At 36.0% G+C, this 60,948-nt stretch overlaps 2 protein-coding genes across 6 annotated transcripts; one reads left to right on the top strand and one right to left on the bottom strand.

Moving 5' to 3' along the window:
• Positions 1–925: 925 nt before the first annotated feature.
• On the bottom strand, positions 926–7,818 carry LOC147532791 (endo-1,4-beta-xylanase 1-like). 4 transcript variants are annotated; one of them, XM_086648579.1, is made up of 10 exons: positions 7,480–7,818; positions 7,157–7,207; positions 6,454–6,797; positions 6,165–6,324; positions 4,976–5,313; positions 4,743–4,902; positions 4,048–4,406; positions 3,714–3,888; positions 2,994–3,530; positions 926–2,227 (listed from the first exon to the last, which is right to left on the bottom strand). In XM_086648579.1, exons 1-10 carry the CDS (start codon positions 7,561–7,563, stop codon positions 1,112–1,114), a joined length of 3,324 nt encoding a protein of 1,107 aa, XP_086504705.1. In that variant the 5' UTR covers positions 7,564–7,818; the 3' UTR covers positions 926–1,111. The 4 variants fall into 4 exon arrangements, with proteins under 4 accessions (XP_086504705.1, XP_086504706.1, XP_086504707.1 ...); XM_086648580.1 differs by having other exon boundaries at positions 4,048–4,403; XM_086648581.1 differs by lacking the exon at positions 7,157–7,207 and having other exon boundaries at positions 7,480–7,790.
• A 372-nt stretch (positions 7,819–8,190) lies between these two features.
• On the top strand, positions 8,191–16,670 carry LOC147532790 (bifunctional aspartokinase/homoserine dehydrogenase 1, chloroplastic-like). Of its 2 annotated transcripts, none has more exons than XM_086648583.1 (18): positions 8,191–8,583; positions 9,005–9,072; positions 9,165–9,530; positions 10,248–10,336; positions 10,422–10,725; positions 10,957–11,009; positions 11,098–11,312; positions 11,382–11,469; positions 11,557–11,670; positions 12,638–12,736; positions 12,983–13,177; positions 13,536–13,618; positions 14,023–14,248; positions 14,626–14,771; positions 14,932–15,067; positions 15,486–15,569; positions 15,660–15,752; positions 16,208–16,670. In XM_086648583.1, the coding sequence occupies exons 1-18, from the start codon at positions 8,441–8,443 to the stop codon at positions 16,451–16,453; spliced, it is 2,748 nt and encodes a 915-aa protein (XP_086504709.1). In that variant the 5' UTR covers positions 8,191–8,440; the 3' UTR covers positions 16,454–16,670. The 2 variants fall into 2 exon arrangements, with proteins under 2 accessions (XP_086504709.1, XP_086504710.1); XM_086648584.1 differs by having other exon boundaries at positions 8,199–8,583; positions 9,619–10,336.
• The last annotated feature ends 44,278 nt before the right edge of the window (positions 16,671–60,948 follow it).

Below are 60,948 nucleotides of genomic sequence, written 5' to 3'. Positions count from 1 at the left end.
CAAGTGCCCTTGGCGGCCAAAATGCAATTATTGTGAGAAAAATATTAACACATTAATATCCCTATCACCACCCATTCTCTCTTCGACTTCATCTCTCCACCTCATTCTTTTTCTTCGGTAGGCGGCAACCTTGGCCGACAACTGTGAAGGGTTGAAACCGCGGGTCAAGAAGTCAGCGAGACCGGGTCGTTGATCGGAAGTCAGACCTTCACTCGTTGATATTTTTATGGGCACCGATGGCGTTCTTGAGTTTTAACCTGTCTGACAAGAAATGAAACACACGTGACAGTAAGATCTTTGACGCATCAGAATGGTGTCGACTAAAGGGACTCTAATGACCAAGGCAGTAAACTTGCAAGAAAAGTAGCAAACACGTTAATGATATCACTGAAATGTTACCGTCGAGGAGTGGTCGGAGTATGGCGTGGCTCGTACAGTGGTCGGATCTCGATCTTTACGGGTTAGACTGACTTGCTTGGAGGGAGACTATAACAGCTTATGAGGTATGTCGTTGAGTAAGTCAGCCCTTGTGAGGTCTGCTCGAGGATAAAGTGGAACATCTCGTCGTTCTGAAGTAGGCAGTCTCTAGAGAGATAAACTGATAAAGTAGACAGTTTCCTTAATGATTAAAATAAAGTAGACAACCTCCTTAGTAAGAGAGATAAAGTACGCAGCCTCCTCAGCTAAAGTAGGCAGCCTCCTTCGTAAAGCAAGGTCGACTGACTTCCTTTTGGGTTTATGAGCGAGGAAGTAAGTGCTTGCTTCCTCTAAAGTGTTGTTTTCTCTGGGAGATTGGATGTAAGACGGTAATTATACTTGTTCAGGTGAATATTCGATGTCAGAGAGAAAGTAAGATTGGAGGAGGGTGGGTCTACATTGCTAATTAGATGTCATTAAATTTCAATAACAAAGTTGGTCTCAGTAATTTCATATTAAGTCCACTCTGATAACGAGATACTATTAAAATTCGGGCTCAAGGGATACATTGTCATGAAAATGAGATAACTTCCATTCTGATGTATTCATTGTTTCCTCACAAAAGCCTGAAAAAGTTAACAGCCTAAGATGCTACAAGTGTGGTGCTGCCTTCCATAGCAATCAGAATGTAACTTTACAAGTTTATAGTTACTACCTGTTCTGAACTATCTTTATCGACGACAAACTTCTTAGAGATTTTCTTCGACTCTGTTATGATCTCAACACTGTAATCCCCATGAAAACCTCTAAATCTGAACTCTCCTTCATCATTGATATGTCCATGAGCATTCGATAACCATTCCTCCTTAAGTTCAAGGTATTTCTTACCAGCTTCATTGATACTTCCTTCCGCATCAACCAAGTGGGAATCATCTCGGCACATAAATAACTCCCAAAATCCCCAAAGAACTATTCCCTCAACAGCCGGATGAGCAAAAGCTTCTCTGAGCATAACTTCCAAATCTTCAGCTCTAACATGTTCGTTTGAAGAAGCCACGTCCAATTCTGTAAACCAAATAGGAAGACCAAGAATCGCCAACTTGTCAAGAGCAGAACAGATTATGGGTCCTATAGGAAAATCTATATGCCCCTGTATCCCGATTCCGCCAACTGGTGCACCTTGCTCTTGTAAATCAAGAATATGTTGAACATACATTTCAGGAGAAGATTTACCATCACATCCATCTTCGACATGATAATCATTGACAAAAAGGGTAGCCGAAGGATCAATCTGTTTTGCAGCTTTGAACATGTAAGATCTGATATCTTTGCCTAGCATGTCTTGGTACCAAGACCCATGAAGCATCTCGTTGTTCACATCATAGTGTTTGAATTCACCTTGATACCTTGTTAGAAGACTTGTTAGACGATTTTGAATGGCTCTCATCAAATCAATTTTGTCCAAAGATTGAACCCAAGATTGAATATTGGAGTCCACTTCCCAGAATATGCAATGACCTCTGACATTTATATTGTGATTCTTGCAGAATTCAAGAAGTTCATCAGCATCCTTGCAGTTTAATTTACCTTGCTCTGGTTCTGTCCAATACCACTTCAATTCATTCCCAAATACAGCCCAGTTAAAATTCTTTACAAAGAAATCAACGAAATCTTCATTGTCTATATTTGATCTGCTAATACACGACCCAAAGGGAAAACTGTTCTTTGTTTGTTTGACTTTCACGGCTGCACCCGACAAACTACCGCTATTTGATCCAGGAAATTTCAGAATGACGTCACGTTTACGAATCTGTGACAGCAAAAACGAGGAAAATTGAAATCAAAATTGGAATTCAAATGAAGAAAGTGCTGCCCTAGTCTTAAAGTTATCTGACACCTTACCGCCAACTCTAGATGATTTTTAAGAAATATTTAGTACTACAAAGCAAAATGCCTTTTTTTTTGTATCAGGTGATGGAGTACTAGAGTATAACTATGTTGCCGAAGGAGATTTTAGGATTATTGTTCCTCTTCTTCGCACCTTTCTGACCCTTTGTAGTCAAAGTTGATGTTTGGTCAATTGAATCGCTACGTCATACTAATATATTGTTTATCTGTTAATTTAGTTGGTTTATTACGTATAACGCATATCACATAGCCAATATTCTATATTTTCTCATTAGGAGATCCAAATATCCATATGATGTTGTCCCCACACCCCATCCCTCCATAACTCTAATTCTAAACTTCTCCCCCTTGTCTGGTTTTTGCCCCTGGACACCGTGAAGGACAAGCCAAGTTATTTATTAAAAGCCTCAAAAGGTTTGGCTAACTATAGCTTTTAAATTGGTCAAGCATTATGATGCTTAATAATAGAATTACTAACATAATCATTATAATTATAATCGAGATTCATACGTCATTCTGGTGAAACATATACGTTCATTGAGAGAAAGGGTATAGTCCACTTCATGTTAGAAACACCGATACTTCTATTTGTAAGAGTTTCATATGTAGAAACATCAGAAACAATCACTTTGAAATATAAAAGATTTTGAGCCTAGATGAAAGAATACCTTATCAGTCTGCATTTGTAAGTGCTTAAATCTGGCCTTTCTGTCAACAGGGAAAATATGAAGTCCAGCTACCATTAAGTCGACTCCTGGAGAAGGACCTTGAATATAAACCATAACTTCAGACGGTTGCTTCTCAATCCTGAAAGAACCACCAATTTCGTGCCACTTATCATCTCTCACTTCAATTTGACCTCCATTTACCCACTTGCTATCAACACCAACAGCAACATTTATATTCTGGGGACTAGTAACCCCAGACCCAATTCGAACCCAAGCTGATACTTGGTATGTTGAATGAAGTTTCACTTTATGTGTAATAATTTGAGATGGGCCCATCCAAGTTTCTGAGCGATTGGTGACAAGAATATAACGACCACTTAGACGTTCATGGGGCCCAAGTGAATCTCTCGCCATCGGAGGAAGTATAAGTGGAGAACCAGTACAGACATTCAAAGTACATGACCCAAGAGGAGACCAAGCATTGAGGCCATTCCTCAGACTGCTATTCTCAATTATATTTGAACCAAATAAAACATTCTGCGAATATGAAATAGTATATCAGATTCTAAGACTTTAGGTGCTTCACTTCAATTCAAAATTTTATAAAGAACATGGTAAGTTTGTATTTCGATAAAGAACATATAATAATATAAGTTCTACTTCTTTTTTACCAAATTAAAAATAACATAGACTTAGAATGTTGAGGTATGTATTACCAACCTCACTAGGTGGAGGAGAAGCAAGGAGTTTCTTTGCACGTTTCACCATAAAACTATCCACGAGAATGTCTACGCCCATAGGTGGCCCTTCCAAATAAATGACTGCTTTTGACGGCAAAGCATTTAAGAGGAACTTTCCTCGCAACTCCACCCAGTCTTTATCTGATGCCTGCGAACTTCAATGGTAACCACGTTCTTTAGCAAATTGAATGAAAATAAAACGAAATCCTTGACATCTCAATAAAGATAGGTCGTAGATTGAAAAATCTTCTGAAGTAAAGTGATGCAAATTTAAAATATACTCGAAAGAAAACAGAGAAGAGAAGTAAACTAACTTGGCGACGCCTATGTATTGTTCACGATGGTTTTGCATTTGGACCCACAATGTTGCACGTACATCAGCAGTAGTGACATTGTTCCCGCAAACCCGAACTATTGCTCTAACCTCGTAAGAAAGCTTGTTATGTACCCTTTCAGTGATATCCTGCTGAATCCCGTTCCACGTACTCGTTCTTTCCGTTGCTCGAGCAAAGCAATTACCCGACACTGGTACTATTTCATCATCTCCCGTGGAATGATCTACAAGAATCTTACAGCCTCTTTGAGCCCAATTATTAATGCCATCGTCAAACCGAGGATTCAGAATAATAGTCTCATCGCCATCAGCAGACAATTTATTAATGTTTGCAGTCTTCTGAGATAGAACCACAACAACATTTTGGTTATCAATCAGCAATATTATACATAACCTACTTAGGCCTACATAATTCTGAACTATAATCTGAAAAAGTTAATTAAGTTGGAAGTCCCTCATCTTTTCAGAGTTGCAATCAAGGACATTTCATGATCCGAGTGTTGAACATTTGGTATCCTAGAGTTAATACTTAATATCTTATTACTACTTCAAGTATTTTTCTCGCTTCTTAAAATCTTTCCCATTCTATTCTTATTAATATACTACCTTTTTTTCGATCAAAGAAAAGGAGAGGTCTTACTTGAAAATCAATCAAGAAGGAAAAGAAAGATGTACCTTGGACTCTTTGATACTAGACGAAGAGACAACCACAGAGTCTATAAGAAGATCTACATTTGGAGCAGGTCCTTCCAAATAAAAAACAACATGCTTGGGCATAGTTTCCAGACAAAAGGTTCCTAGCAACTTTTCCCAACGCTCCTCTGACGTTGACACTCTGAACACGTATTTCCATTGATTCAATTCTTACAATTCAGCTATAGAAAAGTAAAAGAGGAAATTTCTAGTACCTCCCAATAGATAGGAACTTAGTTGATGAATCTGGGTACTCTAGTTTTAATGTAGCTTGAACTTGAGCAGATTCTTGAAGAAACCCCGAGACTCTAACATAGGCAATTACTATGTATTTGGCTCCAGGTGAAACTCGACCTGTTATATCTTGTTCCAAGCCCTGCCAGCATTCCTTACGGTTTTTAAGGACAACATAGTTTGTTCCTGAATACGCCGATACTCCTTCATGTTTGCCTGACTCGCCAGTAACCACAAACCCATTGCAGCTATTGGGGTGCCAAGAATGCAATCCTTTGGCAAAGTCGTGGTTATGGATGATATTGTCGGTCAAACTACTCTGATTTCAACAAACAGAAAAGTATTATCTAAATATTATATTTAGTAAAATGTGAAATCTGCATTTAAGTGCTAGGATAACGGAACAGAAAAGTTGAATGTCAGTTAATTAGAAAAAAAAATAATAGATTGACAAAGATCATAGTTGAGCGATGATATTTGTTGAAGCCTTTTTATAGATAAGGGTCGGAAAGTGATGAAGAATAGCAATGCCATCACAGGTACCGAATAAATAGAGGATTAAAGGTGACTGCTCCATATATTGTGCTATTATTAAGACCACGCTAGGTAATCCACTGAAATAGAAAACAAAGATTCCTACTTTCTAAACAAAAATCAGTAAGACAAAGCTCTAAGTCTCTAACTCACAAAAGTCATCACAAGATTTCATGCAATTTCTACAATAGGCAAGCTTAAATAGTCTACAATGGAAAATGATTCAGACAGGTTATTATTAAGTCTTTTTCGATCCTTCCTCATGCTAAAAATCATGTTAGTATTTGCAGCACCTTTAAGAGTATTGAGGTAACTCAAAGCAACCTTATCCGTGTCCTTCGATCAAAAAACGTCATCCAAAATTAGCATTGGCTTCGACTAAAATGTTTACATTTCCGTAGTTCTTTTACGATTTTGGTTGTATCCAACTATTCATATTGAACTAAGCAGTGATTTCCAGTGTAATAAGCACAAAGGACCATTGTATGTTGAATGTCCTGTTGATGGTCATGGTCATTTCGATGTCAATATATGTACATCTGTGTGTGTGTGTGTGTGTATATATGGGTTTTTTTAAATTAAAGGATACAAAAACACACTCGAAATCCTAAGATTTACCACTTATAAATAGATTACCTCATGCTCTACTATGATCGGAGGAGATACTACTACAGAATCTATGAGTAAATCTATCCCTGGGGAAGGCCCTTCCAAATAGAAGACAACTCTCTTTGGTATTGTTTCCAAGGAAAATGTGCCCTTCAAATTTTCCCACCGCTCCGCTGATGCATTAACTCTGTCATAAATCATAACCGAATTCAATTCTAGCGACAACTTCATCAAAAAATTATTTGTTTTTGTAAACTTCAAATTTATTAAGTAAAAGAAGCAAATGATGATATTGAAACGCCGAAATTTCTGTTACCTCCCAATATGCAAATAATTGATTGACCCGTCATCAAACTCTTGTCTCAGCGTAGCAATGACTTCAACAGGTTCTTTAAGCACCTTCGAGACTCTTACACAAGCCGAGACTTTGTAAGTGTTACAAGGTGAAACTCTATCTGTGATATCCTGTTCCAAGCTTTGCCACCACTCCGTCCGATTCTTAACAACAGCAAAATTCGATCCAGAGTTAGCTGTTACACCTTCAACGTAATCCGACTTTTCTCTAACCACAAACCATTCACAAGCGTTGGCGTGCCAAAAGTGAATTCCCTCCGAAAAGTCATGGTTCAAAATGATGTTGCTTGCCAAAGCATTGCTATTCTGTTAGAGGGAAATCAAGAAGAAAAAAGACACATGTTAAAAATGAAAATATCAACAAATTAAATAAACCTCATAAATTCAAGATCATCCAAAAAACAAAATATAAGATTCAAGTCTGGGTGAGATTTCCTTTATTCAATTTTCTATGGAAATAGAACTGATTATAATATACATCTGTAAAGAAAATTGAAAACTCAAATACCCACTTATCAAATTTCAGAAAGGAGAAAAACACATGAACCAATTTCCAATTACACCCATTATATAATAGAACAATACTTGTCAGTACAACAAAAAAGTTACTTTTTGAAGAACACAGAGAAGAAAAAGAGTAAACCCAAGAGATATTAAAAACCCACCTTAGGGCTTGCATTTCTTGATTGTTGGTGTCCCATAGTTTCTTCAGATTCCTTATACAATCAAAGATTCAAAAAAAAAACTTAAAATGTAAAAAAATGCTTTAATATTTGCTTAGCTAAAAACAAATTGCTTCAAATTTCTGATTTTCTTTGTTGTATAAACATATCCAATTTATACTAGAGGTTGAAACTCACAAAACACTAATTAACACATAATACCAAGAAATAAATTCTCGATACATCTTCCTAATTACTAAATTGAAACAGAATACGAAGAGATTAGTAGTAGGAAATTAGGGCATACTGCAAGTCTACAAAGTTACCTGAAAATGCTCCATCTGGGGTGGAATTTGGTGTGAATTTTCGGAAGCAGGAGATGTGTAACAACAGGTTGGGAATCCTCCCATTATAAGTGTAAAGATCTCCGGCCAATCTGATCAAAATCAATTCGTTTTTGGTATTTTACTCTTCTGATTTTTTTCAATATACTTGTAACTTGTAAGCTGTAACGTTTACTTCTTTCTGTGAAGGAGTTGATGACTTTGTCTTGTAGGTTATGAATAGGCCCCTTCTTCCTCCACATGCAAGTTTGGTATAATTTACCTTTCTTTGTTGGTGACGTGGGTCCTCTGCCAAAATATAAGACAAATGTTAAACAAATAAGCCAATAAAAGCGTGACAAGTTGGTTGTACATCCACTCCAGAAATATGATACCCGTTCAGATATTATGTATTGAAATACGTCGATACATGTTGGAATAACGAGATAAATGAGAAGTAAATTTTATTTTATGTTTCTAACTTTAAATGAAGACTTTTGTTTAGCAATGACAAAGTCTCTGTAGCAATCAATTTCCGCCAGAAACTAGATGTATTAGTGGTAATCTCCTTCTCTTACCTTGACAAATTCGGCAAGGAGATGAGGATGGATGGTTTACCACATTGCCTAGTTGGTCCTTGTTGTGGTCAACCATCAGCCCCAACTGATGTTTGACCACGTTGACTAGGGGAGAAAACGTGGCATCATGAATTTTGGTTTCGACCTGAAATTCTGTCTCCTACGCAGAGGCCGTCCACACGCGGGACAGATGCGGTTGTGAAATGTCGGGACCCACCAAACAAAACGGACACTCCCAAGTCCCAGCCAGGTTCAGACTCGCCTTCCCAAGTAGCGGGGTAGCTTAAAATTGACCTAATTGACAATCTTATAGTATTCATCATCGATCATCAAAAGTTACAGAAGAAGAAGAAGAAGAAGTGGAATCTAAAGTCGGAGCTCCGTCAATGGCGTTCTCCTCTACCTTCTCTCACTCCTCTAATTTCTCAAACACTTCACCTCTTAAGCAAAATTTCACGAACAAACACAACTTATTCGTTTCTCAACTCCGTTCTAACCTCACTATTCCTCTTCCTTCTTCCATTTCCAGGTCTAATTTTTGTCATGCTTCTTATGTTTCTACTATTTTTAGTTAATTTCCTTGAGGAAATATATTTTCATTTCATTTCTGATGTTTTCCTGATTTATCAAGCTTTTGTTTGAGAAAATATCGTGTATTGCTGAATTCTTGTTTTGTTTTTTCTGATGAGTATTTTGATCTTAATGAAGTTATATTTGTTCTTCTATCATCAAATGAGGGTTCCAATTTCAAACTCTACTTAGCATCTTCTTTATCAAAATTTAGTTGTTTGGTTTATTACTATGTCCATAAGGCACCATAGAGGATATTTTTAGTTTTCACCTACTTCTGGGATTCCAGACCCAATAAAACTGGCGCCAGTAGAGCTTTTCATATCAGGCATTTAGTAATTTATGTATACACTATATATTCTTTTTTCTAATTGTTTCAGAGTGGTCTACGTATCTGATCAACGGAGCAGAAGCTCACTGCATACTCGTGTACTCGCTTCCCTGACAGGTCCTTTCGTCTATCTACATGAATTTGTTAGAACTCTTTTGACTGTCTTGTCACAAAATTGACTGTCTTGTGTAACCTCTCATTTTGTATAGATGGTTCGCTGAATGAATCGACCCATATTCCAAAAGGTGACATGTGGGCAGTTCATAAATTTGGTGGGACATGTATGGGCACCTCGAGCAGAATTCAGAGCGTTGCAAATATAATTGTGAATGATGATACAGAAAGGAAGTTGGTAGTTGTTTCTGCAATGTCAATGGTAACAGACATGATGTATAATCTGATTTATAAGGCACAATCCAGGGACGATTCCTATGTAGCAGCTTTGGATGATGTTTTTGCAAAACATAGACTAACAGCACATGATCTACTTGAAGGGGATGATCTTGCTAGTTTCTTATCTCGTTTGTACGATGACATCAGTAACCTTAAAGCTTTACTTCGTGCGATATACATAGGTTTGGTAGCTGTCTCCGTTTATTTTTGTTTATATAGTATTTCCCTTTCTACCTTCATTCAACTTCGACTGTATTATTAAACCTGCAGGGTGCATCTGTTTTCGTTGAAGTTCAAACAATATTATTTAAGTTTCTATTGCGTGTCAGCCACTGTGGGTCGTGGTCGCAATTTATATGACTTATTATAAGAGAATTCCGAAATGATTATTTTGTTTATCTACCCTTTTAGTTTCTCTTATGTTTTCCTGTATTTTCTATCCTGTGAGTAGGCTAACCATTTTTGCTCTATCTAATGTATGATTCAGAATTTCGAATTGCTTGCGTCCCTTTTATTCATCAATATCAAAAACTTCACTTTCGACTAGATTATTACTTAATTATAACCTCTAGGAAATACTGAAGACACATCTTAGTACCATAACTCAGGAGGATAAGCTTATGTAAGAAAGAACTTCATTTCACTAAAAGGAAAGAATCAAATAACAGCACATCCGCTTCTGTTGAAGCAAACACTTTCCAAAACCCACCACTTACAGTGGAGCAAGCATAGTTTCCAAGCGAACAGTTCCGACTTCCGAGAACCCACTTCTTTTGGATTCTTCCAAGACATTTATTTACTTTATCTTTCTTCCTTCACTGTTATTGTTAATTTTCTTTCGTGTGTGGAGAAATTTAACTTGTACACAGTTTATTGATTAAATGCATTATGCCTTGTAGCTGGTCATGCAACCGAATCTTTTTCAGATTTTGTAGTTGGTCATGGAGAGTTATGGTCTGCTCAGATGCTATCATCCGTAGTCAGGAAGGTACTACTCACTCGTACCCTTCTGACTGATATTAGGTAGCTGTTTGTAAGCTTTGTGAATATGTGTAGCTGACTCTTTTGTGCAGCTTGGAGTCAACTGCAGTTGGATGGATACAAGAGAAGTCATTATTGTAAATCCAACAAGTTCAAATCAAGTTGATCCTGATTATTTGGAGTCCGAAAGAAAACTTGAGGAGTGGTTCTCACAAAGTCAATCCAAGACAATCATTGCTACTGGCTTTATAGCTAGTACACCTCAAAAAATTCCCACAACTCTGAAAAGAGATGGAAGTGATTTCTCTGCTGCTATAATGGCTTCCCTGCTCAGAGCACATCAACTGACAATTTGGACAGATGTGGATGGTGTGTACAGTGCAGACCCCAGAAAAGGTTTACACTAACCCTCATTTTTTGTACGTGGCAGTTTCATGAATACTTACTGATTAGCTACCTCACAGACAATTACTTAGGTCGTGAGCTTCTTGCTTTCATTGGCTAGCATCCTGGGGATCTTTTTCCTCCAATATTGCCTGCAAATGTAGAAGTGAACATGAATTTAGAACGCTTAGGAGTAACCTTATTGTTCCTTTGTTAACATGCTAAAGCACCTCTTTCCTGCAGTTAGTGAAGCCGTGATACTCGATACATTGTCTTATCAAGAAGCCTGGGAAATGGTGAATTCATGGCCTTTCTCATGCATTGAAATTGTTAAATCATATTGAAAGACGATTACTTAATCATTAGCCTGACCTGTATGTGCAGTCATATTTTGGGGCAAATGTACTACATCCTCGCACCATAATGCCTGTTATGGGGTACGACATCCCAATTGTAATTAGGAACGTCTTCAATCTCTCTGCTCCTGGAACAAAGATATGTCGGCTTGCTGTTAATGAAAATGGCGAGGGCCAGAGGGAGGAGTCTCTTGTCAAAGGGTTTGCAACGATTGACAACGTGGCTCTTGTAAATGTGGAGGGGTGAGTATTCTTTCTCATGATTAGAATGAGTATAAATTTCTTGTTAAAAATTTTAGTTCCATTGCGTAGAACGGGAATGGCTGGTGTTCCTGGTACAGCGAGTGCAATTTTCGGTGCCGTGAAAGATGTCGGGGCCAATGTTATTATGATATCTCAGGTACACAGTTTTTTCTAATTATCCATTTAATAGTTGTAAAAGTAATATGTCTAAGATGCTTATTGCTTGGGATTGGGAACACTACAGGCTAGTAGTGAGCATTCTGTGTGCTTTGCGGTGCCTGATAAGGAAGTAAAAGCTGTTGCAGAGGCCTTGGCCTCCAGATTTCGTCAAGCATTGGATGCTGGAAGGATTTCTAAGGTAACAACACTTACTTACTTCTTTTAGCTAAACAACTTCAGAATGAATTATTACTTGAATGAACAAAAACATTCTGTATTTTTATCTGTTTGGCTGTCTTTTTTATTTCGTTCCATGCATTTTGTGGTTTCAAATAGGATAAATTCACAACAATTATAGGAAGACTCTCCATATAAATAATGATTTAATATAGATTTGTTTTTACGATTTGTTTGTAAAAATCATAAAGAAAGGAATTTAATTTCGAAATATTTCCATTTCATGCATGCCAACCGAAATTTCCACCCAAACCAAAATTTAATTGAGTTTCTCTTGACAAGGAAATACATTTGAAAATATTTCGGTCGAAATGATCAAAATAGTTTCATTTCCATTCCTACCGAAACTTCATTCCTTGTCATTAAGTATGGTTATAAACTTATAATGGTATATCTAATGCCCCATGATAATAAAAAAGAATTAAACGGCTTTGCTTAGTGAAGGAAAAGTATTTATCTGAAGAAATAAGTCTGAGTGGCTTGGTAGTGGGGTTTATCCTTGCCAAAGACCAAAGCTTTATTCTAGTTGTCCACCAGAATTTTTGCCGTATATAACATAAACCAGTATGTTTAACTTCTAGATACTTTTTGGGCTTTGTTCACATAAAAAAAGTTACTCCAACTGTAATTTCATAAATTTGAGCCAGTTTTTCCTTCTCGATCTGGTTGTAATTATGGTATGCGGTCTCTGAGCTGGTAGAGATATTGAGTCAGATCAGATGTCCGCGCTATTTATTAGATCTAGCAGGACAACTCATGAGGTGGTCCTTTTCTCAAGAATGTAGTCAATACATTTATTACTTTTAGCTCCTTTTTTCCTTCAACTTTCACATTAGAATCAGATACATGTCAGATTCCGATGTTTAGTTTCTTTGCACTATCTGCTGTCTCCTTTCGTTATTCTTATTAATAAGTTCAAATCTTGACAGGTTGAGGTAATTCCAGACTGTAGCATTTTGGCTGCAGTTGGTCAGAAAATGGCAAGTACTCCCGGAGTTAGTGCGTCTCTCTTCAATGCACTGGCGAAGGTATTTGCCTTTATATTTAGTCGTGAAGTGGATCATCTAGAAATGTTAGAGATATCTTAAGTAGAAAAATATACTGCTATATTGTCGTGTTGTTGCAGTAATCTTGAAAACGATTCTGTGAAAAGAACCTAGACTCGAGTCTTGATTTTATGCATATATCTTTGACACATTGCTTCTAGCAATCTGTAGGAAGACGAGCTCACACAAATTTTAGGCGTAATGATCTTTACACATTATTTCTTGCAGGCCAATATAAACGTCAGGGCAATAGCTCAAGGTTGCTCCGAGTACAATATTACTGTTGTGCTGAAACGAGAAGATTGCATAAGAGCTTTAAGAGCTGTACACTCTAGGTTTTATCTCTCAAAAACCACTATCGCTATGGGCATTATTGGACCTGGATTAATTGGTGGTACATTACTTGAACAAGTGAGGGAGCAGGTGTGTTGGTTTCCTTTCCATCGCTAGAATATTTTAATAAATATGTTTCTTAAATGTATTTTTATTTAAGGACAAAATTGAAGAAACCCACTGAAATTATTTGCAAAATGGCAAGAGTTGGTTGGGAGGGTAATAGGAGTTCTGTTGCATTTCTCTACGTAGATATCAAGTCAAAATATCTTACTTATGAGTACCCTTTTCAATCCCTTAGATCTCCATAACTCATTTATTTATTTGCAGTTCATTAGATCTTCATTAGTCATATCTTTGTCTGGCTATTAACTTCTGAAAGCTACTACAATGCAATTTTTTTTTATCAAGGTTCAATGTTTATATCATATTTGAATTATTCTTTCAGGCTGCAGTCTTGAAGGAAGATTTTAACATTGATCTGAGAGTTATGGGAATCACTGGATCAAAGACGATGGTCTTGAGTGATTTGTAAGTCAAATTTGTCTATATAGTCTGTGGAGAGTACAAGTTTTTTTCATTTCCAATTTCAACTACTACTGTTAGATGTGGCTTAATGTAATGAGATCAATGACTTTTAATCTTTAGGTAGTTGATACGCTGAAAATGCATCATGCTTAAAGCCTTAAAGTATTTGGAGTTGCCACTTGCCAAAACGTAGTGCGTGTACAATGTTATTTATCCTCGTGAAAAAAAAGCTCATGATAAGGCCACGATAGTTTATCCATGTCAGGTGGATGCTGAAATAAATGACGCAATTTTGTTAGGGTGTGACCGGATAGTTCACAATTTAGATGGAAATTGTACTAAGTGTAACCATTCTAAATTTTTTCTTGGATTTAGCAAACATAATATCCATTTTATTTCTGTTGTAGGGGAATTGAAGTATCTAGATGGAGAGAGGTTCTAAAGGAGAAAGGGGAAGCGGCTGACTTAAAGAAATTTGTTCAACATCTCCGTCGGAACCATTTCATCCCAAATACAGTTTTGATTGATTGCACTGCTGATGAGAAAATTGCAAGTCATTACCATGACTGGTTGTGTGAAGGAATTCATGTCATAACGCCAAACAAGAAAGCAAATTCTGGACCACTTGATCAGGTTAATTAATGTACTCGAGAGCACGCCATCACCCCAAACAAAGAAAAAACTGACAGTCAACTCTGAACGTCATAGTTTAATCCTGCCTACTGCCTACATGTGGGTGTGGTCCATGGGCCTTACTTGCCCCAAAATGGTCTTGGGCCAGAAGTTAGGCTTTCCCACACTTATAGAGTGACTACCACCCTCTCCCACAACCAATGTGAGACTAACATCAACACTACATATTGTACTAGATTCACGTCGTAAACCCTATCTCAAGAAACAACAGTAAACACTAGAAAAGAGAATCTGTACTTTTTCTTAATCGATTTTGTTGGTTTTATTCGAATCATTTTCATGCGACTTTTGCTGACATAGTCGTCCTCTGATTCCAGTATTTGAAATTGAGAGCACTTCAACGACAATCTTATACTCACTATTTTTATGAAGCGACTGTGGGGGCTGGTCTGCCTATTGTCAGCACCTTACGTGGACTACTAGAAACTGGAGACAAGATTGTGCGGATCGAAGGCATTTTCAGGTTAGTTGCTTTTGAGCAGAGTTTATACATTTCTAATTTGTAAAGAAGGTCTTCGCTATTTCAAAGTCGAACTAGTAAATGGGATTGTATGTAGTCTAAAGAGTATTTGCATTATTACATGTTAAAGTTCATTGTGATTTACTCATATGCCTTCTCTCAGTGGAACTTTGAGTTATATATTCAACAACTTCGTGGGAGAACGAGCTTTCAGTGAGGTGGTCACTGAAGCCAAAAATGCTGGTTATACAGAGCCAGATCCAAGAGATGATTTGTCTGGAACTGATGTTGCTAGAAAGGTGACTAGATTCTCCATCTCCTCTCTATCTCACACACACACACACATACAGTCACACGTACAAACCCACATAGAAACACACGCATAAACACACACTTTGACACGGTCGTCACTTAGAATCACCCATATTTTCCCATGATGAAGGAGCCACACTCCGATGTTACATGAAATGCCATGTGCTTCAGTACATGGTATGGATACTAGTAGGTTCACTATGCTAACACATTCCTCGTATAGTATTCCTGCGTATACCTCCCTGATACGCTACTTTGGTTGATAGACGTAATGAACTCTCTTATATACTTGATTTCATATTGTGCATATACAAGTACAATATATACACTAGATCTTTAGAGTTTTACTAAAGATTTTGTAAATGCAGTAGATGACAATGTTCTTACACTGGTACTCTATTGTAGGTCATAATTCTTGCTAGAGAATCTGGTCTGAGGTTTGAGCTTTGTGATATCCGAGTGGACAGCCTCGTACCAGAACCCTTAAAGGTAAGAAACAGTTAAAGATCAATTACTATGTAAAAACTGCACTACGAAAACTAAAACTCTTTGAGATATGATTCTAATTAATTGTTGCAGGCCAGTGCATCGGCTGAAGAGTTTTTGCAGCACCTTCCACAATTTGATCAAGAGATAGCAAAGAAACGGCAAGATGCAGAGGCTGCAGGTGAAGTAAGTATCTGAGACACTAATAGTTGAGCTTGGCTGCTAAAATAGCCTCCTGCAATGGTTTTAGTGTGGTAATGCAGAATCCGCATTCAATAATTGCTTGTTTTCTGAATCGTCGGTACTTTTTTGCTTTTTCTCTAAGTCAGATCTGAATTCCAACTCAAGGTCCAAATTGTCTCGATTTAGATTTCACAATGTTTGTTTTTGTCTAACTTGTTTGGACAGCTGATTCGTGTTGATTTTAGGCCCATTTGAGTCGGGCGATTCAGATTCATACGAGTTAGAGACAATGAGAAAAGCAAATAAACATCACCTTAAAAACAACTACAAAAGATGAGACTTCCATTCCGAAAACAAGCAACCATGGATTTCGGTTTTGCCCAACTAAATGGGTACATGAAAAAGTATCTAGAGTCCGGATTACTGTTCCATCTCATGAATTGTTGTGGCATTTGAAGGTTCTGAGGTACGTCGGAGTCGTAGATGCAGTACAGAACAAGGGTTTTGTGGAGTTGAGAAGATACAAGAAAGACCACGCATTTGCACAGCTATCCGGCTCTGATAATATTATATCTTTCACAACCACAAGGTACAAGGAACAACCATTGATTGTACGTGGACCAGGTGCTGGCGCAGAAGTCACTGCAGGTGGAATATTCTGTGATATATTGCGACTCGCCTCATATCTTGGTGCACCATCATAGGAACTCTCTCTCTATCTCTCTCTCTAACAAACAAACACACACAAACAGACACACAAAATACAATAGTCAAGCTCACTATCAGTTTTGTTCTGTTGCACATTTACCTATAAATTTTGTACATCTCAGAAGAGTACCTAACTATTATTGAATTAACTTGAAATTAGCACTTCTAGTGGGTTTTTATGGCCATGCAAATAAAGTTCTAACATTCAATTGATTTGTTTTTCTCTATGGAGTTAAATTTATCAAACTTCTACCCAGGTTTTGAATCATAAAAGTTCTTGTTTGTCCAAGTCTACTTTCGACTATGCTGATAGTGATAGGACGAGTATTTTTTTTTCTTGGAGATGCTGATAGGACCAGTTGGATATCATGAGTCAAATTTTTTTATTTTAGCCTCCTAGTATTTCTAAATTTGTTCTTTTTTATTGTTCCGTCAGTTATATTTAACTGTTGCTATTTAATTTCCCTATTCTTCCCCTCTTTAAATTAAATTCCTTCTTATTCATAAAAGAAAATTGGTCACGGGCTAACAGATGATCTGTGGCAACCCACTTCCTTAATTTTTTTTTTCTTACTTACACCTCTTTTAACTAACTAAAAGCTTGGGTTTCTTCTATTAAAAAGCCAGAACCCTACCTCTATACATAAGAATGGAAAGGTTTTCTAGTCGTACCTCCATTGATACGAGGAGCTGCTCAACTCTGACTCTTCTATTGGTTTAGTGCGGAGGGTTGCATTCCTATTGGCACGAGGCAGTAGCCGCTATTACCCGGCCGATAATTTAAGATATCCCATAAGCAACTGAACTACCCTACGAACAATAGCTAATAGTCTCTCGCCGGACACTTTTTTGAAAGAGGAAGAACGAAGCAAACAAGAAAATCCGAGCTAGGTGGTTATAATAGACACAAATAAAACTTTTGTCCAATGCCTGAAGAAAATAAAAACTACCCTCGCCATGTATACAAAGATCTTCGTATATTTGCCACCTCGAAGTCAATAGGCGACGTCGAGAGATTCTGAAGGTTCTTTAGACATAAGACCATCTGAATCTTAACTTCTTGGATCTCCATCATCTGACTGCAGTGAGGTTTGTTCTTCCTCAATATGTGATGTCGAGGAAGCTCGAGGTCCCTCTGAGGAGGCGCCAAACACGTTTTGGTTTAAGGATTCGGTTATTATGTTGGTTAGAGACTCTCTTTGGTGGGCCACATTCTGATATAAATATGAAAGAAGAATGAGGCGGGAAAATTTTATTTAAAGAAAGGGTAGATTAAAAATTGAATAACAACTATTAAATGTATTCTCATAAAAAAAAAACTATTAAATGTAAGGAACGCTGAAAAGTAAAGCCACATTATTCACAAAAATTGAGACAAAAAAAACTGTTATAAACTTGGAAATGAATAAAAGTTATCATAGACAAAGTATGATATGAAAAATGTCACGGGTGAATCCGTAACTAACGGTCAAAATAGACGAAAGTAATCTATTAAGTGTCACAAATATAATAGAAAGGTGACAGAGAAATTGCGTCACAACTAGAAACAGTTGGATATAGGTGGCAGTAAGAGTCTGTCGCAAAATAATTTTTCAACCTTAAGGAATTGTGGCCAAAGATTGTCACACAAAGCTGTGGCAAAAAAATATGTCACAAATATGTAATTTGGGGAAAATTAGAAATTTTTAACAAAAAATTAGGGCTTTTCAAAATTGGGTTTTCCTAATCTGTAAGGATTTCAGAAAGTCGATTAGGGGTGAAAACCAACCCTAATCGATAGTAAGTTAAAATCCGGTCGATTTTAGACCATATTAGGTCATCGACGGTTGTATTTGTATAGAGAGAAATAAGTTCATCGGTTTAAAAAACCGAGAAGAAGAAGGGTTGATTACTGACCAAACCAAAAGGAAATCGGTGGTGGTCAGTAAAGTGATGTTCAAATCGATGAAAGCAATCGATTGATAAGTAAAACCCGTCGACAAGAAGCAGGTCGCAGTCGGGTCTGGATGAACCTGGTTTCTAAGTCAACTAATAAACACAATCACAAGAGGATGATCCCCTTGAAAGACTCCATATGACGTGGCTTTCATTGGAGGTGGACAAACACTTTGTGTGCTGATAGATTGTATCACAACATTAGATTGTATTTATAATACAGTTGTCCAACATAGTTAATCTTGGAGATATGACACAGTAACTTCAAATATCCAAGTGATTAATGAAGATGAACGGAAAACACAAGATAATCGACTAAGAGATTGATCGGTTATTAATTACAACGATTAAAAAAAACGTCGGAAATTTGCGGAAGCTTGAATCATGACGAAAGTGATCATAAGTGAATATTAAATCGACACAAAGCGATTAAAAGGATATTGAATCACAATGAAAATATCGTCGATAATAGCGGAAGCTAAAAGAAATTCGATGAAACAGGATAGAAGAACCCGCTTATGATACCATGTGAAATTCGCGATTATATTATAATCGGATAGATGAACATAAAGTAAAGACACAATATTTAACGAGGTTCAGTCGGATATTCACGACCTACATCCTCGGAGAAAGGCAAAACGACTACATCCTTTATTATCTACAATTGTGGTGATTCGTTACAATGATTGATTAGTAATCCAATGCTTAAACTCCTAAAACCCATCTCTTATTTATAAGGTTTAGGGTTTCCTAGTTCCTCTTCCTCCTAACTAAACTAGGAAACAATATAATCTCTACTTAATATTACTATTAAATAGTTACAAGAGATATCCTAAACATAGGAAAATATATCTTCGATATCTTTCATATCTTCCAATATCTTGGACTCATCTTGGTCGTCAGATTTCTTTATGTCGATCCGTCTCATCTTCATATATCTTGGGCGGTTGATATCCATCTTGGTCCATATATCCTAATAGGTACGACAATATGAGCAAGGTTGAAACAAGTTCGGAAGAGTTAGTATGTGTGCAACAATATGGCCGCTCGATAGAAGTCTTAACTAACTGTTGATCCCTCCGTCTCTTGTTCTCCTGCTTGTCCTTCCAAACTATCCATTTCTTCTAATGAGCATACAACAAACCTACTATCTGTCCACTGCAAAGAAAAACACACAATATGTTGTCCTTTTGACTCATAAAGGAAATAATGTTTATGTAATACAGTATAATACTAATATGAAACATGTAATGACTTCCATGAAAAAACTTCAAATATAAAAATAATTTTAAAACTTCCTTAATAGACTCATGTCCATGAAATATCTTTTCATAAGAAGAAGCTAGGGTTACATTGTTTGATAGTGTTTCCAATATGCTTTTCACCGAATATACAAGAAACCTGTATAGTAGTTTTTTGAGTCGAAGGTCTCAAAATGGTCACATACTCACATGGCCCGAGCTCAAATGTAGCCCCGTGAAATTTCAACACAAAGTTTTATACTTCCATAAACATGATCAAATTGTGCAAGTTTACCTCCAACAACCACACTCGTGGCTTGTGGCATTTGAATGTAGAAACTTGGGATGGACTCTCACATGATCACTGCCAACTATACAATGGAGAACATTAGCACGGTTAGAAGTGATAATTTCAGATAATATATGCTAGTGAATAAGAGAATGATAGTACAATTGCAGGATTCAAACTCAGGTTTATACTGAAATCGATCGTAAAAGTATATGTTTGCATATTGATATTACTAGTCCAAGCAAAACCCCGAGGCCCAAACGCCTACAAATTGAAATTTCAAAGGAAACTCTATGAGACAATGAAATTTAGGCTTTTGCCCGAATATGTTTTCGTAATGGCCCAACTCCAAGTGACCTGTGATATTTTCCCTGACTAGTGCCAACGTGAGGCTCGAGCTCATGGTGAACCAAGCCCACCTGAGAAGGCCTAACTGATATACCCCAAGATGCTACCATCCAACCTAAAACCCTTGCTCTGACGAGTGCTCTTTCCAATCATATCAAGTTTCCAGAAATTTTCAACGTTCATTTATTCATTCGAGCAGCACTTGAAAAGGTAAAAAGTTAAAACCTACCGCAGACCTAAACGAAATCAACGATCCTTATTTTTCAGGTCAACTCCTTTTCACTTTTCATGGACAGTTGATTCCTACTTAAGTCTGGAGTTTGTCTATTTTGTAGTCTCGACTTCATTTTCCTATTCTAAGGGGGTCTTCTCGGCACTTTGGCTTATTTGCTACATTATGACTTTTCCTAAATATACATCCAAATTTTATGGTATATATGTTGAGTGGCAAAGGAATGTGATTACTAGAACTATTCCCATATTAACATGAGTGAAATAAGTAAACAAGATAAATACCTGCAGACAGTGACCTTGTCTTGTTCTCGTATGCGGAAGAAAAATAGTATGGTATATCGTTGATATGATGTTGAAATTCTTCAAAGTTTGTCTTATTATTAGATTAAAATCTTCAACTATAGAATAAAATGAATGGAAGTATTCATTTATGGAACAACACTTTCTTGAAAGTAAAATAGAGGATAGGCAGTCACCCATATGTTAGAAGACAAAGGGAAACATGAAAGGTAGAAAACCGTGGGAGTGTTGAAAGAGCTTGAATTTTCTCTTGTCACTGGACACTAAAATTTTTGTTGGTTTCTAAAATCTCATAAAAGAATGACAGAGCTAGAGACAAAGATTGTGAAGACAGGGAAAGAGAGAGAGAGAGAGAGATGCATTATAGGAGACACCATAGAATAGTATTTATAAAGTTGCACAACCAAGCAAAGAAAGCAAGAGGATGCGCAAAATTCTCTGATTAAGGAAACTAAATCCTCTGGATATAGGCATCTAGGTAATCAATACGAGGCAGATTGATGCTTATCACTTAAAAATCTTTCACAATAAGTGAAAAATATATTGTCATGGAAAAATGAATGAAATTTACTTCAAAAAAATTGGTAATAAATTCAAGTCTAGGGATTTTAGACTACTTAGTCCAACCTAGAACCTAAAAGAATTCTAACAAGTAATGACGTACATACCTCATAGCTGAAATGATAATTAAACATGTATAAATGGTAGAATTGGCTGTCGTTAACGTTCCTAAACGTAAAGGAAAGTCAAGTTAGATGAATTGTTTCTATTAGTGGGACGATTTGTCTATACAAAGATAATGAAATATCACATCTTAATTCACTTGCCAATATTAATTATTAGTAATTACTTTACATGTTCATGATGTCTTTTCAGAAAGTAATTGAGAAAACGAACGTTATTGAAACATATTAAGCATGCAAGGTTGAGACAAGCCTTAATTTGAAATTGCATTGCGTATCCGCATCCTTATAATGGTGAGATGTTTTGTATGTATACATATTTAACTTTTAGCTGTACGTAAATAAATCATTTAAGTTAATGTCGGACCTTCACTAGTATCACTACAAAGACAAAATTTATGTGCTCAATCAAGATTTTAGTAAATAAATTTAAAAAAGCTCGAGTTCACCCCTCAAGGTATGAGCTCGAACTCATTTAATCACGGCCCAACTATAAATTTTAAATATCTTATTTAATTCCACTTGTTCTTTGATATCTTCATTTGCTGCTATAAATTCTTCAATATACTCCAACGCATTCAAATTAGATTTTGGGAAAAAAGAATGATATCCACACACACGAGTTTATAAAAGACAAATACTTGAATTACAAGTCTAGTGTTAGGAAAGATATCTAAAATATTATTTATAAACACCAATTATAGTATAAAATAAACAATAAATAAAGGTTTTGATAGGCAATTTTAAGTAATCCATTTAATGATAACAAAATCTTTGAGATATTACTTTGTATTATAAGTTCATCCTACTAACACCAGAAAGTATACATTTGACTTTCAAAAACTTCACATGCATGGTAGAACAAGGAAACAACAATTTGATTATTGATGCAAACCCTTCTAATTGAAACAAGAATATAATTAGTTTTTATTGTTAAAATCAAATTTATATGAAAAGAAAGTAATCATATAGGTCAGTATCAAATGAATGAATAGTCTAATAATTGTTGACCAAAATCTTCATGCCCCTAGGTCAACTACAGTTGACCAAAGTCTTCATACCCCGAATATTTTCATCAGGAAATTGGGCCGGATTTCATGTTTTTTTTTTGTCAAAAAGACAAGTAATCTTTTTGCCCTTTTAGGCCCCATATATAGTTTGGAAATAGTCTTGAAGGACAATTCTAAAAGCAGTCCCATTTCTAATGCCGAAATTGCCCTTAAATCTTAGCTTGCAAAGCTTTGCAAACTGGTTTGCACTGCTTTGCAATCTGGTTTACAAAGCTTTGCAATCTGGTTTGCAGAGCTTTGCAATCCCGTTTCAATTGCTTTGCAATCCCGTTTGCATTGCTTTGCAATCTGATTTGCCTTGCAATGACTTTGCACACACTTTGCAATCTGGTTTGCAGAACTTTGCAAACTAGTTTGCACTACTTTGCAATTTGATTTGTCTTGCAAAGCTTTGCAATCTGGTTTGCAGAGCTTTGCAAACTGGTTTGCAATAAGGTTAGTTTCATCTTTTTCCTATATTAGATTATTTACAAAAATGCCATAGGGAGCCTGTAAAAAGTTGATAAATCTTTTTTAACCAAAACTCAAATTTTTTAGAGAGTTTTGGCCAAATTTCTCTGTTTTCATTATGTCCCACAGCCGCGGCCTACTTTTTAGCGCCTTAGAGAAAGAAGTTACAGAGGTAGTAAAGTGGACTTGCCCTCATGGTCCGACATTTAAGAGGAGCTCTTGTCCGTACATCACCCTAGAAGCTTACTTTTGACCCAGAGACATCTCTCATGTAATATATTGTTGTACGATTTTATTTAGCTTCACAATCTTCCATATATTAAAGTAAACATGGTAGTGAAGATAATCAAGGCATGGTCAACTTCCATATAGAAAGAAATGAAATTGCTACTAACGGAACACAGACCCAGGACCTTAAAATATTAAATCCAAGAATCTTACAAACAAAGTTAATATAATAGATTGCATAAGATAATACTTTCTTCTATAAGTATCAATATTTAAAACGACCAATACTTCGGCAGTTTGGAGAAAAATGAACCCTTTGTGGTAAGGGGTTGTGTGTGGATGCACGACCTCTGTTAGTAGGTTACGGTGTTCATGATGTCCTTTCAGATAGTAATTGAGAAAACGAGTGTTGTTGAAACATATTAGGTATGTAAGGTTGAGACTAGTCTTAATTTAAAGTTGCAGTACTCATCAACATTTTTACAATATTTTGAATGGCGAAATTTTTTGTCCCCACGTGCACAAACCATTTATTCTATATAAATGTACATAAACAACCTTCTGTGTGTACGGTAGACATACAAAAGCAATTTAAATTATTGTCTTAGCGTCATTATTGTGACAAAACTTATGTGGTGTATCAAGATTGTAATAACTAAATTAAGGATAAGACGTCTGCCACACGACATTACACATGTTTCACAGAAATGGCTGAATAGGTTTTTCGAGCACGAGAAACTACAACAAGCCTATAAATCTGATTATAATACTGAAACCAGCCACCGAAGTTCTCGTGGAAGAAAGTTATTGAAAGCTGATATGGAACCTCCGAGCACTCCAGCTGGTGATCCCCAAAAGCTAACCTTGCAACAGTTGAACATGCTTTTACAGTCTAAATTGCTTAATTTCTCTATACGCAATGAGATTTCGGAAGCCAAAGTTACTCATGGCGCTCTTCTCTTTCGTGTTGATGGAAAATTTGAAGTTCTCATAGCACTTGTTAATATCGTGTAGAAATTTCATGATTCATAGTTATGTTTTATTTTTCTCATGAATCAACAGGATCTTGCACTAGAAGAAGTCCATACATATGATTGAATAAAATAACATTAATAATCACATAGGATCACAAACCTCTTTCTCCTTGCAAATAGGTAAATAAGAATAGAATAAGAAGAAGATAAATCCAATAGCCCTTCCTTCAGAGTAGACACAAAAACAATAGTAGTCAAGGTAGTCTTCACCTCTCTCCCTTTGTTAGCAATTGAAAATGGGTTTCACAATTTTTTGTTTGCTTGCATAGTGAGAGGTGGGACTCCCCTACCTTTATAAAGAAAAACTAAATCTCCCAAATCCCTGCCCATTATGGGAAATGGAGAATAGAGGGGATGCACCAACCAATAGTGTACTGCCAACTCACCAAGCAGTTAAACTTAATCAGGTAACCAAATATATACTTGGTAAAACTTTTATCTCATTCCACTTTTGCAACAACAAAAATCCAGCCAATAAAATATTGATTGTATATGACCAAATATAGTTTATTTAAATAGGGAGAAAATATAAAACTAATTTGGTTACTATTTAAATAAAATATCTTACATTCTCCCACTTGGTCAATACAAACATAGTTAGTTTTAGAAAACGACTGGATTTCCAGATTTAAAAAACGGGTGGCCACCCTGAAGTTAAAAAATAACAATTTGTTGCATTAGCGTTTTCTGAGATCATTCCTGAAGACCTTCACCCAAATCGAATAATACCACTAGCAACGGATCATGAAGACACAGCACATTCATTTTGATGCAAGGGTTGTTCCATGGTCTCAATGTTAGTACCATCAATCTTTTCGAGCCATCCTTATACTTTACGGTGGTTATTAATATGGTGCATTTTGGACAACACAACTTATTCATGTGTTCCCATATCGTCCAAACTTCATGCAACAACATGTGCATGTCATCTTGATATTTTACAGCGTCCGCTATGTGAATAACCATCACCAACTATCCAAGATGAAGGCTTTTGAAACATGGTGCCCTATCATGTTCAGCCTAAGTTACATCTAGAGCTTGTATGAAGCTCATTGGGCTACAACTTTATGTTTGTAATGCACGTGCAAAAATTTATTCATAATGCATTCATGTAATTGTGTCAGAAGGATAACATTTTATTTGAATCATAATCAAATTATAACTACTCCTACAAATAAACTCAAATAAATGACTCTACAACTCCCATGAGTGATACTAGCTCCTTATAAATCATAGGTGGAAGCCCTTTAGTTAATGGGTCTGCAACCATAAGTTGAGTAGAGATGTGGGGAATGACAATGAGACCTTCTCGAACCTTATCTCTAACATAGAGATATTTGATCATGATGTACTTGCTTCTCTTAGACGGATTATCGTTCTCCACAAATCTCACAACAGCAGCATTATCGCAAAAAATCTTCATCGGCTTGTGAATTGAGTCTACTATAGACAATTCACTAATAAAGTTCTTCAACCATATGGCATGTTGAGTAGCCTCAAAACAAGCAACATATTCTGTTTCCATAGTTGATGATGTAATTAGTGATTGTTTCGCACTCCTCCAAGATATTGCTCCTCCAGCGAGCATGAAAATATAACCTGAAGTAGATTTCAGACTATCTTTACAACCTGCAAAGTCTGAATCAGAATATCCATAAGCCTCCAAGTCACCAGAATTTCTATACACGAGCATGTAGTCCTTTGTTCTTTGCAGGTACCTAAGAACCTTCTTAACTGCCTTCCAGTGTATTACTCCAGGATTCTTTTGAAATCTTCCAAGCATTCCAACTATAAAACCAATGTCGGGTCTAGTGCAAATCATCAAATACATCAAACTGCCAACAGCTGACGCATATTCGGTGGGGTCAACTTGGCGTCTTTCAATCTCATTTTTGGGACATTGTTGTTGGCTGAAAACATCTCCCTTCACAACTGGTACATCTCCAGGTGCCCAATTCTGCATTCCAAATCTATTTAGAATTTTATCAATGTAAGCTCTTTGAGACAAACCTAGTACACCAGCATTTCTATCCCTTTGAATTTTAATTCCAAGAACGTATGAAGCATTCCCCAAATCTTTCATATCAAAACTTTTTGACAAAAAATGTTTGGTATCGTGTAACAAGTGGATGTCATTGCTGGCTAAGAGAATGTCATCTACGTATAACACTAGTAAGATGAATCGGCTCCCACTGATCTTAAGGTATATACACCTATCCATAGGATTTTCCTTAAAACCAAAAGCTGTCACTACTTGATCAAACTTCAAGTACCATTGCCGAGAGGCTTGCTTTAACCCATATATCGACTTCTTCAACTTACAGGCTAACTGATCTTTACCCTTTTCTTGAAATCCATCAGCTTGCTCCATGTAAATATCTTCGTTTAGATCTCCATTTAGAAAAGCAGTTTTGACGTCCATTTGATGGAGTTCTAGATTGGAATGTGCTACCAAGGCCAATATAATTCTTAGAGAATCTTTCTTCGAGACCGGAGAGAATGTTTCTGAGTAATCAATTCCCTCTCTTTGGTTGTATCCTTTGGCAACCAGCCTAGCCTTGTACCTTTCCACATTTCCTTCTGCGTCACGTTTCGTCTTAAACACCCATTTGCATCCGACCATCTTAGCACCATTTGGTAATGGTCGAAGTTCCCAGACATCATTCCGGTTCATAGATTCAAATTCTTCTTTCATAGCTTGCATCCATTCTTTCGAATGGTTACCATTCATAGCTTCTGAAAAGTTTGATGGATCATCTACATCAAGAATATCTCCTGTAGTCATATAGGTTTGATAATCATCAGATATTGCTGATCTTCTTTCCCTATTGGATCTCCTTAACGGCATAGGCTCATTGACAGGTGCAGCTACTGGTTCTGGTGTAACTACAGGTTCCAGCTCAGGTGCAACAACTTCAGGCGCAATAACTTCAGGTGCAATAACTTGAGGTGCAACGACTGTAATCGGTGTATCTTCAACGACTCGGGGAAGATCAACTAAGATAGTAGGTAAAACTGCACGTGATTCCACCACAGTTTCTTCAAAATTTGATCTTCTATGGTTTGGGCTCCCACTGTTTTGCTCAAACTCTAAAAATTTGGCATTATTCGACTCTACAATCTGGGTAGTCCTTGTAGGACAATAAAATCTAAAACCCTTGGATCTTTCTGGATATCCTACAAAACGACATGTTATGGTACGCGGATCTAACTTTCGAATGTCCGGATTATAAAGTCTCGCTTCTGCTGGACAACCCCAAACTCGTAGATGATTCAGACTTGGTTTCCTTCCAGTCCAAAGTTCAAATGGGGTTTTTGGCACAGCTTTACTGGGAACTCTATTAAGTATGTAAACAGCTGTTTTCAATGCCTCACCCCAGAAACTCTCTGGTAAATCGGAATGACTCATCATACTTCGAACCATGTTCTGATATGTCCTGTTCCTCCTTTCTGCAACCCCATTTTGCTCTGGTGTACCCGGAGTTGTATACTGAGGAACAATACCTTGTTCACGAAGGTATTCGACGAAATTCCCGTGATTCACACCATCTTGATCTGCTCTCCCATAATACTCTCCGCCACGGTCAGAACGAACAACCTTGATCTTGCGATCTAATTATTTTTTCTACCTCCACGTGATAGAGCTTAAAGGTTTTCAAAGCCTCATGTTTATGATGAATAAGGTACACATACGCGTACCTAGAAAAATCATCAATGAATGAGATAAAGTAACGCTGGCCACCACGAGAGGGAGTTGGAAAAGGTCCACATATATCTGTGTGAATAAGTTCCAAAAGACCACAACTCCTAGTTGCAGTAAGTTTTCTATGTTTTGTCAATTTCCCTTTGATGCACTCAATACAAGTATGAAAGTCACTAAAGTCCAATGCACCAAGTACTCCTTCAACAACTAACTTTTGAAGACGTTCTTTAGATATATGACCTAATCGTTTATGCCATAACATTGAAGAATTTTCTTTAAGGAATGGTCTTTTAATACCAAAAGATGAAGAAGCAGCAGAATCTACTGATAAACATAATGATGAAGCAAAACAGGCATCTAGAGATAGTTTATATAAACGATCAACCATAGTACCAAAACCAATATTTTTCTTATTCAGTCTAATAGAAACTGTATCATCTTCAAACAAAAAACCAAAACCAGCTGAGTCTAACTTGGAAACAGAAATTAAATTCCGCCTTATTGTAGGCACAAAAAATGTGTCCTTTAATTCTAAAATAAAACCTCCATCTAAAACTAGTCGATAAGTTCCAACTGCTTCTACTCTTGCAGGTTTAGCACCCGAGTCTGCCAGCCATACTTTTTCCTCATCCCTGGCTTCCCGCTTGCTGATGAACCCCTGCAATGAATTCGTAATATGAACAGAAGAACCAGAATCAACCCACCAAGTATTTGAAGGAACATCAACTAAATTTGCTTCAAAACAAACAAGTGCTAGGTTACTACCTCCTTTCTTATTCAACCATGCTTTGTATTTGTAGCAATTCTTTTTCATATGCCCTTTCTTATGGCAGAAAAAACATTCTATCTCTTCTAGTTTTTGATTATTTGCTTTAGCCTGTGGTGTAGAGTTAGAACTCTGACCTGTTTCCAGTTTTTTGTGAGTTATTTTCCTGTTGTTTTTCTTCTTAAAAAATCTTTTACCCTTACCGTGTATAGCTAAGTTTGCATGTTCAACCCTTCCTTGCTTAAGTCGTTCTTCTTCCACAACACAGTGGGCAATCAACTCACTCACATCCCATTTACGATCCTGTGCATTATAATTCACTTTGAAAGTATCGAATGAGCGGGGAAGAGAAGCAATAGCCAAATGCACAAGAAAATCATCTTCAAGAGGCATCCCCAACTCTCTAAGAGAAAGAACAATGTTGGAAAATTTCAGAATATGTTCACGAATATTACCCTGGCCATCATATTTGATAGAAGTCAATTTAGTCAGATAACTATACTGTAGTGCCTTAGTAGACCCAACAAACTGTTTTTCAATTTCTGTCATCAGTTCTTTTGCAGTATTCTTAGTCGGAATACCACCTCGAATGGCATCTCCTAAGGAGGACTTGATAATCATGATTGCCATCCTGTTAGCTCTTTCCCATTTTGAGTGTTTCAACTTAACAGAATCCGGAGAATCATCCGTGGGAACATCAGGCATATCCTGAGTAAGAGCGAGATCATACTCCATCACACCCAAAACAATGTCAAGCTGTGACTTCCATGTGGTGAAATTCGAGCCATTGAGTGGCTCAATACCAGTCAAATGACGTTGAATGATTGACCCATCCATAACTATTTTACCAAATAATTAAATACAACATTAGTCTAACATGCATAATATAAAATATCATATCACATGCTTAAACTTAATATTTAACCATTAATAATTTATTTCGGTCTTAGGGTTAAGCCGAATTAATCAGAGTATCACAGATACCTGTATAATAATTTATTACTCTGCAGGACAGCAAATACATCTTTAGAGTACACCTTTGGGCGGTACTTATTAATTGCTAATTGCTTCCCTAATCGTGACAATAATCACAAGTAGAACTAGACTTATACACTTTGAGTTAATACAGATACTTCGACACCTTTAGGCAGAGGGTTATCCATATTTTGTCAAAATATATAACTATTCTACTCCATCCAGTCCACACGAAAATCTAGACACCTTTGGGCAAGACTATGAAATTAATGTTTATGGATGCAAACTTGTGATCTTAATAGTTAAAAGAAAAAACCATAATCAGAAAAATTACAATTTTAATAAGTCAGTCACCTTTGGGCAAGACCGTTACTTATTTAAGTCGTAATTTTTATGACGACCACTTTAGTTGTCCTTCCTAAACCCTAATAGGATAGACTTGTTTTACATATATAGAAGAGAAAAAAAAAGTTTCTCAACTATTAAATATTTGATTGTCTTTATTTATCAAATGAATGATTTATTTCCTGTTGTTATAAAAGTTGGCTTTTTCAAATATTATTTCTTGTGCCAGAGGTGCCTCTAGTTTATTTTATACCTTCTAAATAAGTTATGAATTAAAAGGTGCCTCTAGTTGATCTTGTACTTCCTAAATAAGTTATGAATTAAAATGTGCCTTAAATAAGTTATGAATCAAAATGTGTCTTTAGTTGACTTATTTGGCTATTGCAACCTTTACCGTGTTCATCTCTTAGCTGCTTTACTTTTCTAGCATTTTTTTCAAAATAAGTAAAATTATAAAATAGGAAAAATTAAGTTATTCTTCCATAAATAGTGTTCTGTTATTTTGTCATTATTTATTATTATACTAACTGGATAAAATTATAAAAGAAACTAATATCCATGGTAAAATATAAAAAATCTAAATCTCTTAATAAAAAATTATTTAGTTGGTTATAACCAATAAAATAAAAAAAACATAATCTAAAACATAATCTTGATCTAGTGCGGTTCACAATACAAAATCTGACTTTAATTATTTAGTCCTCTGGATTTACGTAATGGACTTAGATTTGTTAACATTGATTTGGAAAAGTTTGACATGAATTAATAAAACATGTTCTAACAGAACCTTGGTAACTCAATTTAGTCAAACAGAAGTTCCGTCATATGATTAATAGGTAGTGACTATTTTATTTATATTTAATTCAAATCTAATTTAATTATAAAATGAACTTAAACTAGGGCAAAACTCAAGCTCTTGATACCACTGTAGAAATTTCATGATTCATAGTTATGTTTTATTTTTCTCATGAATCAACAGGATCTTGCACTAGAAGAAGTCCATACATATGATTGAATAAAATAACATTAATAATCACATAGGATCACAAACCTCTTTCTCCTTGCAAATAGGTAAATAAGAATAGAATAAGAAGATAAATCCAATAGCCCTTCCTTCAGAGTAGACACAAAAACAATAGTAGTCAAGGTAGTCTTCACCTCTCTCCCTTTGTTAGCAATTGAAAATGGGTTTCACAATTTTTTGTTTGCTTGCATAGTGAGAGGTGGGACTCCCCTACCTTTATAAAGAAAAACTAAATCTCCCAAATCCCTGCCCATTATGGGAAATGGAGAATAGAGGGGATGCACCAACCAATAGTGTACTGCCAACTCACCAAGCAGTTAAACTTAATCAGGTAACCAAATATATACTTGGTAAAACTTTTATCTCATTCCACTTTTGCAACAACAAAAATCCAGCCAATAAAATATTGATTGTATATGACCAAATATAGTTTATTTAAATAGGGAGAAAATATAAAACTAATTTGGTTACTATTTAAATAAAATATCTTACATATCGATCATATATCTTTATGGGAGTGCTACATTTTCAGTGGCTTGTAGGCGAGAAAAGTGGGCCCATAAAGCTTGAAGAATGGCGGATTCATGCAATTGGATATGACATGAAATGGAAAATGAGCGAAGAGCCATTTATCATTCTCTATTCCAACTGTACAATGGAAAACGTTTGCCCGATCAGAAGTGATATTTTCAGATAATATATGCAATGAATAAGAGTGAGAATACAAATACAGGATTCGAGCTTCAGCCTTATACTAAGAGCACAATAATATAGGGTAAGGACATGCACATTTACATTACTAGTCCAAGCAAAGCCTCGAGGCTCAAATTGAAGGACCAACATATAGAAATTTCAAAGGAAACTCTATGAGACTCAAATTTTGGGTTTTGCTAGGATATGTTATCGTAAGGGTTTCTCAAAAAAAAAAAAATGTTATCGTAAGGGTCTAACTCCCACTGACTTGTGATATTGTCCCTGACTAAGGGCCATCACGTGGCCCAATTCTTGACCCCGACCAACCCCATCCAAATAGGCCTCACATATCTCAAGATGCTACAATGCAACCGAAAACCCTCACTGCTAGTGTTGCTATCAACCATATCGAATTCCCAGAATGTGCTACTTTTCTTTTATTATAAGGAGGCCAGGTCGGCACCTTGGTTTATTTTGCTACATTATGAGTGACACTTACATAATCTACACTAGAATTGAACCAAATAGTATTAGATCAAGAGTTTGCCTAAATAGACGCCCAAATTTTATGTTACATTTGTTGAGCGGAAAGGAATGTGATTGCAATAAATATTCCTATATAACATGCGTTAAATCAATAAACAAGATAAATACCTGCGAACGATGAGCTCGTCTTGGTCCTTCGGTTGGTAGAAAAATGGTATGGTAAATCGTTGATCCGATTATTGAAATACTTCAAAGTGTGTCTTATTATTAGATTGAAATCTTCAACTATAAAATAGAATGAAAGGAGGTATTCATTTGTGTGACAACAGTTTCTTGAAAGTAAAATAGAGAATAGGCAGTCACCCATATGTTAGAAGACAAAGGGAACTAAGAAAGCTAGGAAAAGGTAGGAGAGTGGTCTCTCCAAAGTTGAAAGAGCCTGAATTTTATAATCTCACATAAGAATGACGGAGAAAAAGACAGGGATGGAGGGAGAGATAGAGAGAGATTTACTATAGGAGACATCATACAATAGTATTTATAAAGTTAGCAGAAACAACAAAGAAAACAAGAGGATGCGCAAAATTCTCTGATTAAGGAAATTAAATCTTTGAGATTGATCCTTATCTCTTAAAAGGATTTCACATTAAGTGAGAAAGATATTGTCATGGAAAAAGTATATAAAATATATTTTAAGAAATAGGTAATGAATTAAAGTCCAGGGACAATAGATTACTTAGTCCAACCTAGAACCTAAAAGAATTTACACACCTCACAACTGAAAAAATAATTAAACAGGTATAAATGGCAGAAATTGGCCTTTGTTAACATTCCTAAACGTAAAGGAAAGTCAAGTTTGATGAATTGTCTCTATTAATCTGACATGTTGAGTATACGAAGACAATGAATTATCGCAGCTTAATTCACTTGCCATTATTAATTATTAGTAACTTACATGTTCATGATCTGTTTTCAGAAAGTAATTGGAAAACGAACGTTATTGAAACATATTAAGTATGTAAGGTTGAGACAAGCCTTAATCTTAAAGATATTATCAATTCTACTTGTTCCTTGAAATCTTCGCCGGCTGCTATAAATTCTTTTATATACTCTAATGCATTCAAATTAGATTTTGGGAAAAAGAATGATATCCACACATGCGTATAAAAGACATAAACTTTAAGTACAAGTCTTGTGTTAGGAAAGACATCTAAATTATCAGTTATAAACACCTGTTATAGGATTAAAGAAAACACAAAATAAAGATTTTTATACAAATTTGAAGTAATCCGTTTAATGATAACAAAATCTTTGAGATATTACTTTGTATTATAAGTTCACCCTATTACATCAGAAAGTATAGATTTGACTTTCAGAAGTGAAACATTCCAGAAAGTATTAATACGTCTTAACGATTTACGTTTGTTACTACTTAGGAGAGATCCAGGGCCGTGGCTGGGAATTTGGGGGCCCTGTGCCAAATTTGATCTGGGCCTTTCTACCTATAAAAGTTAATACAAAAATGTAAGATAATCTAATAAGAGATAGATGAAAATCGTAATGAATCTCAATATATTTCGAAAAAAGTAGTTAAAGAAAAAAAATTCATTTCGTTTGTTATAGAAAATCGAGTCTAAGAATTCACAGTGAAACAAAAAAAAATTTGTTTACTATATCTTAGATTATACGTTTATAACTAAAAATAACACAATGAAATGTTAATCTCCTACGAATTGTATGCATTTTAATATAATATCATGTTGAACGTTTGGTTTACAAATAATTAAATATGACAAAGACTAAGTTTTCATAAAAAGAGTTAAAACAGTATCACGGAGAAGAAATAGATTTCATTAACAATTGTAGTCTCCAAAAAAGTATATAAAAAAAGTGTTTTGCCGACCAGGGGACTTGAACCCGAGTGAATTACATGGATCACAAGAAGAGTTGCCAACTGAGTTACAAAACTTCATGTTATGCAACGTAAGCTTTAACTATATATCTCTTGAAAATCTAAAAAATGGGCCCCCTACGTTGGGAGGCCCAGTGCGAGCGCCCTGCCCGCACTGGGCCTTCCACGGGCCTGGAGAGATCCTGTTAGCGCAGGCCATGGAGCTATCATCAGGGACTTTGAGGGAGAAGTAATAAGAGCGGGCTCGGCCATGGTGGGAAAACAAACCATTTTTATTCATGAACTCCATTGGAGCAACCAATTTCAAATTTTCTACAACATTATCAAATGTAACTGCATCAATTTCTGGACAATTTCGAGCAAGGAGCTTTAGTAGTTTAATGAAATTACCTAGATTTTGTGAAGTTTCATATTCATCATTTTCGCGGATCAACCTCTATGGTAGCATTTAAATGGATGCGGTATGATATATGAGTTTGCTGGGAATGTCTATCTAATGTCATTTATGGATGAGGGTACTTAAACTGAATTTTTATAGGATGTAGGATAGTTGAATTTAATTTTTATAGGAATTTAAGGTATATTAATTGAATAATTCCAATATATAAAAGTTAAAATACTTCAAATTACTTATAGTAGGACTCAAACACAGAACTTCAAGCTTCCACTTGCCCACAACACAATGTCTAAACTGCTTAGCTAAGCTTTAATAGATGTCATCTATGCACATGATTAGATATATATAGTTATAGACACATAAATATCAAAAAATACTTAAAAACATCAGGGCCGTGCGATGTCCAGTGCGGGCTGGGAGCCCGCACTGGCCCCGCAACCTAGAGGGCCCACACAACTGCAATTAAGTAAGGGTATATAGTAGTTAACTATAGTCAGGTTTGGGAATGTGGTCCGTTTCTCTCTCTACGTTAAGTTTCTTATTTCTCTCTCTCCGTTAATACATGTGTGGACGTGTGGCCCGACATTAAAGATTATCAGTCCACTTTCTATGTACTACTGATATATTTCTTTAATTGTCTCTCTATTTTAACATTACCTTTGTGTTTCCATAAGTAATACTAGTTTATACCATTGTTTCTCACTTTACTTTCTACAGTGTTATTCACTTTCTACGAAATCATAACCGGACATATTTTAGTTCATTTATCTCTCCCCTATTATCTTTAACTTATTTTGTTTCTAAAATATCCTCATCTAATTAATTCCTAAACTATTTCTTATAAATTAAGAATAGAGTTGAAGTTTGCTTCAATTTTGATTTCGGTTCTAGTAGTTTTCTGATTTCTCCCATCTACAAATTTTTATATGGAGATTACAAATTTATATAGAAGAAAAAAAATCAAGTTTTAATTTGGAATGTCTTAATTTTTATTGTAGTTGATAAATATGGCACCAAAATAATACAAAACTAGAAATTTGAAGAGGATGGAAAGTAAAAAGAAGAAAAATTGATTCAAATACAAATACGGTCAATTTATTTTGTTATCCTGATTTTAAAATATTTTTTTACGTTCGATTATACAAGAAACAGGGGCCCCAAATAAATTTGGCATTGGGCCCCTGAATTCTCAGGCACGACCCTGCCACCCATCATCCGGTGCCAACAACCTACAAGGTTTGGACACTGGCCGAACAATTGAAATGTTCAAATTCCGTGCTTCCATCACTCTCATTCCTTATGCAGAGAACATGATATCCTGGTGTAGCCTATAGTTCCGTTCACGCCATATATGATAAATGAAGGCATTAAAAGCAAGGTACCGAAGTTGTGCTACTACATGGCTGCCACTAAAGTTAGTAATGCACCATCTCACTGTAGGGTTTTATACGTCTCTAAGACTACTAATCACCTAACTAATGTTGTAAGCGGAATCTCAATCATCATATGATTAACATTAGTTATCCAGGATGACATGCAAGAACTAATAATGAACTTGAAACATAAAGAGAATACCTGGATTGGCTTTCCTCGAATTATATTCCAACTCCTTTATCCCGAAGATGAGAGCTTCATATGTAGCTCCTCTACTTGAGATACCCGAGTAAGTGACTTGATCTCCCTTCTTTGTTGTCCGCTAGAACTCCATTGAAGTTTGAAAAGAAGAACTATTCTTCTTTTGACTCCATAGATAGATTGAGAGTTTTTTCTCTAAAACCCTCTCTCTATCCACTTAGCTGTGTAATGTGAGAGAGATGAAATTTTCTCCTGAGAAAAATCCAACCCTTTTTCTGAACTCTAATGACCCTTATATAGAGAAACCCTAATAGGAGTCTCACTAAAATTAGGTTTCAATAAGAGTCTCAAAAAAGATAAACACACGGATTTCTCTTAATACCCTTTTAAGGGAAATTAAGGTTTCCCCTTAATATGGTGTGTGGCCGGCCAGTTAAGCCCATTAATGGGCTTGGCCTGGCCGGCCCAATCCCACACTATGTTCGGTTCAGATCAACCCATTACTGGGTTTGATTTGGACACCCCATAAGTGGGTTTTCCACCTTTTCGGGCTTCTCTTTCGACCCCGATTCATTCTATCTTTTTGACACTATCAGAAGCACCCCAAACTATTGTATCCTCAGTCAATTTACCCACTTCAACATGTTGAAGAGTATTGAATATTTCAGCCATGGTTTGACTATCATGTTCCGAAAAACCCACTGGCCATTGATCAAATAATTCGACAGTCTCGCATCATTATGAAATGTATGGTTAAATTGGGCAGTTTCATTTATGTACTCATTAAGGAGTCTCGTGGGGTGACAATTATCAGTCCAGAACCTCGCCTTATTTTCGTCTGCAATAAGATAGACTACCACATCCCAGGCTGGGGTCCCTATTACTTAAGATACGTCTCCAACACCAGGAACATCGATTAGGGATCGCCCGAAATTCTTGATTCCGAATCAGGTTCTTCTTCACCCATAAGGACAAGGTCACCCAATACTAAAATTTGATTGATAATAAGTGTTAGTATTTGATGGGACGATATGGATAAGGCTGAAACAAGTTTGGAAGAATCATTTCTTGCAATAATGTGGCGCTCGATAAGAGTCTTAAACAACTGAAGCTCCTTTATTTTCTGCTTCTCATGGGTATCATTGCGAACTCTGCAACAAACCAAATGAGCACACAACAAACCCACCATCTGTCCCGGGTAAAGCAAAACACGCAATATGTTGTCCTTGAGACTCATTAAGGAAATAATTAGGGATCCCTAGAGGTTTTTTTTATTCTCCAAAGCCGAGGCCATTAACTTTTTTCATGACGATATCTTTTTGACTGAATGTGAAAGCTTTTTAAGAGATGAGCATATTTTTTCTATATAAAACCACAAAATTCTCCACCTCTTCAAATCCAACTCCCCTCTCTTAATCTATACCTCCCAATAATCCGAACTCCTGAAATTTAGCAACAATGATGTCAAATTTTAATACCTTTGACGCTTTCTATGCCGAATATCTAGGACGAAAGTCGTTTCTTCTCCATATGTTCAAGAAATCAAGATCAAAGATGATATTTTTCGTTAACAAGAAGAAATCAACGGAACAACGAGAGAACAAAGCCCACAACATCAGAAGATGAAAAAGAAAAGATTTCCTGGAGAATTGGATGGGTTGAAATGTTCTTCGGGTTAAGAAGATTAAACCCCAGTAGATACCATATGTGCCGGGATTTTCAAAGAGAAAAAGAGATGGAAAGTGTAAGAAAGAGAGAAAGTAAGAGACGAGAAAAAGAAGGTAGCGAAGGGAGAGAGAAAGGCGAGGAGAAAGAGAAAATTATTGTGGTGGTGGCGGTGGCTGAAATTGTGGTGGTATTGGGCGGAATTTTGGGTGAAGGTGATGGAGAAGAAGCAGATTAGGGGCGAGGAGAAAGACAAATTATGGACCCAATACCAAACATTAATAGAGGCATTTCGTATGAAAAAATGGACGTAAATTCTTTATTACATATAAATAAACAAAACGTTGTTTTAAGAGAACTGCTAGCATAAAGACTTCAAAATTTTCTTTCATTGAGTCAAAAGTAAATATAAAAATCGATCTTTACGAAGAAAGAAAGAGTGGATTGGATAATAAAATGCATGTGTTTTGTAATGCAGTGGAAAGATTTAACTCTTACACATTTTAAAATTAAGATTTAAATAGGGAGATTCGGTAGGAAAAGGGGGAAATTAGATTGAAAAATATTTGTGATCAATAGAGATTTAATGAATATGGAACTTGAGGTTAAGGAAAGATACAGAGAGCGATTTGCATGACAGAGTGATTAAGAGAGTGGAAGAAGATGAAAAAAATAGTCAGACTCGCGTCTAGTTTGCTATATAATTGCAAATTCTTCCTCAGCTAGTTAAAAGAATGAAATTGGCTGATATTCAAACTATTTAAATTTAATTATTACATATCAAAACTGAAATATTAAATTAAACATGGTAGCGAAGATAAGCAAGGCATGGTCAACTTACATAAATAAAAAAATGAAATTGCTATCAACCGAACTCAAACCTATGACCTTAAAATCTAAATCCAAAAATCTTACTAGCAAAGCTACTATAATTGATTGCATAAGATAACACTCTCTTCTGTAAGTGTTAAAATTTCTCGTGGCAGAAAGTTATCGAAAGTTGAGATGGAACCTCCGAACACTCCAGCCGGTGATCCCCAAATACTAACTTTGCAGTAACTGAACATAATGAAGTAAATACGGAGGTGCCTTCAGCATATGGCACCTCCCACATCCACAATCACACAGCTGCAGCATTGAAGCAAGAGAATAAGAAATGTTTCCTTATTTCTTGATTAGATTTTGTAAATACCAATATTTCCTTCCTTTTACTTGTAACTAGAATTACCATTCTTACATTTCTAATTAGGTTAATTTCCCTTCTTGTAAAGTCTATAAGTCTGTATCCAATTATCAATAAACATTACCTTTGATTTAATACAATAGTGCTGGTTTTAATATTCTTACATGGTATCACGAGCTTAAGGATTTCATTTTTATTTTTTCGATAATTATTTGGGAATTCTTCTCGGCATCGCTACGTTGCTCTTCTATCAACATTCAAAGGATTTATCTTCGGCGTTATTGCAGATTTTTATTGTTTCTTGTTACCATTATCTATTTTTTCTCTCTCGGCACACAAAGGTCCATATTCGATTCCTTCTATTTTTTTTATCTAGTTTTACAACAAACATTTGTTTGTTAGATTAGATAATTTTATTTACATTTGTTCCTTTTCGGATCTGACAATAGGTCAGAACACAATTTTGTGACCATTATTTTGACTTTGTCTTCATAGTTGGACTTGGGTTCATAACCAAACCCATAACATAGTCCACTTTATTCGAGAGATGCTTTTAGTTTAACCTCTCTTTGAAGGGTGTTTACTTCACTTTGAAGCCTAGCCCTACTTACTTTCTTCTTCCCGAGAGAAGAAACGATTTCGCACAACCTCTAGGGTTTCCTCATTTCAGTCGGCCACATCTACGCAAGAATCGTTGTTTCTGTTGTTCTCTGGTTATTAATCGAGAAGTCGATTTCTCTCTGTCTTGGCTTGATTTGGACAGAGTTTCCTTTCTCTAACTTATAGAGAGATAAACTAATAAAGAATAATGATTAATCAATATTCCTTCTTTCGGGCTAACCGAGATAGGTGTTTAATGTAGTCGAGGCAAGAATAAATTCTCTTTCCTTAAGACATTTTACACCCCCGTAACAGTTCCAAACGTTAGGGTGAATGCCTTCGGGATACAACGACTAACCTTTCAGAATTTTAAGATGGTACTTCTTTATTCTGAAAGCGGACGAACCTTTGTCAGTATTATGAGCTCTTTGACTAATGCGGACGATCTTCTAGATGCTTCGGAAATTCAAATTTCACTCGAGACTTCTTTCTTCCTTTTCCAGATATTCTAGTCTAACCAGAACCTCTAGAAAATACTTCTTTAATTAGATATTCTAGGCTAACCAGAACCTCTAATTGTTAGAAGGGAAGAGAAGAAGAGAAGAGAATGAATTGAATTGATATTCTAGACGACCTATGAAAAACTTCTTTCTTCCTTTTCTAGATATTCTAGTCTAACCAGAACTTCTAGAATTACTCCCTTAATTAGATATTCTAGGCAAACCAGAACTTCTAATTGTTAGGAGAGAAGAGAAGAAGAGAAGATAATGAATTGATTGAAAAATGAAGTGGGTTTGGTTGGTTTATATAGGAGTTGAATGGGTGCATAGTGTCTGTTGGGTTAAAAGATGTATCCATTCGAAAGGAGGGACTAAACAGAAAGAATAACTGAATATTGGAGTCGGTTGGACCCTGGGACGTCGGATCTGGCTAGAAAACTCGGGTGGAACGCCCACCGTTAGATCAGTCCCGAAATGTGCCCACAGATTTGGATGCGCGTGGTATTCGCTCAAACGACCCCTGATCTAACTTGTCCCGTTTGACGTTTTAGACCCTGACTTAACCGTTTTTTCACCCAAACTTCAAACTCGAATTTCTCATTCATCCGGAATCGGATTCGAGTAATTCTTTGCTCTAAATTTAAGAGCTCGACGAGACGAACGCAATGGCGCGTTCAGTTTCTGAGTTTGACGAGTCGGGTCGAGCCAAAATTGGCTCCGATTCCAACAATCCCCCACATGAATGAAAATTCGAGGTTTACTATATACAAACATACTATACTGACATACTGACACTAAAAGAGCTCATATGCGGAACTTCGCTGCATCGGAAGAAGGTAGTCTTTCGACTTTGAACCTTTCCTAGTGAATAACTACAAGGTCTACAAGGACGGCAGTGAACTTATCGTCTTGAACTGAGTCCTGGAAATTGTAAACCTGAATAGCTATCACACAGCTAATCCCTTACCGACTTAGGTTCTCGGTTGTGTTCATTTCGGCCCTGAACAATCCCGAATTCATGTGTGCTTTAGAGAAGTCGGCCTAGACGACCTTACCACGGAACCGGCATCAATTCACACACATATAGGTTATCCGTAATAAGGTATCCTGCTATACCTCACGTTAGAATCAAGTTCTAAGTTTTCGGATTCATTAAAAGCTTAATGCTTAGCCTCTTAATGCAGGCAACACTGTTATCATCCTAGGAATGGGTAAGAGATAGAAATCTCTTACAGTGTTACTGTCGAGTCAGGATATAGCTTCAGTTGCCCTTTGAACCTAGATCGTGGGATCTCCAGTCATCTAGGTAGGGTTTCACCATGCCTTTACTCATTTACTTTAGGCGTTTTTGCCACATTCCCCTTGATGATGCAATTTCAACTCTCTTGTTCACCCTTGTTCTTTACGGATCCGCCAGGTAACTTAGGATTGAGCATAATTAATTTATGCATTCCTTGAGAGCAATTGCTTTACGGTGCTAGTCTATTTATTTTGAATTCTCTAGACTTACCGTATTAGTGTCTACGCAACAACTACTTAGGTTTATTGCGTGCACTGGCTTCAATCACAAACAAATATCCTCCAGGAAGTTCACCTACTTCCTTTGCTTTCTCCAAAATAATGTATCCATCAAGGCCTTTAGGATTACATTGTTGATCCAGCTATGCACGTCTGCCTCTGAGGATTTTGTGATATCGTAGCCCTTAGTGGTTTGTCGTATCCACTGTTTTGTATCTGAGATTCGAGTGTTGTCCACATATCTTCGTTTTCTTTTATGATATGTACAACCAATTAATACGAGTCTGCTCAGATACCTAAGAACTATTTGTTACTATGATAACTTTTTCTTGAATTTGTTCAAATTCAAGTATCTATGCTTATCGTGGTTTTTGAGTGGTTATTCTACCATTCTCTGTCTAACCTTGCACTTTAGATTATCAATCATGAGTAACGATTTAATCTGGAAAAGACTTATATCTTCTTAAACACTTTCTTATTCCTAACTAGTATTGTCTGTTCTTTTGAACAGATGATTCACGGTTGAATCTCGTTACTTAGTTTAGGATTAGGAAGAGAAGTTCTTTCCATTTGTATTTTTCCATTTTTGTTGAGTGAATTAGACATTCACGTCATCACTTATATTCACAAACTTGATTTCTCACTTTTGTCACAACTTAGTGAATATAACCGTAGTTCTTAGCTTAATGAAACCTTATTGACCAAAGTTTCCGAGGTACTCTATAATTTTTTCATGTCATTACGACGTTATATCTTCAGGAGAATTTGTAGTTCTATATGCCATTTTATTTCTTTATAATTGGCTTTTCGGTTCCTTCTCGGGTCCCCCCACAATTCAAGAGTATTTTCTCTTATTCGTCAACTTGGGTGGAATCTAATACTATTCCATATAGGGTACTGTTCAGATATGTAATAACATCTGCCCCCACAGTTCTAGGGTAACCATTGAATTCTCCTTTTTGACAAAACTATTTTCGTACACAATTTCTTTAGTGTAGTGTGTTTAGTTTTGTTCTATAACATGATGATTTATGATCATTAGAACCTTGAGATATAATACAAGGTGAGTTTCTCTTTTAACTCTTTCTTAAGTTATATGTCTTAATCATATATACTCCCTTGATAGATTTAAACTATCGCATGATCAACAAAGTTATCATTCCCTATTTTGTCCTTTATCGTCTCTAGATTTCTTTCATACTCTTGAATCGAAAATCTTACCAAGACCCTTGAATTTATTATTCGAGTCACGTATAGACCGAATGATGTAATATTCAACTTTACGTCTTATCAACCTTAATTCTCTTGTCTATCCAAGAAGATTAGGTTGCCATGAGGATTTATAAGGACTATTCTGTAATGATACAGAACTAGGGACCTCCTTACAAAGACTTAAGGATTTATTTATAATAACTCCTGATTTCGAGATCTTTCAGCCAAGGTCCTTCCGTTTAACACATCTGAGGATTCCTTGTAATACTTAGACAGGCCTAAGGACCTTGTAGAGAATTAATTACCGCCTGAATATGTTATACGAAATAACTTACTTTCTCGAAGACAAGTTTAATTTCAGAATTTTGCATTCTTCGTCAACTTTGTATTCGAGAATGTTTCACGGAATTTTCATTATCTCAGACCGATGATTTCTTTCGAACAGTTCATCGTTTCGTAACTAATTGTAATTTTCTGTCGTTGACCTTGTCTAACCGTTTTAGGTTTTGACATTTGTCTTGACATACTTTTCCGCTAACTTATGCGGTTGTCATCTTCGATTCGTCATCGAATTGAATTTTTAGGATCATGTATTCATTATTGATCGCTCTCTGTATTCTCGATAGACGGTTTCACACCCAGTATTTATGTCGATAATTGGTGGTCAAGGTGTCGTTTAGTTTTTCGATGTGTCTGTTATCGAGAAGATATTTTAAGAGTCATCAACTAAATCAACATTCCTGGTCACCATGGGTTGAACCTTATTTCTGTTCTTGGCTAGTAGTAGAGTTTTAGTGAAATACTTCACAAAATTCATCGAGATTAGATTGATCATCGATTTTTAATCTCCACTGATCGAGTTTTATCCCTTCTAATGTTCTGTGCTATCATTATACCAAAAGAGTCGCCGTTTGATGAACTATGCCATTCTTGGCGTATATCTCGGCGAAAGGAGATTCATACTCTCCATCTCAGTCGTTTCTCAAAGCCTCAATCTTTTTACAAAGTTGAGTTTCTACTTTGATTTTATAAAGCTCGAACTTTTCGATTGCTTCATCCTTACACTTTAGTAAGTAATATAACAGAAACAAGTGGAGTCATTGATAAAGGTAATGAATTACCTTTTTCCACCTCATGTTTGAACCGTTTTTAGGTTACAGAGTTCATTGTGAATAAAGACTTGAACAACGTTTTAGTCATTTTTGACTATACACATGTTTAACATGTACGTCTTGAGTAAATTTCGAGTTTCGGAATTTAACTCCAAGCTCATTAATTTCTTTAATGACTTAGTATTCACATGTCCAATCTTTCGTGACAAATATTGGAGGACTCAACAATATACGCATAATTATTAATTTTATTAATAATAGGTGCCTTCGGTCTTACATGGGTAACATTTAATTGAAATAACCCCCCACATAAGTGGCCCTTTCCAATATACATCATTTTCTTAAATATGATAACGATATCTGACAGAAAGATTAGTCTGAACCCGTTCTCACTTAAAAGGGAACCAGAAATCAAGTTCTTTTGATTGTCTGGAGCATGGAGTACATCGGTCAAAGTCACTTCTATTGCGGAAGTGAATTTTAACACAATCTTTCCCCTTCCTTTGACTTGGGTGGTCGAGCCGTTTTCCTTGAATAAGGTCTCTCCTTCGGCTACCTCTGTATAGGAAGAGAATAGGCTTTTGTCACTACAAACGTGATGATTTGTCTTAGAATCGACCCACCATCTCTGGTTGTTAACCAGGTTATCTTCATGTGCCTCTGCACAGAGGTTCATCTTATGAAGTATATCAAATGCCTTTTCGAATTCAGTAATCATTAGACGGTGATTCCGATTTTCGGTGTCTTTTGCTAATGAAGCTTGGTTATCGGCTTTTTCCCCTTGACTGTCATATGTGGAGTGACAATCTTTGGCTAGGTGGCCTCGCTTTCTACATTTGTAGCATTCGACATGCCTTTGCCTTTTCCTAGACTTGCCTCTGTTTTGAGATGGACCCTTCCGCTTCAGAGCGAAGTCAGTTCCTTTGAACATCTCTGGGTTTTCTACGTATGTGGTGTTAGGCTGAAGAACCCGTAGGGTTGTTCTTGTTCTTGCCATTTTTTCTGAAACACACATAAAATAACCCATATCAATATCTTATAACCAGAGAAATAATTTATGTAAAATGTCTTAAGATTGTTGTTCTCTGGTTATTAATCGAGAAGTCGATTTCTCTCTGTCTTGGCTTGATTTGGACAGAGTTTCCTTTCTCTAACTTATAGAGAGATAAACTAATAAAGAATAATGATTAATCAATATTCCTTCTTTCGGGCTAACCGAGATAGGTGTTTAATGTAGTCGAGGCAAGAATAAATTCTCTTTCCTTAAGACATTTTACACCCCCGTAACAGTACCAAACGTTAGGGTGAATGCCTTCGGGATACAACGACTAACCTTTCAGAATTTTAAGATGGTACTTCTTTATTCTGAAAGCGGACGAACCTTTGTCAGTATTATGAGCTCTTTGACTAATGCGGACGATCTTCTAGATGCTTCGGAAATTCAAATTTCACTCGAGACTTCTTTCTTCCTTTTCCAGATATTCTAGTCTAACCAGAACCTCTAGAAAATACTTCTTTAATTAGATATTCTAGGCTAACCAGAACCTCTAATTGTTAGAAGGGAAGAGAAGAAGAGAAGAGAATGAATTGAATTGATATTCTAGACGACCTATGAAAAACTTCTTTCTTCCTTTTCTAGATATTCTAGTCTAACCAGAACTTCTAGAATTACTCCCTTAATTAGATATTCTAGGCAAACCAGAACTTCTAATTGTTAGGAGAGAAGAGAAGAAGAGAAGATAATGAATTGATTGAAAAATGAAGTGGGTTTGGTTGGTTTATATAGGAGTTGAATGGGTGCATAGTGTCTGTTGGGTTAAAAGATGTATCCATTCGAAAGGAGGGACTAAACAGAAAGAATAACTGAATATTGGAGTCGGTTGGACCCTGAGACGTCGGATCTGGCTAGAAAACTCGGGTGGAACGCCCACCGTTAGATCAGTCCCGAAATGTGCCCACAGATTTGGATGCGCGTGGTATTCGCTCAAACGACCCCTGATCTAACTTGTCCCGTTTGACGTTTCAGACCCTGACTTAACCGTTTTTTCACCCAAACTTCACACTTGAATTTCTCATTCATCCGGAATCGGATTCGAGTAATTCTTTGCTCTAAATTTAAGAGCTCGACGAGACGAACGCAATGGCGCGTTCGGTTTCTGAGTTTGACGAGTCGGGTCGAGCCAAAATTGGCTCCGATTCCAACAGTTTCTACAGTTGCCGATTCATTGCAACCACGACGCCGATGACCGTTTCTACACCCATAGACCGACTTGCTTCTATTATTTACTCTCTTATTAATTAGATTTCCTTTACAAAATCTTCTATCACTAGACTATCGAAGAAAGGTAATCATCTTTTATTTAAACCACTTACTGTTTGATTAAAACCACTTCATGTTTTGATTAAAACCATAGTGTTTTATAACTACTTAATGTTTTGATTTTAAAAATTACTGTATTGATTAAAATCACTTACTGTCCCGAATAGCACTGTTGACAAAAGCAACCACTTTCTCACGACCATATCATCCGTTTGCTGACTTTTTTTTCGATCATAAATTGATCAAAACATCTCTTCCATATTTGTGACGGCACATTTTCTGTCCCGAATAGCACTGTTGCAATACTTTATTTGTCACGGTTTCTGTTTTTTGACACGACTGTTGCTTTCATCAGTTTCTATTTTTTTATACATCTTTCACCGTTTGATTTATTTCCGGACTGTTAACTCCGTGATTATTTTATTTTTCTCAGACAACCTTTAATCAGGTATGACGAATCACCATCATTTTGGTTGTTACTTCTTATCAAATATTTTAGCATTCCGATAATGATTTTCTTGTCAACTTTAAACAAAACATTATTATTTTTGTTGTTGCTCCTTCAATCAATATTTGACATTTCTTCGACAATGACTTACTTGTCGACTTTACCGACAATGCTACTTGAGTTATCACTTTTTCAACCTATTTCCCATACTTACTTTTTCTTTAGGAGACTCTTACAACTTATTCTCTCGAGTTTTTCTACTAATTTTTGCCGACCCATGATTTATATTCCTTCTCCTTCATTGAGATCGATTCTTTTTCCCGCTATAGATACTAGTGACCCTAGCCCTACGGCTACGACACTTTTCTCGGGAACTATTATTTCCATCCACCCTACTTCGTGGATTATCGATAGTGGAGCTTCAAACCACGTTTGCTTTTCATTACAGTGTTTTAGTTCGTACGAACTTGCTCCTCCATCACTTTACGTTCAAATTCCTGATGGGAGTACCCTTCCTGTTAAACACATCGGTAAAGTAGTTTTTTCTGACTCTTTACATATCGAAAATGTTTATCATATTCCAAGTTTCAAGTTTAATTTGTATTTTGTACGAAAATTATGTAAATCTTTAAATTGTCTTGCGACTCTCACCTCCCCGCTGTGTCTTTACGGAAGTTTTGACAACCCGCCTGGTTGGACAAGCTGATGAGGTTGGCGACCTCTACATTTTACGTCGTAACTCTAAAGCACTTACTCTACATAAGTCGTTTGAGATTTGGCATCGCCGACTAGGACATCCAAGTTTGAATCGCCTCAAACGCTTATCTCAATGATTTGATTTTATTCGCTTCGACTCCACGCATGACTGTACAATTTGCCCTATGGCTAAGCAATCCAAATTGCCTTTTCATAAAAGTACAACAGTTAGTACTTTTCTTTTCTAATTAGTTCATGCTGACATTTGGGGACCGTTTCCTGTTCAGTCGCTCACAAATAAGCGATACTTTCTCACCTTAGTTGATGACTATTCCAGATGTACTTGGACATTTCTTATGCAGTCCAAATCTGAGACTAAGAAATATTTAGAATATTTCTTCAATTTCACAATTAAACAATATCTAAAGACTATTAAGTCCATTTCTTCTGATTCGGGAACCAGCTCTACCTGCCATATTCAGACTTTTCGTTCCGACAATGGAACTGAATTTCTCACTAAGGACTTATAGTCTTGGTTTCAGTCGAATGGTATTGTCCACCAACGCAGTTGAGTTCATACTCCACAACAAAATGGGGTCGTTGAACGGAAACATAGACACTTGCTGGATGTCGCTCGTGCCTTGCGATTTCAAGCTAATCTCCCCCTCAGTTTTTGGGGCGAATGTTTAAAAATGACAACTTACTTAATTAATCAGATGCCAACTCCAATTTCATCACTTAAGTCACCTTATGAGGTTTTATATGATACTCCACCAGACTACTCGATCCCCTGTGTTTTCGGGTGTCTGTGTTTTGCTCATAATGTCAAAGCTACTACTAAATTTGATATGCGAGCTAAACCAGGAATATTTGTCGGGTACCCTTACGGAAAGAAGGGTTACACTATTTATGATCTAGAGACTAAAACCCTCTATGATTCTCGAAATGTCACTTTTTTTGAAAATAAATTTTCTTTTGAGTCGATTACTGACATTTCTTCTGACTCGCAAATCTTTACTCCTCTGAATATTATGAATGACCCTGTGTTTTTTCTCCACACTTCCCGGTCTCCGCCGCGACCCAACATTTTTCCACCATCACCTTTGGCCCAGTCTTCGCCTTCGCCTTCGGTTGATTCTCCTTGTCTGCCTTCTATAGAGTCATCACCTCCTACTTTGGTTGAGCCTTTAACTCACTCTGATTCCAGCGAGGAATCCTCTTCACCATCTCCTGTAGAGGTGCATATAACTGCTTCTGATATTGCATCTTCTCCAGACCTTCCTGCTTCCGCTTCTTCTCTACCTTCTACCACTAGTGACACTTCACCACTTGACTCTCTCGTTGAGGAATATGATAATCCTACACGACCCATTCGCGCTAGGAATCCGTCTGCTTATTTCGCTGACTATATTCTTTCTAGTTCAAAAGCGACATCTTCGCGCACTCCTTATCCACTGGTTGACTATATCAGTTTCGACCGTTTTAGTCATTCTCATAAGGCTTTTCTCACTTCCGTCATCACCACGGAAGAACCCAAGTCTTACAAAATCGCCTCTGCTTCTCCAGAATGGCGTGAGGCGATGACTAAAGAGATTTCAGCCCTCGAGACTAATAATACTTGGTCTCTGACTTCTTTGCCATCTGGCAAGAAACCCATTGGTTGTAAGTGGGTTTACAAAATTAAATATCGCTCGGATGGATCTATCGAACGTTATAAGGCATGCCTCGTCGCCAAAGAGTATACCCAGGTTGAAGGTGTCGACTATCATGATACTTTTGCTCCAGTTGCCAAATTGGTAACTGTTCGAGTCCTCTTATCCCTTGCGTCTATCCAAGGATGGTCATTGCATCAATTAGATGTCAATAATGCTTTCCTCCAAGGAGACTTGGAAGAAGAAGTCTACATGACCATTCCTCCAGGTTTTAGCAGCAAAGGTGACACTAGAGTTTGTCGCTTGAATAAATCATTATATGGTTTGAAACAAGCTTCTAGGCAATGGTTTGCTAAATTTTCATCCGGTTTAAAAGCCGAAAGTTTTTCTCAATCTTCATCAGACCATTCTCTTTTCAGTTATTTTAATGGTCCGACTGCTATCTATATTCTTGTCTACGTAGATGACATCATCATTACAGGCAATGACAACAAGGAAATTGACTTCCTTCGACAACGTCTTGAGAAACGGTTTTCTCTTAAAAATCTCGGACGACTTCAATATTTTTTAGGCCTAGAAGTATCTAGGTCTCCTAAGGGTATTTTCCTCTGTCAACGGAAGTACACTTTAGATATTATCCGTGATTCTGGACTTCTCGGGGAGGGGGGGGGGGGGGAATAATGAAGTAAATACAGAGGTGCCTTCAGCATATGGCACCTCCCATATCCACAATCACACGGCTGCAGCATTGAAGCAAGAGAATAAGAAATGTTTCCTTATTTCTAGATTAGATTTTGTAAATACCAATATTTCCTTCCTTTTACTTATAATTAGAATTACCATTCTTACATTTCTAATTAGGTTAATTTCCCTTCTTGTAAAGTCTATAAGTCTGTATCCAAATTATCAATAAACATTACCTTTGATTCAATACAATAGTGCTGGTTTTCATATTCTTACAGAACATGCTTTTACAATCTAAATTGCTCGGTTTCTCTATACCCAACGAGATTTCGGAAGCCAAATTCCTCATGACACTCTTGTCTTTCATGTCGATGGAAAATTTGAAGTTCTTATAATTCTTGTTTATAACCATCATCTTTCTGGGAGTGCTACGTTTGCAGTGACTTGTAGGTGAGAAAACTGGGCCTGTGAATGGCGGATTCATGCAATAGGAGATGATCTGAAATGGAAAATGGCTGAGGCGGAAGAGTCATTTGTCATTCTCTATTCCAACTGTACAATGGAATACGTTTGCCCTATTAGAAGTGATAATTTCAGATAATATATGCAATGAATAAGAATGAGAATACAAATACAGGAATCAAACTTCAGCCTTATACTAAGAGCATAATAATATATGTACGCATATTTACATTACTAGTCCAAACAAAGCCTTGAGGCTCAAATTCAAGGACCTACAAATTGAAATTTCAAATGCAACTCTACGAGACTCAACTTTTGGGGTTTGCTAGAATATGTTATGGTAACGGTCTAACTCCCGGTGACTTGTGATATTGTCCCTGACTAAGCGCAATCATGTGGCCCAAGTCTTGATCCCGTGGTGAACCAAGCCCATCCAAGAAGGCCTCACATGACTTAAGATGCTGCAATCCAACCTAAAAACCTGGCTTCTAGTATTGCTTTTCAACCCTATGGAATTCCCAGAATGTGCTAATTTTTTTTATTCTAAGGACGCCATGTCGAGACCTTGATTTATTTGCTACATTATAAGTGACACTAACATACTCTACACTAGTCTTGAACCAAATAGTATTCAATCAAGAGTTTGCCTAAACAGATGCCCAAATTTTATGTTATATTTGTTGAGCGAAAAAGGAATGTGATTACCATAACTATTCCTATATTAACATGAGTTAAATCAGTAAACAAGATAACTGCCATTGGATGATGAGCTTGTCTTGTTCCTACACTTCGTATAAAAATGGTATGGTAAATCGTTGATCCGATTATTGAAATTCTTCAAAGTGTGTCATATAATTAGTTTAAAATCTTCAACTATATAATCGAATGAAAGAAGGTATTCATTTATGGGACAAGATTTTCTAGAAAAATAAAATAGAGGATAGGCAGTTACCCATATGTTGGAAGACAAAGGGATCTAAGAAAGTTAGAAAAAGGTAGGAGAGTGGTCTCTCCAAAGTTGAAAGAGCTTGCATTTTATAACCTCACATAGGAATGACGGAGAAAAGGACAAGGATGGAGGGTGAGAGAGCGAGAGGGATTCACTATAGAAGACATCATAGAATAGTATTTGTAAAGTTGCACAAACAACAAAGAAAACAAGAGGATGCACATAAAAGAAATTAAATCTTTGAGATACAAGTTGATCCTTATCTCTTAAAAATATTTCACGTTAAGTGAAAAAGATATCGTCATTGAAAAAGTTATAAAATTTACTTGAAAAAATAGGTAATGAATTAAAGTTAAGGGATAATAGAATACTTAGTCCAACCTAGAACCTAAAGGAATTTCTAACAACGTACATACCTCACAACTAAAATGATAATTAAACATGTATAAATGGCAGAATTGGTCGTCTTAAACGTTCGTGAATGTAATAGAAAGTCAAGTTAGATGAACGGTTTTTACTAATGGGATGTTTTGTGTAGACAAAGATAAGGAATTAGGGCACCTTAATTCACTTGCCAATATTAATTATTAGTAATTAACTTGCACGTCCACGATGTCTTTTCTTAAAGTGATTGAGAACACGAACGTTATTAAAACACATTAACCATATAAGGTTGAGACAAGCCTTAATTTGAAATTGTACTACTTATCGACATCCTTAATATGATGAAATTGTACTACTTATCGACATGCTTAACGGTATGGGTTTTGAAAAATTTACCCTCAATGAATGTTGATAAGTCAGATAATGCCTAGAATGTGGGTGCCGTTTTTGCCATTTCTATCTTCAATCTTCTCGTCTCGATTGGCCCCTCTAATTTGAATGTCCTATAATTCGAAAAAAAAATACAGGTGAGCTATCTAGTCAAGAGCAATATTTAAATAGGTTGTCTAGTACGTCCTGAAAACAAGAATAAGATTAAGTTTCGAAAATGCAAACAAGAAAACCACGACTAAATAAAGTTGAGAGCAAGAGATATGAAAGATGTACAATCTCATCTGTAGCAAAATCAAGTTTAATCAGATGGAACTGCAAAATGAAAGAAGTTTGGCATATAATACGAAAAGGAAGGATATGGAGGAAAAGGGAATAACCTGGTTAAGAAGATCTTCTTCACTGGGATAAGGACACCACTTGACTATTGTTTCTGTGAAGAGGTAAATCACCTCTTTAATAATAGTGATAATGATTAACTTGAACAGAGAGAGAGATAGGGAGAAAACGTGTAAGAGAGAGAGATGTGAGAAAGTTTTCTCTGTGTGTTTATTCATATAGCTTACATGAGTATTTATATATTTACATGTAGGTTACATATAGAAGTAAATCCTTATACACATTATTACATAACAATTAATAATTAGGAAACTCTAATTATGTTTCTCTTAATCGACCGGTCACCTCCATGCCGTCAATGGGCTTGTGTGTACTCGGTTGGGCTTGGGCCTGGTGATATACTTTAACAGTTTCTATCCCAATCAACAAGAGATGACCAATCAGGATAAATGAAACACACATTCCATCCTATTCATTATATAAAGTTGGTTACGGCTCATATTATATCATTACTATAAGATATGCATGCAGGAAACCAGAGAGAGATCATCAATAATTCTAATTAATCTTTGCTTTCTTCTTCTTGTTGTTGGTTTTGTGTTTGCGATCGAAAACCAAGAACCAATTCAGAGCCCTTGCATTTAGGGCACTCGGCTATTTCCTCCACTGCAAAGTACTTGGAACACCTGGGGAACAACGCCATTGCTAGCCTCTTATCATACCCTGTTCATTCACTACCATCCCCGTTCTCCTTTGATATCACGCTTGAACTTTCAAATAACGATTGTTTCCTCCCACGTTTCAGTGACGACGCTTTCGCTACTCTTTTAGGTGGATTAACAGTTTCGTTTTCGATATTTGGTGGTGGTACGTTTAAGTTTAACGTAATCGTTTCAGTTTCGATCGAGGACATTGTCCATTTCCATTTGGCCCAGAAGAATTGTGAACAGTGGGTGTCCTTTCAGAACCACCATTTACTTGTCTAATTGAAAGGATAAATGGGATTGGATTGTTGCGGGTTTCTTCAGGATGGCTTGTTGACCGGTTCCCATCAAACTTTAGAAAAATAGTATGGTATATCGTTGATACGATGTTGAAAATCTTCAAAGTTTGTCTTATTATTAGATTAAAATCTTGAACTATAGAATAAAATGAATGGAAGTATTCATTTATGGAACAACAGTTTCTTGAAAGTAAAATAGAGGATAGGCAGTCACCCATATGTTAGAAGACAAAGGGAAACATGAAAGGTAGAAAAAGGTGGGAGTGTTGTCTCTCCAAAGTTGAAAGAGCTTGAATTTTCTTTTGTAACTGGACACTAAAAATTTTGTTGGTTTCTAAAATCTCATAAAAGAATGACAGAGCTAGAGACAAAGATTGTGAAGACAGGGAAAGAGAGAGAGATGCACTATAGGAGACACCATAGAGTAGTATTTATAAAGTTGCACAACCAAGCAAAGAAAGCAAGAGGATGCGCAAAATTCTCTAGTTAAGGAAACTAAATCCTCAGGATATAAGCATCTAGGTAATCAATACGAGGCAGGTTGATGCTTATCACTTAAAAATCTTTCACATTAATTGAAAAATATATTGTCATGGAAAAATAAATGAAATTTACTTCAAAAAAATTGGTAATAAATTCAAGTGTAGGGATTTTAGACTACTTAGTCCAACCTAGAACCTAAAAAATTCTAACAAGTAACAACATACATACCTCACAGATGAAATGATAATTAAACATGTATAAATGGTAGAATTGACTGTCGTTAACGTTCCCAAACGTAAAGGAAAGTCAAGTTAGATGAATTGTTTCTATTTGTGGGACGTTTTGTTTATACAAAGATAATGAAATATCACACCTTAATTCACTTGCCAATATTAATTATTAGAAATTACTTTACAAGTTTATGATGTCTTTTCAGAAAGTAATCGAGAAAACGAACGTTATTGAAACATATTAGCCATGCAAGGTTGAGACAAGCCTTAATTTGAAATTGCATTGCATATAAAATTAGATTTTGGGAAAAAAAAAAAATGATATCCACACGCGTTTATAAAAGACAAATACTTTAAGTACAAGTCTAGTGTTAGGAAAGATATCTGAAATATTATTTAAATTTGAAATTTCATTGCATATAAAATTAGATTTTGGGAAAAAATAATGATATCCACACGCGTTTATAAAAGACAAATACTTTAAGTACAAGTCTAGTGTTAGGAAAGATATCTGAAATATTATTTATAAACACCCATTATAGCATAAAATAAACAATAAATAAAGGTTTTGATAGGCATTTTTAAGTAATCCATTTAATGATAACAAAATCTTTGAGATATTACTTTGTATTATAAGTTCATCCTAGTGACACCAGAAAGTATACATTTGACTTTCAACAAGACAACAACTTCACGTGCATGGTAGAACAAGGAAACAACAATTTGATTATTGGTGCAGACGCTTCTAATTGAAACAAGAGTATAATTAGTTTTTATTGTTAAAATCAAATTTATATGAAAAGAAAGTAATCATATAGGTCAGTATCAAATGAATGAATAGTCTGATAATTGTTGATCAAAATCTTCATGCCCCTAGGTCAACTATAGTTGACCAAAGTCTTCATACCCCGAATATTTTCATTATGTCCCAAAGCCGCGGCCTACTTTTTAGCGCCTTAGAGAAAGAAGTTGCAGAGGTAGTAAAGTGGACTTGCCCTCATGGTCCGACATTTAAGAGGAGCTCTTGTCCGTACATCACCCTAGAAGCTTACTTTTGACCCAGAGACATCTTTCATGTAATATATTCATGTGGCCCAAGTTTTGACCCCGTGGTGAACCAAGCCCATCCAAGAAGGCCTCACATGACTCAAGATGCTACAATCCAACCTAAAACCCTGGCTTCTAGTGTTGCTTTCAACCATATGGAATTCCCAGAATGTGCTAATTAATTTCTTTTTATTCTAAGGACGCCATGTCGAGACCTTGATTTATTTGCTACATTATAAGTGACACTAACATAATCTATGCTAGTCTTGAACCAAATAGTATTCAATCAACAGTTTGCCTAAATAGATGCCCAAATTTTATGTTATATTTGTTGAGCGAAAAAGGAATGTGATTACCATAACTATTCCTATATTAACATGAGTTAAATAAGTAAACAGGATAGCTGCCATCCGATGATGAGCTTGTGATGCAGGCGCATAACACGTGGGCCCACGTCCACGCGTGCCCACGTCCCGGACGGCCACAATAGTGGTCCTAGTTAGTTTAGGATTAGGAAATTACCTTATGTTGGTATTTTTATTATTTAGGAGTTTCAATGTTTTAAGTATCTTTAATATTTAGGAATCCTAGTTTGAGTCTATTTAGGAAAGTCTATTATCCTATAAAAGGAGGTCTAGTCTATTTTGATATTCAGATTGAAGAGAAAAATCATTGAAGTTAATTAAATTTTAGTTTATTTATCGTTTTCTTTACAGTTCTTCGTTTATTTTATTGTTCTTATTTTAATTCCGCTGCGTCTACATCAAGTGGTATTCAGAGCCATCAAAATTCTGGATTTTTTTTACAGAAAAATAAAAATAAAATATCTATGGATACATCTCCTCTTGAATGTTGGAAATTTTTTCCACGTTTAACTTGGGATCCTATTCGAGATACAACTCAATTTTTTATTGATTGAGAAGATGAAAGAAAAATTCATCAAATTTCTAAAATTCCACACTTCGAAGGTCAATTTCATATAAATTTCTGGATTCAACACATGGAAGATTGGTTCAGAAATCAAGACGTTCCCGACGAAGATAAGGTTTTTTTGGTTGAGCAACATATGTCCGAAAGAATCTATGAACAATATAATGCCCTGCAATGGAGACTTATTGATCAAGGAAAATCGATCATTGATGATTGGGATACATTGAAAAGTATTTTCAGGTATGGTTTTCTTCCTCTCGATGAATGTTTGTCATGTGTAGAAACAAAAATTGAATTTAGAAGACAGTTCTCCGAAGTTACTTCTATCACTAAGATCGATGATATTGAAGGAGAAGTTCAGGGAAAAAGGAACAAAATTCAGTCAATGGAGGAGGAGGAAGAAGGAAGTAATTTTCCTTCATCAAATCTAAATCCTAGTCGAGATATGAAACATCAATGTCTGACCAAATTTTATGATTCATATGACATTCCGGGAGACGACATCCTTATTTCGAATCACAAAATTTTACCGCATCAATTATGTCTCACATCACCTCCGTACTCTTATACACCACCACCGTACTCACCATCATATTCACCATCTTCTTATTATACACCACCACCGTACTATTATTATTCACAACCTCTTATTTCCATTAACCATGAAGAAGTAATAAAAGAAGAAAAAGTAGAGTTTGAACAAGTTGACGAAGTTGATTACAAAGAAGTTGTAGTTAAAGAAGAAGAAGAACAAGAAGTTGAAAAAGATGATTCCAACTATAAAGAAGTACTAACAGAGGATGATTCCATTGATATTAAACATGAAGATCACAACGAAGTTGAAACTGAAGAAGATGAAGATGAATATTCCCCAACAATAGAAGAAGATAATTTTGATTTTATTTGGGATCCAGGAGCTTTGACAGTTTCGACTCCCCATGATCAAACAAACCTTCATTCATTATCAAAGGAGAAACCTATTTCGTATTCAAATTATAGTAGTACCCCATGGTCTTCCAATAAAAGATCACAACTCGATAATGCTACCACTTTTACGAGGTTTAAAGGCAAAATTTCACAAGATAACTGGTATTGGGGAGCTCAACTATATGCAGATAATCAACTAATTTGGCTTGAGACGTTAGCAGATAATGAAGAATTTCGCTATGATCCTTCATCGAGTGATCATAACACAAAGATTGGAGATCATCCCACTTGCGATGTTGACTTTGAATTAGCTTTTGTATTTCATATTTACCCTACTGAAATCTTCTCCGGTAGACAGTTTAAATTCAATCAAATTCATCATGAAAGCAATCTATCAACATCATCGTCGTCTGAAGATTACTGGATGAAGACGAAACGTTTCCTGCTCAAAGATCTGATTACTAACACTGATGCCAATGATAGTTATGTTTTGTTATCTTCTCCATCAACAATTTCTTCATCACAGTATATTACTAAAAAGTCAATTATAAATTAAGTGGAGAGGAGGGAAAAATCAACTGAAACTATTACAAAGATGCCTACATACAAATTAATTGGCAGAGAATCATCATCGTCTTGAATGGCTTCATCACATGAAAGTCTTTACTTGAGAAACAGGGAATTAATGAAAGGAGGTGGATGGAGCTTCACCTTACCACACGGGAGGCCAAACATGAGAATATTAATTGGTGTCTCTAACGTGTTCGAGAAAATGCTCCTTAGAAAAATCAATGGGATACTTGCTACATTAATAGAAAAGAGTAATGTGAAGAAAAAGAAAAGTATCTCACCACTAGTTCACTTTTTAGCTTCCGGTGAACACGAAATCGTGATATATTGGAAGATGATTTTGGAGGTCCGATTTTTCAAAGAGGATATTTTGGTATGTGCAATCTTCTTCATCCCACTAAAAGATGACGGCCGATGTCACAATTTATTGGATGTTTCTTCACTACTGTGGATTTTACGAATCTCGTCGTGTCAAGGAGTCCGGATTATATTCGGTTCGTTAGTCCATCATTGTCTTCTACCGATTGTCTGCAAATTTCGTTCGAAGTGGGAATTACGGATCGCCATGGCGGAATTCAGAGTATACGGGTGGCTCACATTGTTTCCTTCATCGAAACGGTTCGGGACGAACCTTCTGGGGAACGGGGTGCTGATGCAGACGCATAACACGTGGGCCCACGTCCACGCGTGCCCACGTCCCGGTCGGCCACAATAGTGGTCCTAGTTAGTTTAGGATTAGGAAATTACCTTATGTTGGTATTTTTATTATTTAGGAGTTTCAATGTTTTAAGTATCTTTAATATTTAGGAATCCTAGTTTGAGTCTATTTAGGAAAGTCTATTATCCTATAAAAGGAGGTCTAGTCTATTTTGATATTCAGATTGAAGAGAAAAATCATTGAAGTTGATTAAATTTTAGTTTATTTATCGTTTTCTTTACAGTTCTTCGTTTATTTTATTGTTCTTATTTTAATTCCGCTGCGTCTACATCAGCTTGTCTTGTTCCTACACTTGGTATAAAAATGGTACGGTAAATCGTTGATCCGATTATTGAAATTCTTCAAAGTGTGTCTTATAATTAGTTTAAAATCTTCAACTATAGAATCGAATGAAAGAAGGTATTCATTTATGGGACAAGATTTTCTAGAAAAATAAAATAGAGGATAGGCAGTCACCAATATGTTCGAAAACAAAGGGATCTAAGAAAGTTAGAAAAAGGTAGGAGAGTGGTCTCTCCAAAGTTGAAAGAGCTTGCATTTTATAACCTCACATAGGAATGACGGAGAAAACGACAAGGATGGAGGGTGAGAGAGCGAGAGGGATTCACTATAGAAGACATCATAGAATAGTATGTATAAAGTTTGCACAAACAACAAAGAAAACAAGAGGATGCGCAAATTCTCTGATTAAAGAAATTAAATCTTTGAGATAGAGGCATCTACTTAACTAATACGATACAAGATGATCTTTATCTCTTAAAAATATTTCAAGTTAAGTGAAAAAGGGATCGTCATTGAAAAAGTTATAAAATTTACTTGAAAAAATAAGTAATGAATTAAAGTAAAGGGATAATAGAATACTTAGTCCAACCTAGAACCTAAAGGAATTTCTAACAACGTACGTACCTACAACTAAAATGATAATTAAACATGTATAAATGGTAGAATTGGTCGTCTTAAACGTTCCTGAATGTAATGGGAAGTCAAGTTAGATGAACGGTTTTTACTAATGAGATGTTTTGGGTAGACAAAGATAAGGAATTATTGCACCTTAATTCACGTGCCAATATTAATTCAGAAATGATATAAGGAGCCACATGTGCATAGTGACACTGTAGCGACCCAATCCAGCGGTGACAAGTGTCTAGATTTGGCATCCGCGTGGGTTTCTTCAGTCTCTTATAGAACTCGCACTTCAGCCCATACTTTTACCGTGGTTTCACTTCAGTCCCTCCGAATTCACAAAGCAAACCCTTACACCCAAACATTGGACTCTCTTTCTAAAACCTTCTCCAAACAAAATCGAGGTTCTCTCTGATAAAAAAAATGTTTACCCTTTTTTTATAAGATTTGAGTTATTACATTATATTCTAGGTGAATCTTTACCATTAAAAGTTCATCTAGTTTCAAGCTAAATTCAACTATAATTTCTTATGATCATTTTCTACCCATTATTTTTCCAAACGTTTCTTTACAATAACCGTTTTTTTTTTGTGAAAAATCAATTCTTTTATCGATATAATGTTTTTCCACGAAAATTGTTTTTTCACCAACTGTTTTCTGGAAACTATTTTGTTTTTACAAATTTTTTGCCAAGAACCGGTTTGTTTTTCAGGTATAATATTTTAAGAAATCATTTTTCCGTTAACAATTTTTTTTTCAGAAATCATTTTTTGCAAAAATATTTATTTGCAGAAACCTTTTCTTCAGGAACTGTTATGTAAAAAAACTATTTCGTAAAAAAACTTCGTGAAAAATATAATTTCGCCAAAATAAAAATTCTTGATTGGAAATAGAAATCATACTAGGAGACGATTCTCGTAAAAAAGGATATCGGAAAGATAATTTTCAGAGAACAAACTAAGTTTATGGAAAAACGATTTTCGAGAAAAAATTCGTGGAAAAAATGTTTCTCGTGTTAAAAAAGTTTCTAGAAAAGAAACAGTTTACGAAAAAGAATTTCCGAAAGAAAACAGACGTTGAGTTTTCCAAAAAAAAATGATATATTACAAAAATATATGATTTCATGCCAACACACCATAAGTGATTTCATTCACCCTAAGAATATCATGTGAAAACACAGTAAAATTATATTGTTTTGAAAATTACATCAGTGGTAAGTAGTTAAATATATACTAATTAGTTAAGTTACTTCAATTATAATGCACCTAAAATTGGATCAGTGAAAATTATATTGAATATACTCCAAAAAGACAATAAGAAATTATATTGAATATACTCCAAAAAGACAATAAGAATTTCATGCACCTTAAGTTATTTCAATTACAATGCATTTGGATGGAAGGACTTGTTTCGTGAATTAGGAGGGACTGAAGTTAAAGCACGGTAAAGTTGTGGGCTGAAACTCGAATTCTATGAAAGAAGAAACCCACGTAAACGGTAAAATCTGGCCACGTGTCACCACTTGGTTGGGTCGCTACACTTCGCTATTCACGCGTCGCTCCATATATCATTTCTTTTTTTTTTTTTTTGTTTAAGACTCCATATATCATTTCTGATATTAATTATTAGTAATTAACTTGCATGTTCATGATGTCGTTTCTTAAAGTGATTGAGAACACGAATGTTATTAAAACATATTAACCATATAAGGTTACCTTTTTGCCATTTCTATCTTCTTCTCGTCTCGATTGGCTCCTCTTATTTGAATGTCCTGTAATTCGAAAAATAAATACAATTACTGTTAAATTCATGATTATATAAGGCTTTTGGTATAAGAAGAACACTATTTAGTAAAGGCAGTGCGTTAGAAAGGTCAAT

The sequence above is a fragment of the Eschscholzia californica genome, unplaced genomic scaffold (assembly GCF_041429995.1).
Source record: "Eschscholzia californica isolate CP2 unplaced genomic scaffold, dmEscCali1.0.p SCAF_6, whole genome shotgun sequence".
Taxonomy (NCBI): Eukaryota; Viridiplantae; Streptophyta; class Magnoliopsida; order Ranunculales; family Papaveraceae; genus Eschscholzia; species Eschscholzia californica.
The sequence above is the reverse complement of the archived record's forward strand: the minus strand, read 5'-3'. Positions and strand labels throughout refer to the sequence as shown.

Excerpts from the sequence above, each read along its gene's own strand:
- LOC147532791 (XM_086648579.1), bottom strand. The coding sequence starts at position 7,563 with ATGGGAGGATTCCCAACCTGTTGTTACACATCTCCTGCTTCCGAAAAT. Across the intron at positions 5,314-6,164 it reads CGATCATAGTAGAGCATGAG|AGTAGTTTGACCGACAATAT; the intron begins GTAATCTATTTA and ends TGTTGAAATCAG. Across the intron at positions 3,531-3,713 it reads CTTCTCCTCCACCTAGTGAG|AATGTTTTATTTGGTTCAAA; the intron begins GTTGGTAATACA and ends TCATATTCGCAG.
- LOC147532790 (XM_086648583.1), top strand. The coding sequence starts at position 8,441 with ATGGCGTTCTCCTCTACCTTCTCTCACTCCTCTAATTTCTCAAACACT. Across the intron at positions 13,619-14,022 it reads ACGATGGTCTTGAGTGATTT|GGGAATTGAAGTATCTAGAT; the intron begins GTAAGTCAAATT and ends TTTCTGTTGTAG. Across the intron at positions 14,772-14,931 it reads CGGATCGAAGGCATTTTCAG|TGGAACTTTGAGTTATATAT; the intron begins GTTAGTTGCTTT and ends GCCTTCTCTCAG.